Below are 72,089 nucleotides of genomic sequence, written 5' to 3'. Positions count from 1 at the left end.
GAAAATTGGCTTAATAATACTACAAATGATCAAGATGGTGATCTTTTAGGTATGAATATGAATGATGATGCATCTATGTTCTATGCTGATTTTCCTCCTTTACCTGATTTTCCATGCATGTCATCATCATCCTCATCTTCATCATCTTCAACACCATTGAAAACCATTGCATGTACTTCAACTACAACAACTACTACCTCTTCTTCTTCCTCAGCTTCTTCTTCATCTGCAGCTTCTTGGGCTGTTTTGAAATCAGATGTTGAAGTAGATCATCAAGGTTATCAAAAACATGGTCATCCATTAGATTATCATCATGGTCATCCTCCAACAACTTTGTCATCAACTGCTTCTATGGAGATTTCTCAACAACAGCAACAAGATCTTGGTGTTTCTAACAATGATGTTGTTGTTGGTGGTGGTGATTGCATGGATGATGTTAACATTATGGATACTTTTGGTTACATGGAGCTTTTAGAAGCTAATGAATTTTTTGACCCTGCTTCGATTTTTCAAAATGAAGATGAAAACCCTTTAGTGGATTTCACTCAAGAGCAACAAGTTCAAGTGCAAGACGGATATCAACAACATCAACAAGTTCCGATGATAGTGCATGATGATCGGGAAAATAAACCGCAACAAGTGAATATCGAGGAGAATAACGACGATGTTTTTGTGTGTGACGGTGTAAATGGGGAAGAGAGTATTCAAGGAGATGAATTAGGTGCATGTGATGGTGTAAGTGATGAAATGAGTATGGTTTTCTTGGAGTGGCTTAAATCGAACAAAGACAGTGTCTCCGCGAATGATTTGAGGAATGTGAAGCTTAAGAAATCAACGATTGAAAGTGCTGCTAGGAGATTAGGTGGTGGAAAAGAAGGGATGAAACAATTGTTGAAGCTCATTCTTGAATGGGTTCAAACTAGTCATCTTCATAACAAAAGACTCAAAGAAAACGCCAACACGAACACAATAATACCTTCAAATATTGTTCCTCAACAACATCATTTTCAAGATCCGTGTCAGAACCAAAACACAGCAAACACATTTGCACCTGAATCGAACGCATGTTTCAACCAAACATCATGGCTAGATCAAACACCTCTCATTGTACCTCCACAACAATTTTCACAACCAATGGTTGGAGTTGGAGTTGGATTTGTTGCTGATCCTTACACAAATGGTTCTGTTTCAAATAACATTAACCCTTACCAACCTGCTGTTACTAATGAATATCACATGTTGGAATCAAATCATTCATGGGGTGCTTCTCAATTCAATGTTGCACCAAACTACAATCAATCATTTGTGGAAAATAACAACAATGTGCTACAACCTCATGGTATGAATTTTGGAGGTTATGGAAATCAATATAATTCTTATCAGTTGTTTCCTGGTCCTGGTGATAGGTTGATGAGGTTAGGTCCTTCTGCTACAAAAGAAGCTAGAAAGAAGAGGATGGCTCGGCAACGGCGGTTTATGTCTCATCATAGGCATCATAATATTAACCATCATCAGAATATTCAAGGTTCTGATCCACTTGCGAGATTAGGTAGTGGTGATAGTTGCACCAATGTTGCTGCTGGTGGTTCTCATGCAAATCCAGCGAACTGGATGTATTGGCAGACTATGACCGGTGGGACAGCAGCCTCCTTGGCACCTGTTGTTCCGGCTGAGCCGACGCAGCCTCCAGTGGACCGTGACCGCCCCACCATGCAGACACAGAGTTCTCACCAGGGTCGAAGTGCATCCGATAGGAGACAGGTTTGTGGACTTCAGCTTTATATTATTGTTAGATTATATGTTTTGGTTGTTTATATGATCTACGATGTGTGATTATTAGAAATGCATGTAAATGCAAAATCATTTGTTATTGAACTTGAATAAGTTTTAAATTATGGTCAACAACCGTAATTGTGGCTGCAATATAATGGTTTTAAAGGTCTCTGCAACGGCGTAGCAACCACAGTTGTGGTGGTATTTATCCATTTGTCTGCAGATACCGCAATATAATGGTTTGCAACATTATTGTAGCTTATGCAGATATCGCAATACAATGGTTTGCAACATTACTATAACTTCAACTAACAGCCATTATCCGATCACTCAATTATAACTGTCAAATTATAAAAAATGTGCGACTTTAAACACAACTATCTTGCTTTATGAATAATGTGTTTGATGTATTTGATTGATAGGGTTGGAAGCCAGAAAAGAACTTGAGGTTCCTTCTACAAAAGGTTTTGAAGCAAAGTGATGTCGGAAGTCTGGGGAGAATTGTTTTGCCAAAAGTAATTATTGATTTTCTATTTTTCAATTATTCATTACATTTTATGAGAAAATAAAATATTGATTCATAGTTTATTGCAAAAACATCAGAAAGAGGCAGAAACACATTTGCCAGAATTGGAGGCAAGAGATGGAATTTCGATTACAATGGAAGACATTGGAACTTCTCGAGTTTGGAATATGCGTTATAGGTAAGCAAATTTTCATGGACAAATTTAACTTCATCATTTTGTTTTTTATGTTTATAAATTATGATGATGATACATTGGGACTAAAATTTTATCTTTTGATTATTTCTTCTTGGAGCATCAGATATTGGCCTAACAACAAAAGCAGGATGTATTTGCTGGAGAACACCGGTGAGTTATTCTTCTTATTCATCTTTGGTGCTTTGTTTGTTTTTGTTTATTTTTCATAATGTATTCATTTTCATTTTGTAGGTGATTTTGTGAAAGCTAATGGACTCCAAGAAGGAGATTTCATAGTGATATATTCTGATGTGAAGTGTGGCAAATTTGTAAGAGCCTTCTCTTATAATGTTTTCTTTTACTTAATGTTCATGGATTTGGATTTCCTAGTTCCCGGCGTAATTGAATCGAGATCAAACCAAAGTTTTAAAAAACCAGACTAAACTCATCCCGTTCAACTCATTGAATTGTGAATCCTCGGGTTAAACCGTGGTTGGTTCAAACCGATTTTCATATTTTACATTCTTTTTAATATTCTTCACATTTTTTTATTTAACATTTTTCATCTCGTTCAACCGCTGTTGAATCATTTGAACCAATTAACCATGCTCGAGGTCTCACCAAAACTCGAGTCGTTTGTTCTCAATCCAACCGTCTAAAATACAACAGTAAACTTTATTATGAGATATATTTTTCTTTTAAAATTAAAAAGTTGAGAATTAATTGGTGGGAATATAATTTGTGATACAGATGATAAGGGGAGTTAAAGTGAGGCAACAAGGAACAAAACCAGAGGCAAAAAAAGCAGGAAAATCACAGAAAAACCAGCATGGGAATAATGCTGCAAATTTAGCTGGAACTGCAGTGGATAATAATGGCACGCCATCTTCACCAAAGAGAAAAAAATGAAAAAGATATCAATTAATTAATATATATGTAAGATATAGTAAGATGCATAATAATATATATTTAAATATAGTAGAGTAGAGTCAATAAAAGAGACTTTGAGCTGAACATGCAAAGCTTATAAGGATCTGTAGTATTATTTGTTTGGAATTCATTTGCAAATTGTTGTGTGAAAATGATGTATGTGGATATGTGTATTTAAACTTTGTAAGGGTTGTACTTGAGCTGTCTCCATTTGTAACTTTGATTTTGAAGTTCATAGAAAATCATGGTGCAGATGAAACAATAAAGAATATTTTCGTGTATTGATCTTGAGATTTTTTTATATATAAAATTGTTAACAAATTGCATATTTTATTAATTTGTCGAGAGAAAAATCTTATAATTTATTTTTGAGTAATTCTGTAGGCAATTGTAAAAGATACCTTACAATAGATGTAAGAATTTTATATATATTAGTGGACACTTCCGATCATTTTATTGGGTTAATGTGTATAAATTATGAATATTAGTTTTTATATAAACAAATCACACATCTTTTTTCAATAAAGTAATCTGTAAAAAATTCATATCCAAAAAAATTTATAACAAAATGATGAAATTTTAAAATGACATTTTAAGATAAGTTAAATAAGTTTATATTCGAACAAAATTTTTATTTGAAACCCTTTCTAAAAAATTATAGTAAAAAACTATAAAAATCTATTTTTAAAAAACTATTAAAAAACAAGTCCTATGTACTAATTAAATTAAGAAGATCAAACACTCTAAATTTCTAAAAATGTTATTCTAAATATTTCATCATAACATTATAATTTTATTTGAATCATAAATTTTTTAAAAATCTTTAAAATGGTTCCTTTTTCTTCCATTTTCCGTTTACACATAAATTGTCATTTGCAATATTATAGAAAAAGCATAAAATAAAAGCACCAGTTGAATAAATTGTGTCGTGAATTTGAATAAAATCGCACCAATGCTATGCTGAGTGTAGGAAAAATTGTAGCAACCAATCACCAAAGTGAATTAATGAACATCACTTACTAAGTTCGATTCAATTTGACCTATACATATGTGGAAAATAGCAGTTCTTCAATTTATTATCAACGAGTTTCATATAAATAGATACATAAATTTAAGAGAAATTAGGCTTCAAAAACCTTAATTCATTAAAATAAAACTCAATATCCAGCCTAAGGACCGACTAATCTGAATTGTATGATCTCATAATTCCCTTGCGAGGACAACATTTAAAGCCATCAAAATTGACATAGGGAGAAATCAAACACGAGACCTTAAGAAGTGCATACTCCAAGGTTCCAAACCAACACCATTAGGCTAACCCTATTGAGGTTCTACCATTTTCTGGCCTTCCCTTGAACAAATGACACTATGATTTCATTCATCAAGGTGTTCATAATGCTTCCCAACCCTAGACTATAATCCAAAAGTACTCAATTCTCAGCTTTTGATCTTCTTAAAATTCTCTCTTTTGATCAACTCTAGTTTGACTCACTTTCATCTCTCTCTAAGACCGGAGAAACACCTCATATATAAGCATTTCAAACTTGGCGAACAAGAAAGCTGAAGCAGTCTATTGTTGTGAATTGTTCCTCTTATTGTCGTTGATTGTTCTTATTTGAATGAGATTTAACTAATTTTTAATTGATAAATGAAAAATTGTTTAAATGAATGGGTAAAAGTGAAAAGAAAAAATTCAACCTAAAAAGTGTATTACCTTTATATATCGATACGAAGATGAAAAAAATAATAAAATTGTTTAAATGTAAGGGTAAAATTAAAAAGCAAAAGTTTAATCTAAAAAGATGTATTTTAGTATTTCATTTAATATTTGTTTATTTTTTTGTCCACTTAATATTTGTTGTAATACCGCAAAAAAGACAATCATAAGTTGAAGAAGGTTGCATGTAGCAAGAAATAATAATGATAAACAGATAGAAAAGTCATATTTTTTAATAGAAAAAAATTAGGATATCAAAAAGGTGTATAACGTGTACGTGACGTAAAGAAGTAGAGTATTGTTGGATTGTTGATGTCGACAAGGTAATGAAGGAGCCGTATATGTAAGTACAATCCTCAGTCATACATATACTATTTGACTTCGTCTATTTTATTTATATAACAAACAAGGGAATGGAAGGGAAGATCAATATCATCCATTACGTTTCCCACATCATTTTATCTATAACTATAGTCTATATATCAAAAGAATATGAGATAATTTGGACTATATTTTTAAATAATTTTTATGTTTTATCCACATGATCAAATTTCTATTCTTCCTTTCTACACACTAAATTTTCTGCTTATGAAGATTGACTTTGCTTCTTTAACAATAAAAAACCATCCTAGGTTATAGTTATTTCTTTCAGCATGTTGAAATAAGATAACATATTACTTTTGTTACTCTAAATACTTTATACCGTATGATAAAAGCGATAAAAAAAAATGTGTCTTATAGGTACTTCTTACATCTTATAGTTCAATTCCTCTTCATTCAATACATCATTTTCCTTATTCTCTTTTGAAGATTTATGGTCTTCCACCTCTTGTTTAGCCTACAGACAAGAAAAAATCTTTTCATAAACAGAAAGGATCATAAACAACATATAAATAAAACATATATGTGTATGCCACACCTTTTTTTTTCTTCTGTTTTTTCTTCTTGGACTTCTTTTGAGATGATTGCTTAAACTCATAGGTATTAGAGTTTTGTCTACACAGTCTATTGGATACCAAAATTCAACAATCACATGAATACTTACGATAAAGAAACAGAAAACGGCAAATCATTAAGTAAATCGTATATTGTACCTGAATAGATCATCGATGACATATAATTGAAACACCGCACAACCCATCTTTCTCAGACGCATTTCATCATCATTTAGAATATGTGTATCGAACTCCTCTCTTATCATTATAGGTTTGTACTTTAAATGAGAAGCGTTCTTAAGTACGATCAGGGTATTAGTATTTAAAAAAATAACTTTATTAGTATTTAAAAAAATACTTACGATCAACATATAAACAAAAGAAGATGAATCTATCTGAATAGACTCAAATGAAATAGTTGGTATTAGTATTAGTAATTCTTTTATATAAAAAAATAACTTTATTTAAAAACCTACCCGGAAAATGTGTTCGATCAGGGTGACGGGGGTGAATTGTCGCGATTGTCAAAAGTGTATCAATATTAAATGTTGGATTGTTGTGCGGTTGAGCTTGTAAAGAAAAACCCAATGACTTTTCCTGCTGCAAAACTTGCATAACCCTGCATTAGCATATCAATTTTAATTACTCATGTTACTTAAATATCTTTACGACTATCTATTCACTTTTTAATATATAAAATAGAAAATTATGAACGCTTCATATACCATCTATATTCTCCGACTTCAACGAGTAACGATGGTAGGTTTGAAAGAGAAGTCGGGGGCTTGATTGAGAATATTATTTTCTTATATAATTCTGTCACGTCCTTATCAGATTCAATCACATTCAAATCTTCCACAATATTCCGAATTGTATGGCGAATTCTAGACTTGGACCTGCGCACTGAGATGAGAGAGAGAGAGGAAAATAAGTATGAGTATTTTCAGTAGGATCTTGTTGCTACACTTAATCCATCTAAAGACAAGCTTACCACTTTCTTCCTCCTCCTCCATCTTTCTTTGGAAAAATTGTGTGAAACAAACACTACATGTATTAATGAAACAAAATTGTGTGAACCGGTTTGCAGTACTTTGGCGTATTGGTACACCAAAATTTGTGAAGAAATTCACCGAAACAAGCGTAACAAGAGTACCGGAGAGAAATAAGGAAGGGCTATGTTGCAGTGTATGTTGGAGAGAAAATGACACCGTTTGTATCCCAATATCATACTTGAAAACAGGCATCTAGAGAATTTGTTTCCTATTGATTAAGCATCAAAAAGTTCTATTAACCATAACATAACAAGCGTCTGAAGCACAATTAACCTAAATCCTAATTTGATCAAACCTCTAATTAAGAATTATAAACTTAACCTAAACAAGCTATAAATCAATTGAGTAAACTATCAATAAAATTGCACAAAACGAAATTATATATGATCAATTGCGTCATAAGATAAACCGAATTGCACAAGAATTAACAAGAAATAAACCACAAAACGAAAAATGACATTAAAATAGAACCTCAAGAATCCACACAAATTACCTCCTTCAATGGATTGATCAACAGAATTAAGCTTCCATAAGTAGCTTTTGCACAAAAACGAAAAAATGTAAAGTGGCTGAATAAAAAAAGATGTGTCTTATTTATAGGTCTAAACATTAACCCTAATTCACTAATTCAGTAAACCGAGCATGGGCAAGAGTTGGGTTTAGAAATAGCAATTTGGCCCATTACAAGAGATTAAATAGCCCAGAAACCCGCAATCAGCTTTATATTCGCAGTTTTCACCATCAAGACGTCAAAACTGGATTTTGCATTCGACATGAAAGTTGTAACCTTATATACATTAACTCTCAAATCAGCCCCAACATAAATAAACATGCTAAAAATATTATCCTAAGTTGTAACCTTATTGTTTGCTTCCGTTTTCTGCATTCTCTAAATTTTAGCTATGTGTATCATACTCATACATATCATACAAGGTTGGATCCTGGATAGATAAAATTCAATCTCAGGTAGTACGAGTCATGTTTCAGCGACAGCCTTGTTTAAATGGGCTCAGTGATTTCTGTTATCTAAATTCTTATCCAATAATCACATGCATCTTTCACAGTAGATACTTCATTTACAGTCGTTAATTAATTTCAAATAACTGAATCTTCTATTACATTGTCTAGAGATTCTAAATTGAACATATAGCAAATAGATGCTTTGATTTTTACAACCAAGTATGATAACAATAAACTCTCCCTCACTGAAAGACACCGATCCTGAACTCTGGCTTCGCCTCAATGCCGTCGTGTTACAATGGATATACGGCACGATTTCTAATGACCTTCTCAATACCATCATTGAACATGATTCAAGGGTGGAACTTGCTTGGAATAGGTTGTTTGACATCTTCTATGACAACAAAAGTTCTAGGGCTCTTTACCTTGAACAAGTTCTAGGGCTCTTCTACTTGGAATAGGTTTGTTTGACATCTTCTACTGATCGTGGCGGAGGTAGGGACCAAAGTCAAAATTAACAATCTGAAAACCAAACCCAAAGCCCAAAGTCAAAACACAGGAAAACGCAGGGACCGTTGGATTGATCCAGGAGATGGAACCCTAGATCCAACGGTCTAGATTGAGGGAAACGAACCAAAGCTGGACCGGTCCGGTTCAGCTGCTTATAAAAGGATTACAGGACCGGTCCAGTCCATTTTTCCTTCTCCTCTCTCTCTCTAACCCTAAACCTAGTGAGAGAAGCTCTCACCTCTCTCCTCTCCTCCGGTTGTCTTCTCCGGTGAGCTTCACCGCTCCGGTGTGGTGGCTTGCCGGCCCAACAGGGCGGCGCCGCCGCACCGGAGGCGAGAAATTCCACCGTTTTCAAAATTTTTTACAGATTAAGACATCCTTTTTCGTCCTAAACAAAAATATGGCGTTAGATTTTGCATGCAAGGTCTGAATCGTTGTAGATCTGAGGTTTTATGTCACGGTTTTGAAACTCTTTTTTTTTTTTCTTTGAAACTTTCTTGGATCAAATCCTCTTTTATCCTTCTTGATCTGTAACGATTCGCTTGCGTTGATGCTTTTTGAAAAGAGAAAAACGAGATTCATGCGTTTATGGTTACGGTTACGGTTACGGTTCTTTTTGTGATTCTGGAAAATTGTTTAGTTTGCTGCTTGCGTGATTTTGCAGGTTTAAACTATGATTTTATTTTGTAAAGAGGTTCTGAGTTTTTACCTGAAATTTTTTGATGGAGATTCTGTGCTTTCTGTGTTGATTTCCGGCTTTGAAACTGAAAATAAATCAGTGATTCTTCCTTTTCTTCACCGGTCCAGATTCTTCGTTTTCTTTCCCTCTTCTTCTCACCGTCTTCTTCGTGATCGTGCTTGAGTCCGTTGCTAACAGTAATGGACTCGCACTCGTATTGTGAAGGAGGTGATTCAATGATGAAGATTCAGTATTGAATCTCTGAGAATTGCAGAGAATTTGATGAATTTGTTGATGATTCAGTGATTCGGGAAAAACGGTTAGGGTTTTGTTCTTGGTGTTCTTGATGAATCTGAGAAATTTTTCTGTTTTGATCTAGCTACTTGAGAAAGAGAAAATTGGGAATGTGTTTATGAGTTGGCGTGTTGTTAATGGCTTTGAATCTGACTCACTGCTTTTATATAGTTGACATGTGTACACTTGAGCCAATGGAATTGTGACACGTACCCTGGACCTGCTCACTTGGGCGCTGCTTGCTATTTTTACTTAAGGACCAATCTGCAAATTGTGAAAATGACAAGGACTGGACTGCAAAATAATAAAAAAACTTGAAATGAAATAAAAGACAGTTTGGACAAAAATGCAATTTTGGGACCTCAATTGAGGGACCAAAATGCAATTAAAAATAAAATTTGAATAAAAAACACAATTTGACCAAACGTAAAGCGAAACAAAAATAAAATTGACAAAACGGACTAAAACGAACCAATGGCCTAAATGAGGTACTTCAAAGTAACCTCCCCATGCCAAAATTTTATGTGAAATGACCAAAATGCCCCTAGGGCTAAAAATGACCTAAACAGACTCGAATTGACTTGACACTGACTCAGACGCAAGTTTGAAATGAATTTTAACAAAGTTTACTGATGAAACGTTTAAAAATAATCTGAAAAGACTCAGAGACAGTCACAAGGATGAAAATGGGTCCCACTGCAGGAAATGACCAAAATACCCTTCTGTATGACTTTTTGCAAATTTTGAAATAAACTGTAGAAAAAGCAATGTAATGATTCAGAGACACTTTTGAATGACTTACAAGACAAGTAAAGACATTTTGAAAGGTTTTATGCAAGAAAAACATAGGTAAAATTGTGATTGAAAATACTGCGAGGCGGAGACAATTTGAACTGTGCAGTTGAAATTTGATAATTGACAAAGTTTGAAATGAAATTGGGCCCAGTATTTTTAGGTCCAAAAAACAGGGTATAACACTACCTAAAAAAGCTCAATGTACGTGAGATATATTTATACTTCTATTTAGACGATAATAGGACAAATATGACGAATATATATAACCAACATCAAAATAAACTTAATTAAAATATGGTGTATATAGATATCTGAAATCATACTAAAGGATGATGATGATAAAGGCATACCTGATCTCTTTTTAATCAGCTCTAACAACTTGTATCTCATTGAGCCTTGAGGATATATATATAAATCCCCTTACAAAACACTCATACAATAAAAGGAAAATACGTCAAAACTCGCGTTCTATTGGATACCTCATACAACTTGTATTATATATATATATATATATATATATATATATATATATATATATATATATATATTAATTATTATCATCTCTGAATAAATGAATGTCATTTTAGAAAATTATAGAAAACAAAATTAACTATATATTTTTATTTTTATAAGACACGATTCATTATTGTTTTTCCTCTAATTTTACCCCCAATTGTGTACGTTTATGTATGCACAAGTGTGGTTTACCTCATGAGTAGGATGTGTGTTTTCTTTGTCGGTTAGTGGATCTTCCGTGACTGATTGTGCTCTCTTTCTCCAAAGAGCGGAGATATGCCTACAAATCACACTCCGACGTCCAAGTTAGATTGGCTGCTAGTAGGTATCAAAGTGGTTATCCAATGAGTATAATTGAGATACCATGATCATACCATGGAGAGAGACCCCCTATTTATAGTTGTGAATCTGGTTATAATCTTTTTTGTTGTTTGTTATCTTCTCTTATTAGCTTTTATTTAGTTTGTTATAGGTTAATTCGGATATGGGGGTGCCATCCCCCCTAATAGGTGGGGATTCATATATGGTTTAAGTTAGTCCCCTGTAAGTAGGAATGACCAGTGCATATATGAGGATATGTTAATATAACTAATGGCGAGATAGGTAGATACGCCTATCAAGTTTAGATGAGGTCCTAGCACATACGAACGACAGGTAGTTATAAAGAAGTTGATTACGCTTTGAGGCAATGGAACACTTAGGAGTTCAATGTTGAAGAGTCCTACATCGGTTGAGAGATACCCTGAATAAAGTGTTTATAAGTGGGAGCAATCCTCACCTCACAAACCAATTTTGTGAGGTTGTTGATGGACGAAATTATCAAGTGCACCAAATCATAACAAGTTATAAAGTAGTAAGTTTCTCATTCTCCACAAAGATTGTCGTTCAACTTAGTAATTAATAAAACTTATTTCAAAAGCGAAAGTAAATAAAAATGAATAGAATTGCAGAGTTGAATTGCCCTGCCCAATGCAAGATTAGGTTTTTGTGATTCAGATGATTAACGGAAATTAGGGTTTCCTTGAATCCTCCATTCGTCTTTATTGAAATTATCTTTTAAGAAACCAAACAACTTATGTGGTGCATCATTGAATTAATGAATCTCAACGGTAAAACTCACACTAGTTTCTTTAAATAGCCTATGTAGGACCAACCAGAGTCGAGTGCTAAGTTTTTCTAAGTGAGTGATGACGGAAAGAACTCAAACTTTAACTTCCTAACATCTATAAGAAGTAGTAATTAGAAAAGTCAATGAACTGATAAAATTTCGGGTTTTCAGTTCCTACTTTAATCCTACAGATCGATCCTCAAGGTTACACTTGTAGTTAACCAATTGACGAAACATTAACGAACAAGCATAATCTAATTTAAATCTTAGCACAATCAATGCATAAACTGAATGAAAACTTTATTAATAAATTCCAACAAATAAGAAGGTGTTCATCGTGGAACCATATTCAAGAGGTTTAGCTGCTCATGGCAACATACATCATATGAAAACAATAGAAAAACATATCCTAGAGAGAACAAAAGAAGGAGAAATCATGCCTTGGAACTCTTATGCTTGACCCTTGCCTTCACCGTCAAAAGTTTCTGAATGAATAAAATAGTGTGCAAGGGTCTCTATTTAATTTATAGCATGAGGTTACTTGGGGATTAAGAGAAGAAAATTGGACTTTATCCACCAGCTTCAGGGCGCATAGCACATGGCGCAGGGGCACCTAGGGCAGCAAGGAATGTTCTAGAGGCAAATGGTACCGGCGCAAGGGCACCTAGGGTAGCCCCTCAGGTGCGATTTCTTGCGTTTTCGTCCTGTTTTCGATCGTTCTTCCGTATGAAAACTCCTAGGAACTTGAAATGAATTTCGTCACTTTGTATTTTCTTCAATAACCTTCTAAGAACCCTTTATCTTCAATTCTTCATCCTTGATCCCTCACGTGATGTCATGATTTATTGATTTACATGATTCCTCACTACAAAACACTCAAAACACCTATGGAATTGCATGATCTAGGATAAAACAAAATTACAAAACTCGAGTGAAAACAATATAATATGTTCTTAAAATCATTGACAAATCCTCTAAATATCATCTTATTTGTCTTCAAATGCAAGGAAAAAGTACTAAAAACATAACCAAAATGGCATATGATGCTCTGTCATCACAACCCCAAACTTAAACTGTTGATTGTCCTCAAGCAATACAATAGCTAGAAGTTAAAATTAACATGAATTTAAAAGAATAAAACATACCTTTCCGAAGGCTTTGCTCAGATTGTCATTCCTCCCACTATCAAACTTGACTAGCTTACCACCTTCATGCAAGTGGATCAAACTTAGAGAGGATACTCTTACTTTCAACCACGTACAATTCCAAGATACATGTATGTGTCTCCTAAATCCAATGGGGCTGGTCAAGGCATTTGCCATACTCCAGTCGTCATGTGATTGTACCTTGCTATGAGATTGAAGCAATTCTAAATAGACATTCAATGTATATATCATCACACACACATACAAAGGACTTTTCAAGGTTATAACGTGACTAAGGTTAAGTTAGGATATATTTTGGAAAGTAGGCTAACAAGCACTTGGAGTTAGTTCTTAAGGATTCCCTATTTGAAATATTTTGCAGATATTTTGTCATCCAAACTTGTAACTTCATTCACAAACTGTGTCACAACCATTATTATGAGGTACTGGCTTTCATTTATGTAGACAATTCAAAGAATTTGGGCACTAGTAGAACAACTTATTATCTTTTTTTTTAAGTGACTAAATTTTTGTTTAAGTCTCTTTATTTTTTTTATAGCTTTTTGCGTAGACCATCATTTTGATGTTTTATCTGCATTTTTCTTTTTCATTTTTTCTTTTGATAACCAAGTTCTACTAGTATCCCATCCCAAACTTAGAACGTTGCTAATTCCAAAGAGCAATCCCAGACTTAATTTCAAACCATGACAAGTATTTCACTAACTTATCTAACTCCAAAATGAAAATCAAACAGATATGTTGTAGTTTGACTCCAAATTTGATGGATGGAGAATATTGTTGCTAAAAATATAAAAGATTTGTTTCAAATATATTTTGTGCTGAAAATATATTTATGGACAATAAATATATTTTTATATCGTATGAAGAACGATTTGATGCGAATATATTTTGAAAGGGAATATTATATTTTTGATGCAAATATTCTTTCACTGAAGGAGAAAAAAAAACGTATCTTCGGTGTGGTATTTGTTCCAAATTTATGAGTTATACTTTTACTATAAATATAAACCTTGTATCAGGCTAAACTTTGAGAGAGAGGCAACAACAAAACTAGGGTTTGTATAGAGTTTGTCTCTTTGGAACAAACACTAGGGTTTGAGGGTTGATTCACCTTGGGAAACACTATTAGGATTGAGTCTATTGGTTACGGGAAGAGGCTGGGACTTTGGGTAGAATTAGGCGGGAGACTTATTCTTGTAACCCATTGATTTCTCTTTTGTAACGTTACTCATCATATAGTGGATCGGAGGGCTGCTCTCTCTCCCCCAGACTAGGTCAATTTGGACCGAACTGGGTCAACAAATTCTTTTGTGTTCTTCTCTTCTTTGTGTTCTTCTCGCCGTTGTTTTCTACTTTTGGCTTGTATTTAATTGTTCCATACACTTTGTTTTGATTGCTTGATTATCTCTTGCTCCACACATCAAGTTGTTATTGGTGTGATTTCTCATCGAATTCGCAACAAGATATAAAGTTGTTCAGCTGAAAATCTTCATCCTACATCATTCTACCATCTTTGACTTCCAAGTTTTGTTTACTGCAGCCTATGATAAAATACGAGCTTGTTTTATAGCAATCGTAATTAATCGTTGTTGTTTTAAGGTTGATCTATTCACGCGTCTAGATAATATTTTTCCTTGGCGACTAATAAATCGATAAAGTAAACTCATGTTTTTATAATCAATTCGATCCCCCGATTGGATCGGGGACAAACTCCTACGAAAAGATTGCTTAGATTTAAGAAAGAGTCGCTTAGATTTAGATTTATCCATAGTTTGTTTATTCCTATACCGAAAATCTCATTTCTTATAAAAAAAAGGATTTGTTTTATTTATATTCTTATTTTTTTTTTTAATATATATTTCTATTTGTTATATAAGGAAATATATGCTAGATTTAAATAGTATATGGATCAAACCCCTTATGAAGTTAAGATATATCTTGGCACTTGAGCTAACTGCACTCTTACATATATATAATGAGATCATAAAGGTTTATATATCCTCCTTGATATAGTTTGCAAGAAAAGAAAAAGTAATGAAGAAAGATTACTTCAAATCTCACAATTATTAAAACTAAAATATCCTTATACACAATCAAACCATAATTATGAAGCTGAAGCACTTAAAATCAAATAGAAACCAAATCACTCATGCTAAGAAATTCTAGTTCCCTAGTCACATTGCTGTTATTAACTATTTCAAAGTTACTTTAGTGTTGTAGAACTATTAGAAGAGTAATGCAATTTCATATTTGTGTTGCTGCTGCTTGATGTTGGACATGAATGTTTCATCCCTTCGACTTGTTCTTCGTTAGAACGATTACTTTCATGTTGATCATTTGTAGAAGATCCATCGAAAACTTTCACACATTCATCTCTCTCCTGTTTAATCTCTTTCATCATTGCGACCACATCTTTCATTGTCGGTCTATCATCTGGACTTGGAGTTACACATAACAAAGCAACACCTAAAGTCTGCAACATTTCTTCGATTTCAGATTCTGGCCTTGCTCTTAAGCTTTCATCGAGCACTTCAACTCCACCTCTTTTTTGTCTAACCCAATCAACAATGTGAAGTCCATCTGGTATTGTTGGATCAATTGGTTGTTTACCTGTTAGTACTTCTAATACAACAATACCATAGCTGTATACATCGCTTTTCTCGGTTATCTTCATCATGTATCCATATTCTTCGAATTTCAACATGCAGAAAAACAAGTAACCGTGAGTTAAAAGAAGATTTAGAAAAATATCAACTAAATAGAAAACATGCATGTGAAACATCTGTTTAGCATAAGCGCTTATCAAGCGATTGTTTATGAAAATGGCCGTTATTGCAGTTACATCGGCCACGTTACGATAATATTAATAAAAGTGAATAGCAGAATTTGATGTTTTTGGAAGAGTAGTACTAACCAGGAGCTATGTAACCATAAGAACCAGCTAGTGTACTTGAAGATCGTGCAAAATCTCCATCATCAACAAGTTTCGCAAGTCCAAAATCAGCTATGTATGGTTCAAATTCAAGACCTATGAGGATGTTGTTGGCCTTAATATCTCTGTGAACAATAGGAGGAGCACAATCATGGTGTAAATAAGCCACGCCTTGAGCTGCTCCTAGTATTATCTTGAATCTAATATGCCATTCCAAGCAATTACCGCTTCCTTCATGAAGTAAACTTCCAAGACTCCCATTTGGCATGTAATCATACATAAGAAGCCTTGTGTTTCTGTTCCAACAGCATCCCAAGAACCTAACAATGTTCTTGTGGCGAATTGAACCGAGAGTTTTTACCTCGGCTGAAAAGGAATCGCGAACTCCTCCATTAACTGCTAACTTGTCACTTTGACTATGATTATATCTTGCAGCAGTGGCAGTGGCTGCCGTTGTTGTTGGCCACAGCCTTTTGACAGCAATGACATCGCCGTTTTCCATTTCTGCACGATAAACGATCCCTGAACACCCTTTTCCAATTACATTGGATTCCACCAAACATTTTAGGATTTGCTCCACGCAAAAGTTTACCTTTTGGAATGGTGTGAACTGCCAAGGCCATGAATCGCCTCCTCCTCCTCCCATCTCAGAATCATTGTCGTCTCGAACGAGTTTCCTCGCTCGAAAGACCGTAACAACTCCAAAGATTGCCATTACAACAGTCAAAGAACTGAGCAATCCAATGGCCACTTTAATTATCTCTGACCTCTTAGAATTAGATCCATTTAACATCCTTGTCATTGCAGCATTTCCAATGAAACATGAATCATGACCATTAGGACACAAACCTTGATTTCCAACTAAATCTGTTGCTGCTAGCTGATGAAACAACTTGCTATCTGGTAAATAACCAGTGAATTTGTTGTATGAAATGTTCAAAGCAACAAGATTTTCAAGGCCTGAAAATACCATCAAGTCCCCTCCAAGATTGTTATGTGAAAGGTCAAGAACAGACAACTTGTTAAGAGCCGAAATCTCTTCTGGGATTACTCCAGATAATGCATTATGACTCAAATTTAAAGCAATATCAAGTGCTTCAATTTGAAACAATTCCCGTGGTATGCTTCCCGATAACATGTTGCTGCTAAGGTCAAGAAGTTGAATACCCGAGCATTTCCCAAGTGATGAAGGAATCGATCCAGAGAAAGAGTTCTTGCTCAAAATAACTCTAAGAAGTGAAGTTAATTGACCAATACTCATAGGAACCTCACCAGAAAAATTATTCATTGAAACATCCAAAACCTCTAGCATTGTAAGAGAAGACAAGAAACTATGTAAATCACCAGAAAGAGAGTTGTTACTTAGATTCAGCATTTGAAGTTCTTTGCAATTTCCAATCTCTAACGGCACCGAACCACTAAGATGATTTTCAGAAAGATCAAGGAAATTAAGGTTGTTAAGAAACCCTATTTCTCTTGGTATCTCACCACTGATTCTGTTATCTAAAAGCCGGAGTCGAATCAGAGAACTACAGTTACCAATCTCATGAGGAATAGAGCCAGAGATATCATTAGAAATCAACAAAAGCTTTGTTAAGTTTTGAAGCTTAAAAAGACCTGAAGGTAAACTATCACTGAGTGAATTATAAGACAAATCCAAAGCCTCAAGGCTTACACAATCTCCTAACTCTGATGGAATTCTACCTTCAAGTTTGTTCTGCCAAGCGAAAAAAACCGTCAGCTTCGTCAACTTTCCAATCTCAACTGGAATCAAACCTGATATCTCATTTGTATCTAACTGCAACTGTATCAAATTTGTAAGATTCGAAATTGAAGCCGGTATCGAACCAGAAATATTATTGTTACTCAACATAAGCTCTTCAAGATTCGATAATTTTCCTAAACTTTTCGGTATTCCACCAGAGAAATAATTCAAAGAAAAATCAAGAATCTCCAAACTACTACAGTTTCCAATTTCCTCAGGTATGCTACCAACAAAACTATTTTGCCATAGCAAAATCTTTTCAAGCTTCACAAGCTTACCTATCTCAAAAGGAATCTCACCAGAAAGATCATTCTCATACAAAAACAAGTTCACAAGCTCAGAACAGTTACCAATTTCATGAGGAATTTCACCAGAAATTGAAGTACTATAAATAGATATTGTTTGAAGCATAGTTAATTTACCTAATGAATTAGGTAATGAACCTGAAATTTTAGTGTCAGCAAGTCCTAAAACAGTCAAATTCTTGCATTCACCTAACTCTTCTGGAATCTTTCCTACAATATCTTTGTTTCCACCAGCTCTTATAACTTCAAGATTTGAAAGTTTCCCTAGTTCAATAGGAAGGTTTCCACTAAGGTTATTGTCAAAAATGTCAAGGTTTTTGAGATTAACACAATCACCAAGTTCAATTGGGATTGAACCTGTCAATTGGTTAGAGTTTAAAATCAAGTTTTGGAGATTTTTGAGGTTTCCTATAGATGAAGGAATTTCACCAACAAGACTATTTGAGCTAAGATCAATGGTAATAAGGTTAAGACAGTTACCAATTTCATGTGGAATGGTTCCAGTGAGGTTGGCACCTGAAATGACTAGCTTTTGAAGGCTGGAAAGTGAAGAGATATTTGAAGGAAAAGGAAGGGCTAGTTGGACATTTTGGATGTTGATTTCAGTTACAAAGTTTTGTGATGAGCAAGTTATGAATGACCATTTGCATGGATTTGAGTCCAAAGGGTTCCAGTTGGAAAAAGATGAAGGGAATTTGGTTGAAGCTGTGTGTGTCCATGAAAGTAAGATAGTAACTTCATTGGTGGAAGCAAAGGAAAATGGGAGGAGGAGTGTGAAGAGGAGGAGGAGGAGAAGATGGTGGTTTGTGATGAAAGGTTGAGAAGACATTTGGTTGTGGTTGCTCAAGATGACTTTAGCAATCTTGCATTGACATTAGCAATTTTGCATGAAAAACTCAACCATGTCTATAGGTATATATCAACTCTTGGTTTTTCATTGTTTGTGTCTCTATCTCTAGCTACTTTCTTGAACTAGGGGGACTATTATATTGCTTGTGTCTCTCATGTCAGTCTCATTCATACTTTTGTTTGAAATATTTCTTTTTCTCTCACATTATTCGTCTCTTTAGGGTTTAAATAAAGTATTTTTACATTTGTCTATCATTACATGCATGCTCAGAATCACGGTGAATAGGGATAGGAATAGGTCAGGTATAGTTCTATGGTCTAAACTACGATAAGTTAAAGTAGACTTTTTTTTTTAAAATAGAGAAGGTCACATACCATAAAAAAAAAATCTCTTGAGTATATATGGAAATTTTATTATTACTTTAATATGAGGTAAATTCATATCTCATACGAGTTTACTCGATTCTACCTTTAAAAAAACAAGTTTACGTAAAAAAAAAAAAAAAAATTGAGTTTAACAACTTTCGTTGCAAGTATAGTATAAGGTGATTGATCATAAATGATAGCATAAGGAAATTTTAGTCATAATACATTATTTTAGTCATGATGTAATTTACTTTGAATATGAAACAGACGAGAGTTAATTAAGACTATGTACATGTCTCTCTTTGTGAGCTTATTTCAGTTGATAGCGACAATGCATAATAAAATCAGTTAGAATAAAATCATAAAAAAGACTATATACAAGTCTTTAAATAAAATCATCAACTACAGTCAATTAGAAAATTATTCGAAATGAGCATTACGTCCTATTTATAATGAATAAACAAACCCCTAAAAAGAAAAAATGAATAAATCAAAAGTGTTATAAATATAGGACATCTATGTTAGTTTTGTTTGTGGGGTGAGTTTGACAAAATTAAGATGAGTTACCGTAAACATTTTTATTTGTTTATAGATGAAGTGATAAACATCACTAAAATTTACATATGTTGCAAGGTTTTGGATTTTAATATGGATAAATGTGTCTCATCTAACAATTTTAGCATTCACGCTTTTACGAAAGCTACACTTTGCGAAAAAATTTAGGCGTCCAAATATTATGGTGTCATTGTGATTTCATCTAACCATTGTGATACTAAATAATTGTTATAAATCAAAGAATTCCATGGTTCTAGATCAAATGCAATGGAAAGATAGATTGTGTAATTCTCTCTCTAGGAGTCATTACAAAGGTAGAAAATGAATGAATAAAAGAAGTAAAATAGTACATAAGTGTAGCTTATTTACAGTGATTTGGAGTAACTAACCCCCTAACTAACTTTCTACTAAGTAACTCTAGTTTATTCTCACTATACTCTAATAATAATCACTAATTAAACTACAATTTAGGAGCAAAACAAATTTTAAGAATAGGACACATGACATGACATGAGATCATGAACTACTTGCTTTGTTGAGAAGCAAGAAAAGAAGACAATACATTTTTTCTTTTAATAAGATTTTGGAGTGAAAACCAACACCACCACCTCCTCTACCTCGGGGTTCTGTTCTTTTACCATAAACATATATATATTTTCTGCAACATTGAATCATGTATACCTTGTTTGACACTAAAACTAGCTCATACCCCCCATGTGTTTTTGCATTGTTTTCCTCAAAATAGTCACTAATATGGTCTGCACCCCCCATTTATATATTTATTTGTGTTGATAATCGAGGTGCTTCTTTAATTTGAAAGAGTGGTTGATTGCATTGCTTTCTGGCATTTTGCCCTTGTTTTCAAAGTTTTCATTCAAAGCAGATTCCCCTAGATATAGCTGCTTGAAGATTATTAGAATTGCTTTGTAAGCATCTGCGTCAACATAAAAAAATATTGTCACATGAAATCATATTTAATATGGTTCAATTTACACCATTACAAAATAATAGTACCTAGGATAATTTGTCTTTGTAATCTAAATTTCATCACAAATTACCTACGCTAAGTGAATGTATATGTGGATTTTTTAGTCCTCGATTGACTAAAATGTTCCACAAATTAGTCTACAAAGATATTGTTGTATTAATTTAGTGTTCCTAGTGTATGAATAATCATTAAGATATTGATATATTATTAATTCTTATTTATTACATATTACGTCTAAGGAATATTAATTGTGCTGATGCTTTTTAGCTGATTTTTTTTGTGCAATCAAACTTATGACATTTTATTTGTTATGCATGATACAATGTGGGATAAAATCAAAGTTGTGAGAATTAGCTATAACTAGCCAACTCCCTAAAAAAAAAAAACTACTCTAACTAACTTATAAGCGACTACGTTAACTTGTACCTTATCTAAAATACACCATGGTGGAGTTTTGAATAAACTTTGCCATAAGGCTAGCACGATTTATCAAACTCCTATTATAATCATACACCGTTTTAATTTGTTAGGAAAAAAAACATTATACATTGTTGGCCTTATGAGTTTAGCTATGTTGATAGGGACATTACATTATATATTTATGGGTTAGGGTTCGAACCCCAAACTCCCACTTGAGGTGAATTTTCTAGACGATAGACTAGTTGAAAACAAGGTCGCTTTGTTTCATGCACTTCTTCTTTTTCCTTCAAAAAGTCTAGTAGTTAAAAATCCATCGCTTGAAGTGAATAAATGGAAAATTCGAAATTCAAGCTATGACATCTACATGTATAATGCAATGTCACTGCAAACTAAGTTAAACGCAAGGGACTCTTTCGTACACTTCTAAAACTAACATAGTTACCAAAATAACATAGTTACCAAAAAAAAATACTCCATTTTTTTATAAATGAAGATTTATCTACTCTACTTTTCAAATATGCCTCATATCTTAGAATATTTTGCTTAGCCAAGTAATTTTACCTAACTAAAATATTTTAATTACTTAAAAAATCCATCATTCATCACAACTTTACATTTTCTCTCTCTCTCTCTCTCAATATTTACAGCCATGATTAAAATTGAACGATGGCACCTCCATGCTAAGGGTTTATTTTTTATTTGGAATATGAAATATTCTTTCTGTTTTCTATGTAAATATTTATATCTGATGCCCTTTCTTAATTAAGTAGCCAAACCATACTCCATTTTCCTTGAAAACACAAGAACCAATCCTACTTATAAACCTGTTGATAATTAACAATGGTATTTATAAGAGAATCCCCTTTTCGTTCCACTTTTACCTTAATGATCATTGTTGAGGCAGTCATGGCCAAAATCATTAAGAAGCTGAAGGCAATACCTGTAAACACAGTCTACAAGATGAGAATCAACTCTATTGTTCCTAAAAGCTATTCTAATTATTATAGGGAATGGTACAAACTTGTGACAATACCCTTTATTCTTTTTACCTAAAGAATATTTCAGTTGTACATGAAGTGTCAACTAAGTATTAAGAGTTTAATTTTTGTAATTTTACGAAACATGATTCAAATCGTACTTAAAATAGTTGTAATTGATTATTAATGTTACTTATATATTAATAATAACTTATCATTCTCTATTTTTTTAAAGAAATTTATATTTCAATTGAAGGGGTCTCCTTAAAAATATATGACTGCATAATTATTCTTAGTATACGTATCTGAGAGTTTGTTTTTCTTTAAGTATGTCTTTGGTTTGAGCTTTGTGAAAGAAAAAATTGGGTTGTAGAGAGTTTTGCACGTGGTGTTAAGAATTTAACATTGATGAGTGTAACTTAAAAATGGGTTTATAAATGAGAGTCGTCTTTCACCTTATAATTCGCTTTTAGTTGGAGGTTGGGTATGTCGAATTAACTCAAATTTTATGATCAAATCAAAGCTTAATTAAGATTTGTTGTGTCACTCAAATCACAATCAAGATGTTCAATTCTAAGCCGATCATAATTAGAGGTATCTTCATTTTACAGGCCATTTTTATTGGGTTAGGTTTGTTGGGTAGGAACAGACAAAATAAAAATATAAAGAAAAAAACAAAAGACAACTCACAATAAAATTTTTATAAGAAGTTCCCTTGAGCTTAGCTCAGCTGGTAGGGACAATGCATAATTTATGCAAGGGTCGGGGTTCGAATCTCGGACATCCCACTTATTCACTTTAAAAAGGTGAATTTATAACCACTAGACTACTTAACAAAAAAAAATATATTATAAGAAAATTGCAATCTCTTGTGCAATTTTTGCAAAAACAAATTGTAAACTATCAAATCCCAAATACAACCAAAATAGCAGGGGTTTTTTTTTTAGGAAAACCAAAATATGGTTGTTGTGCTATAGAAAAACTCAAACTACTCTCCATTTACAAAACTTTTTACTTCTTTTTTTTTCACTATTCAATGTAAGGTATGAATGAATGCACACTTTTGACACAGCATATCCTCCATTCATCCAAAGTCTCGCGTTTATTCACTTTGTTATCAATTTCATCTTCAATGGATACTAAATCTAATACATCCTCTATTTCTTTAAGATATTAATATAGTCAAGTGTCATTACTATAGTGCACATCTATAGGGCACTCGTTAGCATTTTTCGTAGATTTATAAGAGAATAGACTCTTATTCCTAATGCCTTAAGATTTTTGATAGATTTGATGTCAAAGTCTTTTAGGTGTCTTGGACGATGGCATTTAAAATGCACAAGTAATAAATTTGTGCACCATGCACAAGTTTTTTTGTGACTATTAGATCAAATGAATAACATAGATTTACTATAAACCCTCACCACTAGATTCTTTTCACCATTCCCTCTCCTCCATCCCCACCAACCCACCACCACCAGCAACAACATCAAACCCGTCTCATTCTCTTCTTCATGCTTTTTATTTTTAATTTCATTAAATAAAATAAAAATTTATAATTTGAGAAATAAAAAATGAAATAATAATTCATGTCTTAAGCAATGCTATTTGAGGAGAATTTTATTCAGATCTAGAATCTCATGCATATCCTTTTTTTGCTTTGATTTCATGACTTTGATTCATTGAATTGAATGATGATTTTTGGAATAATTTCATTACTTTGTTTCATGACTGTTTGTTTATGTCATTACTCCACTGGAGATGTTAATGTAACATTCGAGATCTGAAAAAATCAACCGTGATAGAGAAACCTGACAGTTGGTGTGTGTATGCATGTTTTAATATTTCTGGAAAATATCCAGAACCCATCAGAATCATGCATAAACCTCTCCTAAAAGCATGCACGGTTGATCTTGTTAGAATTCACTTGTCTAGTCCTCATTCTTACACTTGCTGATATATAGAAAAACAACAAAAAATTAAGAAAATTTTAATAAACCAAAAAATGGGAGAAATCAGAAGGGGGATTTTGACACGAAACTATAACCATGAGTAGAATTGGAACTTTGATTTCATATAACTTCTATTGAGAAACGTAGAAACATATGAATTTGCCGTTTACCAAACTTCTTCTGTTCTTCATCCTGTTGTTCACTATTTTTGTTCTTGGTTGGAAGTTATTTTCTTCTTAGACATAGAGAGAGAAAGCCATGAAGTTATTTGATCAAGTGTTGAGAGTCTATTGTAATAACATGTTCTTCATATGATCCAATGGTTCACAAAAACTTGTGCATGGTACACAAATTTAACATTTGTGCATCCTAAATGCCACCGTTAAGGGCTACACATTAGGTATATAGATCACTTCTCTTATAAATCTAACATTTCCTTAATTTTTAGTCAATCGATGTAGAATTTAACTACTCATTTGATTTCCGACCCCAACAAATTCCACAATTTCATTGAAGAAGTTTCTTTCAATCAAATTGTGTTTAATACATTTTGTTTATTGTATTGCACTATGAATCATTTATCTCACTTGATTTTTCTATTTCCAAATCCCAATCAAGAGCCTATTGAACTCAATAGCTTTAGATTATGCATTTGTCATAAGGAAAAATCTATCTCCCATCAAACAAAGGAGCAACCAATTTCAATATGACTATAACACTACCTAAAAGAAACACATATAAGATGACAACTAACATCCCTTAAAAATGGCACAACACACTTATCTTTCTCCTTTTATCAGAACTTTTGCTCTGAATTCAATTATTAGGAAAGCAACCATAAAATATTCACGAGAAGCAAACATAAAGAAATAAATAAAAAACAATTCACAATAAAATGTTTTAATTACGAGTAAACAGGCAATTATCCCCTGAAATTGTAAGTTTCGTCAATTACCCTCCTGAAATTAACAAAACTTCAATTACCCCCTTGAAATTGCACAATGTTAATCAATTTACCCCCTCCATCAAATTCTTCTGTTAGTCAACATGACGTTTTGCAAATACCCCTGAAGTTTTGCACTTATGTGCAAAATGCCCCATAAATTTGAAAATTTATATTTTTTTTCTTCTTATCCTTAAAAGTGACTGGAATTTCACTGAATTCAGAGACTTATTAATGCGGTTGGCCTAAAGCTCCTCTTTTGGTCATTGACTCATAAAATTTGTCTATGGATACGTAGTAAACTCTATGATTCTGATATTATTTTCAGCTTACATCCATTTCTCCTGAAGTTTTGAGTGCAGCTGTTGCTGATATTAAAGAGGTGGTTCATTTGAAATATGCATTACCAGAGGCAAAATTGTTTAATGAACTACCAGAAATGTCGGATGAACTAGTACTACCAGACTTTATTATTCCGGAAGGTGCGGTCTCTCGCCACTGAAGTGTTTAATTTTCATTTCATATTGTTGCATGTTGGTTAGAAGCTTATCTTAGTGAGTTATTTATTTCCTACTATAGATAATATGGAAAATGAGGAATATTCATTTACTGTGCACTATATGAAATCAAACCATCAAAGTGTAATTGGATTAGAATCTTCTACAAAAGTGTTGCATTGCTTTGTGTTGCAAACATAATTGTTAGTTTAGTGTTAAAGGAAAGTTGACTTTTAAAGATGAGGAAAAAAAATATAAATTTTCAAATTTAAGGGGCATTTTGTACATAAGTGCAAAATTTTAGGGGATATTTGCAAAACGTCATGTTGACTAACAGAAGAATTTGACGGATGAGGTAAATTGATTAACGTTGTGCAATTTTAGGGGGGTAATTGAAGTTTTGTTAATTTCAGGATGGTAATTGACGAAACTTACAATTTCAGGGGTAATTGTCTATTTACTCATTTAATTATATTAGTTTATTTTGTCAATATTATATATTATTTATTTTTTTGAACAAGCCAAAATGAAATTTCATAATAACAAGGGTTGAACATCCCGCACAAGATGGGCAAATGGTGACAGCACCCAAGGATTACACAGTTACTAGTGCCATAAAAACAAAAGCACCATCAAGTCACAAAAAATAAATAATTACACGTGGACACCAATGCATAAGAGCGGATGTTTTCATCAATCGTAAAAACTGTATACAAACGACACCTGATTTGATTTCGGCCAAAAGGAAGGAATATAGTTTGACCTTCTCAAAGCTAAATGGTCAGACGCCATATTGTTTTGTCAATATTATATTAGTTTTGTGACTTCAGCACTAATTTCATCATTGCACCGTGTTGTTGTGTATTTATGCCTCCAATTCATGTGTGTTAAACCTCTGATTTGTTTATATATGTGTATATCATTGAATTATTGGTTTTTTTTTTTATTAAGAATAAGCTCATGAAATTATATTGATTTGTATAATGATTTTTTTGACATTTTGTAGAGAACATAAATTATTTTACAAATTTTGTAGACACCATATCATCTAATTCAATAGAAAGTGATACAACTAAACCATTCATGTTAAGTGATTTAAGACTATTATTTTTTTTATCTTATGTGTTTTTCACGCGTCCTATATTTGTTTGTAAAATATTATTTGTTCGAATTATAAAATCCGGACTCTTTATTAGTTCGTTTCGAATTATATAAGTTGAATCATTCCTATATATAACTCAAAATCATAAACATCTCCTCATTTCAATAGTTTTTGTTTAAGCCCTAACACTTTCTTTCACACCCTAAAATTCGAAAATCCAAATTTTGTGATTCTTGAAGGTTTTTTGTTCAAAAGGATCACATTTCAAGCATTGTCAACCACCAGTGTTAGGTTCATTTTTTCTTTTCTTTTCTGAAATACTGAATATGTTCAGACAATATAATTTAAACCAGATTATTCCTAGTTCATTTTATATAATCCGAACTGATTTAGTGTATGTTGTCATTGGGTACTCCGTGGATGTTTGTTAACCGTATATATATATATATATATATATATATATATATATATATATATATATATATATGTGTGTGTGTGTGTGTGTGTGTGTGTGTGTGTGTGTGTGTGTGATTTTGCATATTTCAGATATGGACTGCATTAAGAATGACAGAGTTTCGATGACTACTGCTAGCAATTTAAAATGTGTGAACGACAAAAAAAGGTGCAGGTTATATATGATGCAAGAGTGATGGTTCAGAGATGTCATTCGAGTTGGTGGACTTCACTGGCTACAAACATCTACATAACCTCGCATGGTCTGATAACTGTCGGAGGGGGTGTTGCGCTAGTTGGTTATGTCCAGACCATCCCCAAACATTGACATGACTCTGCACCTCCCACAACGACTTGGCATGAGATCAGTTAGCTCTACCTACATTATCTTGATTATGTGTTGTCTAAGCAGCATTTAGGCATGTCTGATCCAATTGGTATAGAGACAACATATGGGTATATGAGATGGTTCATTGTCATTTAACATCCTTACATCATACCTCTTCCGGATCATATTCAAATCCCGACGCCATCCAAAAAGAATCCCCTGACAAGGTTGTTGTAGAGGATTAGGGAGTCCATTAGTGGCTAGACATGATGGGTGGTGGTGCGGTGGAGCAAGCAAGTCTGACATGTGAAAGTTTACATGTGATTTTGTAAGAGGTTTAGGGATGAAAGATCTATCATCATAGACGTGTTAGGGGTGGCCATGTTACCAGAAGTGTTATGATTGTGTTATATCATTCGAATAATTTATATGTTGTTTTAATTTTTGCTTGAATCTTTTGGTTGTAACCTTTGGATAGTAGTGACACTGTTTTTATTTTATGCTACATGTGTGTTGTTTCATATGCTTTCATTAATTATTTTTTGTTTATAATTTGCTTGTATGCATGTTAAAATCAATCTGGTTTCCTCATTTTGCTAAAAAAATGTGCAAGCTAAACAACGCAGATTTTGTCTCTCTGCTGACACAATTTGGATTATATAATTTAAAATGTTTATTTAAGGTTCGGTTTATGTGATCTAAAATGTGTCATTTTATACACTACAACCTTTAAAATGGTCTTCTGGGCGTTTGACACATTTTAGATTATATTGTCCGAACAATTTTGAAAGGTTTCAGTTACGGAAATCCAAATTGTATATTTACAAGCTTTTGATAGACATGAGCAAAGTTTTATTCCTTATATAATTCAAAACATAGTTCAGATTATATAATCCAAACAAATGGTATTTTCAGAAAAAATAAATAAATAAATAGGGTGCGTGAGTAAAGATGCACTAATAGTTCAGCAATCGATCAAGTGACCTAACTCCTTAATCCACTACCTTGAATGGAGGAATCATATGAAGTTTGTTTGACTAATCGATAATCACATTTTTGTTTAATTATGTCGTTACAATTATTATTGTTGTTGTTTTACGATGTTAAATTATAATGTTGAAATTAGTGTAGTTAAATTATGTTGTTTTTGCTCTTGAGATATAATGTGATTTAATGACAATTTTTTCTCTCTTATGTTTATCGAACACTTTCAAATTATATAATTTAAAATAGCCAAAACTTTTCGCAATGTACAATCTGAATGAATGCAAAATGAAGATTATGAAAGGCGCGTGAGAGATATTTAGGGTGGAAAAAGAAAGGCAAAATTACACTTTTAGTTCCTTAATTTAATTTTAGGTAACAATTTGGTCCTTTATCTTTTTTTCATTTCAATTTGGTTCTTTTTGTTCATTTTCATATACATTTTTAAGCTTAAAAATCATGATTTTATTTTCTTATGGTCTTCCAGTTTTCAAATCTATGATCCTCGTCTATGTTTGCATAAGAATATTAGATTTGAAAAATGACCAAATTAAAATGAAAAAAAGATAAAGGACCAAACTGTTACCTGAAATTAAATTAAGGGACTAAAAGTGTAATTGTGCCAAAAAGAAATAATCAATAACTATGCATATAAATTTGGGTCACTCTTGAGCTTCAAGACTAACTTAAGGGCCCACTAACTTTGAGCTCAGCTTTCCGAGACTAACAACAAAGACATGTATATGAGAATTGACCTTCTCTCATCTGTTTTTGCTCATTTCTATCTTACGTGGATTAACTCACGCTAAAAATACACATACGTGGGTTAACTCAAAATACACATGTTGTTAACTCACACTCGACTATTTTGACGGAAATAAGTAAAAACAATGGGAGAAGAGCAACCCTTCTATATGCTACTCAGTTCCCTCTTGTCTTCATCCAAATGTTTGTTCTGTTCCATTTCCACGTGAACCTAAAAGCTAAAACCAATCAAAACCACATTGTCTAATCTCTTCAATTGAAACTACCCTTGCTTTTTTGCATATTCAATTACATTTAAGGAACAAAAATGTTTGCTAACTGTTTTGTTCGCAACTTTAGTTCTGTTCCAATCTGCTGTCAAAATCAAACTTTGGCTCCTACCCATCATCAATTTCGTTCACCCAATTCTCTGTTGAAGTTAAAGAAGCAAACTTTATTGCCAAATACCCAATTCAAGATTTCCAGAAGCCAAAAACCTCGCTCCAATTTCGTAGTTTTTGCAGAGCAATCGAATTTATCTAAAGGTTAGCCTCAACTTTCATTTTTTTTTTTTTTAATCATGCTATTTCGGATTTATGTTTTTCTCTTAGTTTGATTAATTAGATTTTGGTTATAGATTTTGGTAATTTCATGTTTTGTTAGTAGGTTATTATTTGATTCGTTGCAGTTGTTTGTTTCTGTGGTATGTTTAGTTTTGATGTTAGCAAAAAAATTTATGAGAGTTATGTTTACGAGGATTAGTTTTGCAATACAAAAAGGATGAGCGGCGCAGCTTGTTGCTCGCTTGCCTTGCCTTCCACTCATGTGTAATTTTTTGTATGTATATCGATAGACGAGAGTTGAAAGTGTTGAATAAAATTGAAGAAACTGTGATAATTGAAATAAGGTGCATTAAAATGTGTATAGTTTTTTTTTGAAGGAGAAATGTGTATAGTTTGGTATTAAATAGTTAAGGAACTACTTCTTCACAGACATGACGGTATTAAACAGCTATTAAATACATACACGGACATGACAGTGAGTTCAGTGGCACCGTGATTTTGTGAGCTCTAAGGTTTAGCTTTTGTCAAAACCACGAGGGCTCATTGTGATTTTGCCAATCTTGCTGCCAATCCAAACATATGCTAAACACCGACATGTTGACACCTATAATAATTTGAAAAAATGGATTTATTGAATGTAACCACATGTCTCAGTGTCGTGTCGGTTTTGGATACCGATACATGTTGGGCTGTTACAAGACACACCTTAGTTAATCCTCGTGCTAGATTGAACTCGTTAATGGACATGGTTCATCATCTTTACCAATTTGCAGTAGTGACATTCATTTGGATTTTCTCAAATGACTGTTCCATACTACATTATCTTAGCGTGGTCGACAAATTATTGTATTTCTCTGTAGTTAATTTAACAATGAAGTAAAACTTTTTCCTGAAATGCATGTTTATTTTTCTGAGAAAGCTTATAATTCACCAAAAACCTTTAAAATATGTGGTACCTTCATTCTGTAATGTGGTATCTTCTGTTAATTCGGGTTTTTATGTTTGGAATCTTATGCACTATTTTCTGATGTCATGCATTTGCATAACAATGAGAAAAAACAGTGCTAAGGATTACTAGAGCTAGATAGCATCAAACTCAAATCTCAAGAAAAATATTATTTTGGGATGTAAAATGGCTAGTAGCCATTTTCTGGCATTGATGTTTCTTTGTTGGATGCATTTGTGCCACATCCTTGTATATGCCAAGTCAAATATCACAGAGAATATTCAAATATAAATTTAATCCTAAAATGTTCATAGTTTTCGTGTGTCGATGTCCACCAGGAAGATATGATCCTTTCGTGATGATTACTGTATTTGATTAAACCTGATAATTGCTTGTCTTTTGAAAATTCATGTGGGATCAAACATGAGATTAGCAATTGGTCTTAAGTTTATCATTCGTGACGAGGCATCCTATTTTGAAACGAAAACACCATGTATGATTAAGGTTTTGTTTGGATTGACATCTTTATGCTTATCCAATGACATAAGCACTTTAAGACTGTTTGGAAGAGCTTATAGAATAATCTTATGACATCTCCATAAACCATTTTCAGCTTATCTTCATTAGCTCTCTAGGATAGCTTATGAAAACAGTTTATAGCTTATATGAGAACAACTTGACTTTATCTTATCTTTTGTTACAGAAATAGCTTGTATATAAACACTCAGTGGCGGAACTGGGGGGTGGCAAGGGGGAGCCACCGCCACCCCATCCTTTTATGGAAATTCCTATTATGCCCTTCATTAAAACTAATATTTTCCAATCCAATTTTCATTTGGTCATCAATTTTCTCTTTCATCAAGTGAGAACAGAGAAACGCGTTCTCTTCTTCTCCCCCCAACAAAGAAAATCGCGATCCAATCCACAGACAACCACCACAACACCGCCGGTCAGCCACCGCGACCACTCGCCTACTCCTCCTCCTCCTCCCTCTTCTGTGTTGTGTTTAAAGAGCTATCTCCATCTTTCTTTCCACACACCCTAGTTCTTGTAAATTGTAAGGTAAATTAGGTAATGTGAAATTGAAGTTTGATTTTGTTGATGGTAGTTTTACAAATTTGGTTTTTGTCTTTGCTAATTGCTTTTGATTATCACTTTGACTAGCGTCATACAAAGTAATCTTTGCATTGGATTAGAAAATCATAATAGCTGTTATTCCAAACTTGCTTTGAGAATAAGTTCGTCCAAATGTAAAACACTTTATTTCAAATTCCATCATAACAAAATCAATATGTTTGATTATCAAACAAAACTAGTTAATCAGTAATATTTTCAAAGGTCATGAGATCAAGATGGTTGTGTGGTTTAGGAAAGATTTGAATATCATGAAGTAAAAAAAGAGGAATGTGACTTCACTCATATAACCTGCAGAAATTTTAGAAGTGAGGCTGAGTTTTAAACTTAGAATATCAGTTTTAACATTATTTGTTTATATATTGTGAAATCATAGTTCAGGGTTAATCTTAATCCCCTAAATACAGTTTTAATGTTACAAATTTCCATTTCCTAAATGCTAAGGCTAAGCTGCTTTGTATTACAGAAGTTTGATTTTGTTGATGATAGTTTTACAAATTTGTTTTAGAAATCCAAAATAAACAGAGGCATACCTACTTTGATCTTGCTGATCTTGCTGTTATGTTCCTATTTTGTACCTATTCTGTACCTACTTTGATTGTTGCTGATCTTGCTGATTTGTTATAATTTATAAATTCATTGTATCTCTTTCTGATCTTGCTGTTATGTTCCTATTTTGATTTGCTTATTTTGCATACTACTCTTTCTGATCTTGCTGTTGGTTTATTACGACTTAAATGTGTTGTGTTTAATATGATTTATATATTATAGTTTATTTTGATGGCGAGATGGCGGCCACCCCAAAATTTTTTGGCTGGCTCCGCCACTGTAAACACTTATATGATTAGTTAACTTGTTTATCCAAACAGTTCCTAAGAGTTGGTAAACATTGAAATATCTTGCTATTTGTGTTAATTGTATGCCCTTCAGAATTCGGAACACTTAATTTTTCAAGAGTTGTTCTGTATAAAACCTGGCTGCTGTATTTTTTATCGTTCTCTTTTTAGCTACGTTGCTTTTGTCCAGGAAACCTAACTATTGCTCATTTTTTATTATCTTTGTGGTTACGAGATAGTTCTGCAGAATGCATGGAGAGTTGGTAAGGATGGAATTGATGCAGGCACAAATCTAGTTCCTGTAAGTCAGAATTACCATTTCCAGTGTTGTCAAATAACGGATATTTGTGCTCTCGTGTAGCGGAATTTTAACAAATTGCTATTGTTCCGCGATACGTGATTTAGTACATTGCTATTGTTCTGCGATACGCAATTTAGTACAAAATCTTGTCAAATAGCGGCTATAATTGTGGCGTTATAGCACTGCAGTGTAGCGAAATTTGAACGGAATGCTATTTTCTGCGATCCGCGATTGAAAACACTGCCTGTTGTCTTCAATTTTGTTCGAAATAGTAGAATAACTTCTAGTTTTTTTTTTCTTCATGTTTCTCTTGTCTTCTTTTTGCTGATGCTAGAATTCTGTACCAAGACCAATAGCAAGGATTTCAGTAACTTTTGTGGCTTTGAGTGCTTTGCTTTTTGTGTTCAAGTCTCTCCTCTCTACTGCTTTTTTTATTTTGGTAAGTCATCCATTTTCCATATCGAATTAAAATTTCAGATTATTGTTTTGAACTTTTATGCCGCTAAATATTCATATGAAACCAATTGTCATGTTCTTTCATGTACTGGCCATATCATGTTATTGAAGAGAACTTGTGCATAGAAAAGAATACGTCATCTCCCTTTTGTTGGGTTGAATTTTTTACTTAAAGCTACTGTAACAAATAGTGGCTATGATTATGGCAGAATTTGAACAAATCACTATTGTTCTGGAATATGCTATTTAGTACAAACTATTGTCAAACAACGGCTATAAATCTAGATGTGCACTATAGTGTCTCGAAAATTTGAACAAATCACTATTTTCTGCAATCCGTAATTGACAACAAGTTTCCCAATGGTTAAGACTTTAGGGTACTTCGAAGCATTAAACTTCAATGCTATATCTTGTGGTTAACACAAGTACATTGCTTGTTCATAGGCTACCATAGGACTTGCATACTTTGCATACCTAGCATTCAATAAAGATCAAGGACCACCTAGTGGGAATGGAGGAACTACAACCAAACCTATGGATGATCCTTTGGAAGAGGCTAACAGGATAATGGATAAATACAAGTAGCATCATCAGAGTAAGTTATTTTTGAACCAATCGATTTCTACATTATACATATGTTAGATGTAAAGTTGTAATACTGTTAGTTTTGATGAGAAAGGAAAAGTAACTTTGATAGAATGGAATTGTCATCATATATGCAGATTTTGTTTTTCGTTTCTTTGATCATATTATAGCCTTTGACAAAGCCTCAGAGTGCAAATGACATTTTCTATTGCACAGGTGTTAGATAAAGCTTATTTGCATTTGCTTAATTTTTTTTTAATCGCTTTGTTTAGTATGTGGTAGATTTTGATAACAAACTATTATTCTGAACATAAATTTTAAGAATGTTTCATTTTGAATTTTTAAATAACCAGCGCCGTTTTTCCACGGGTGCTTACAACGAGCAGTCGAGCACTTGTTTCTGTTTAATATTATCTTTTTATGAGATTGGTTTTAGTTTTAGCTTCTATTTAGAAGAAACAACACTTTCTTCTGTCTTGTATTGTTATGTCTAGTACTTACCTTTTAGCATATCAAACGCAACAATGGGGTGTGTTTCAGTTTTTTGAGAAAAAAGACTCAAAAATAGTCAATTAAAAATAGTCGGTTTGGTTTGGTAGTATTCGTTTCACGGAATCGGAACCAAACATGTATCCATTAAATAAGAATTGAACAATGTTTTTTCTTTTTTGGTACAAAGAATTGAACAATGTTACCCTATCTAAATCCTCAACAAAAAAATGTTACACTATCTAATTGATTTTTATCCTTAAAAAAATCCGATAATTGATTTTTTTTTTTTTTATTAAATGAGAAGGAAGTGCAAAGTATCATTGCAACTACTAGTAATAATATTGCTCAAAAAAAAAAACTACTAGTAATATTTTAGCTATGTTGTCACCCTAAGATCTAGATTGCTGCATAAATTCATTTTTTGAAGTTAAGGAATTATATTTTGAGATTGCTTATATACAGACATTCTCTTAATTTTAAGATATACATGTTGTCACCTAGACTTGCACCAATAGTGAGAAACAATAAGCGACTTTACATATTGTTAAAGGATACGTTAAAAGTCTCACATTAGAGATTTCTTAGATATCCTATCAATCTCTATACACGAATTTTGTAGCAGTGACCGAACTGTGGTTGCGGTAGACCACACATGTCCAAAGTCGTTACCTTTTAGAAAGAGAAGATACCGCGATTTTGTCAATATCTTTCCTATATTGCTCTCCCTCTCCCTCTACCAAAAGTTGAATTTTGTAGTTGCAACCGAACTGTGGTTGCGGTAGACCACATAGATGTTCGGAGTAGTTACCTTTAAGACAAGAAAGGTACCGTGATTTTGTCAATAAAATACACTAAAGTCATGTGACTTTCTGCCACCAAAATCACTAAATCCTAGATGTCCAAACGCACCCTTAGTAATCTGTCGACAAGTGGTAGTAGGATCTATCCGAGTGAAAGAAAAAATAAACATTTTTTTTTAAAATTTGTCACAAGTAAATGGTCAACCTGACCAGATTTTTTTTCATCTCTCATCATCGTAAATTTACCAACACCTTGGTTTATATCATAATAATAACAAACTTCTCTAGTACTAAATCTTCCATAACTTTTCTTATAATATATCCATAACTTAAGCCATGTAATGCGCCCAAGGTAATTGAATTACTAAGATTTTTACATGCACATCACGAAATATCTCCATCTCCATACTATTATGATGCAATTTTGCTTTTACTTTTACATTTGCCGCCATATTTGAAACTACCATCATTGGTCATTTTCAATTCCACCGTAACAAGCATTGTTTGTCTTTGTCATTTTCAACTCAAACATTACAAAAACATAATCATGTATATGCATGAAGAAAGGTTTCGTGACGTAAAAATTCTATAACTAAAAAATTCTTCAGTTGTGCTGCAGCATGTAAAAGTATGTTTCCATCATGCCTAACAATGTTATAGCTGTCTGTAATATTTTCACTTCTTCAAATGTGAATTTGTGAAGGCTTTACTGTTTTTTAACATGCTTATGAGTTTATAAGATAACAACATTATCATTTGGGGTTCAGAATTTTCTGCAGAAACGATCTTAATATACAACATTGATATAACAAAAGAAATAAAATATTGGAGTGAATCATTGAGAAAATCAAATGGGATAATGTGATCGAATGTTTTAATTTAAAAAGTTATTATTGATTTTTTTTTTTTTTTTTTTCAAAATCAAATTTACCGACCTTTTTTACAGATGATCACTTAAAGTAATTCCTTAAGATTAAAGATAAAATGATCACTTAAGTATTAATATCAATGAGTAAAAAAAAGTAAAACTGTTAATTTTGCCATAGTAAAGAAGAACCATACTGATGTTGAAGGTTCATTTATCTTATTTTTTGACAAATGATTCACTTATCTTATTAGAACGCTAAGAAAGTAAATAACTTGTTGATTAGTCAAACACTAGCTTCAAACAATACAATAAGACTAGAAAACAACATGTAATTAAGTACAAAAAAGTGAATTTTAGGACTAATAACGAAAGAGAATAATTAACCTCTTTCTCTAGCGTGAGATTGAATAGTAAATTAGTAGTAAACATTTGCTTAAGTCATGATTAATTAAAATAAGTACTTATGTTATTGCTTATCATTATTGAATGAAACATGGACCACTCAATGTTATTTATATCATCTGCCTTCACTTTAGGAACTTAAAGGAGCCCATAGGCGCTTATAAAGGTTTCCTACTAGTATCTTCTTCTTAGGCTTTCTAAAAAGTATACTAGTATGAATGATGAAAAAAGGGACAAAAGATCATGAGTTGCTAGATTTCTTAATCAATATTTCTCATATTTTGGTTTAAATTGTAATTATGTATTCTATAGCCATGTTCATTGATATTGACTTTTTATTGTGTGCAACTTTATTTTGTGAAAATGTAAATACATCAATAGAACATAACCTTAAAAAAAAGGCAACTCAGTGCACTAAAGTTTCCGCATACGCAGGATCCGGGTTTTTTACACAAGAGGCTGTTTTCAAGACTTGAATCCGTGACCTTCCAATTACATGACAACAAATTTATCAGTTGCGCCAAGGTTACCCCTCCAATAGAACATAACCTTCCTTTAAAAAAATAATGGAAGTGAAAAAAGGATATATCCTTTTTTTTAGGGTGTTTGAATGTTGTGTTCTTATTTCAGTCTTTGCATATGTATATCGTTCATATTCATATGAGAAATGCGTCCTCATCATGAAAATCTTGTTAACAACAAATAGATTTATGCAATATAATGAGGGTTTTTGATGAGAACTCGTGTTTATTATGAGAAACGTGAGCTATAAATTCAACATACACAATTAAAAAAAACTCAATTTAAAAGTCATGTGACATATCCAACGTTGTCGTTTCCCTCATATCCAACGGTTTTATTTTTCAGATGGTCGATAATGAGAAATGTACCTTTTTTTGCACAGTGTTTGGAAGGGGATTGCTTAGAGAGAGATTCAATAGACTTATGCATTTAACTTTAGACAAAAATGTGTCAGCGGCTATATGTGTAGGCACAAGTGGGGGCAATGGTGGTGGTTGGAGGTGGAAACATACATACTCTTTTTGTGGGAGAAGAAAAATTGATGGGAGAGTGTAGTAGCTTGTTACATAATGTTTCTTTGGAGACTAGTGTTCTTGACAAGTGGATATGGAGTTTTGATGATAGTGGTGATTATTTCGTCAAATATGCATATTAGTTGTTGGATCATAGTAGCTTGTTACATTGAGGATGTCTCTTTTTGCTTGTGTTTGCTTAAAAACAGATTACTTGGAAAGATGTTTGGTGGATGTGGGAAGGATGAGAGAGCTCAACATATTCTTGTTGATTGTGTTGTAGTATTTGGAAAGATGTGCTTTATTACATCGTGAATAAACTTATTCAATGGACTTCTTGGAAGTTGGAGGGAGTTTTGTGCTTTATTACATGTATTTTGGATGGCTTGTTTCTAAAGTATTTGGAAAGAAACAAAATACTCATTCCATCTCATTTTAACTTAGTCCTTGGCTCATTTTATACTTATTAAGAAAAATTGTATAAGTGAAAGAGAGAGAAAAATAATTTTGAGTGTCCTTATTAATTATTAGTGCATTCTTTTTTATCATAAATATAAAGTATAATATATTAAACTGAAAATGATAAAAGTAATATCAATTAGTATTATAATTGGAAAAAATGGTCATGAAGAATCAACTATCCTGCAATTGATTGTGATTGATGTATTGTAGATGTTCATTTCTGTTGTTTGCACATCTCATGCTTAGAATAATATTTTAATAAAATCCTTTGGTTTTTTTTTTTTATATAAAAAGAGCACGTTGATTGGCCTTCTTCTTCTCCTAAATCTCTTCAATATTATCATATATCTATCTTCAAGTCTCTTCCCTCAAATAAACTTCCAGGATATGTCTCATTCTTCTGCCACCTCAATCATCAATATTCTAAAATTTTGGACAAGTTATTGATTCGTGTGAGACATCTCTTAAAACAAATAATCATTTCATTTTTCTTAAAACAAATAATCATTACATATTCTTTTATTATATTTATAGCGGAACCCGCTCTTCTTAATGTGTTACCGCTTGTAGATTATAAACTATGTTTTCTTTTATTATATTTTGATTTTATCAAAAGTATAAGAATAGTATGTTTGTAACCTTCAAATTACAACAAACCCAACAAAAACTAGGAACATTAACCTACCAAATTTAATAATGAGGAGAGATATCATATGAATCAAGTTTATGGGCACAACAATTGTCTTACCTAAAAATGTGAGAAACCAAAATTTGATAGATATAAAAAGAACAAGACAATTATTTCATCTGACATGAAGATCCAGCAAAAAGTCCATTTTAAATATGTCAACACTAACTTAGAGTTACGCTCTAATCAGATTTATTGTTATATCTGATTGTATCGGATTAAGGTACAAATGATTAGTCTTGCATCGACTAAGGATGAAGTAATACATAAGATATGCAATTCATATGCCCTATGTTTTAAGGTCGATGACATGTGTTGTTTTCCAAACTCTAACAAGTTATAACAAATCTAATTTGCCTTGATGGGGGAGTGAGATTATGATAATTAGATCCTTTTATCATAGCTCTGCGTGGAAATGCAGTTAAGAGGTGTGACTTGTTGGTTGTAATAACGGTGCAAGTATAAAATGTGGAAGACTCGCACTTGAGTGTGAGATTTCAGGTTCAAGTGTGAGTGGTTAATCTCATATTGACTTTGAATCGACTAAATGTTGATATAAGATAGGAGAGACATATAGTTGATATCTTAATGTGTTGAGTGGAGATGCGGTGTTCTCATCTCATGTTGGTCCTAGATTATTGACTTGTTCTTGCTTCCGATAGTCACGTAGACTTACATTTTATGAGAGATTGTTGAGTCAAGTGATTAGTCATAAATCTATTATGAATGAACTAAATGTTGAATATAAATAGATGTAACTCATACACTTAATCACTTAAAATTTTATGTGAAGATGTGATGTCGAAATCTCATGTTAATCTTGGATCATTAGCTCATTTTTGTATAAGAGTGAAGTTGTTTCCTTTATCTTCCATTCATTCAATATATCCTAATTTCTTATGTTCTTTTAAGTTCCAAGAAGACCCACTATCACAATGGGACTCCCACCTTACCTCAAAGTTGCACAAATACAATCCCATAGAAAACCTTCAATATTGTTAAGAGTACCATATGTTAATGCTGGACCACAATATTTACCATAAGATGACAAAGAAGGGGTAGTGGTTTCCTCCATAGAAAACCTTACCTTCATTCTCAAAGATTGCAAAGTGCAATATTAAATTGGTAGGCCATTTTACAAAAGTAAGCGTGCAGAGACAAAACAAATAAATAATCACATAAGACTTGTTAAAGCAAAAGAGGGAAATCATTGAATATCCCAACTGTCCAAAACATCATTTTTCAATGGCTTAAAAATTGTCGAGAGATTCGTTAACCATTATAGTTTTGTTTTTCATGATTGAATATTAAATGGATGTTCAAGTTTTTTTTTTTTAAAGAGGGTGTTTAGATTTGATTATACCAGTAGTATTTTCTTTTACATAAGTAATATATTTCTTTTGTTTCAAAAGAAACAATTTTTTCGTCCAAATTGAAATCAGTTTCGCTATATTGTATTACAAATTTGATTATCAGCCATATTGCTTAATTTTGCTTTTGTAGAAGAAAAAAAAGGTATTTGAGAGTTCTCAACTAAGCTCATAAAATAAAACAATTGTAATTAAATTTCTAAAATTTTCAATAATTTGTAATTAGATTTTGAAATTAAGGGTTTGTTTGATAAGTTAGCTTATAGTTTATAACTTTATTTAAAGGGTTAATAGTGTTTTACCCCCTGTAATATAGGTCATTTTCGGTTTTACCCCCTGTAAAATATTATTTTTGGATTTCGTCCTTGTAATTTGAAGTTTTTTTGTTTTGGACCTTCATGAATTTTGACAGTACAAAATTGAAGATATGACAGGGGGTAAACCAAAATTTGCTCAAATTAACAGGGGGGTAAACCAAAATTTTCTCAAATTATAAGGGGGTAAACCTAAATTTGCTCAAATTACAGGGTGTGAAATTTTCCATGAAGGTCCAAAACCAAAAAATCTTCAAATTTCAAGGATGAAATTCAAAAAAAAATATTTTACAGAGGAAAAACCAGAAATGACTTATATTACAGGGGGATAAAACACTATTAACCCTTATTTTTATTAATTTATAGTGCTTTTTATAAGCTAATTTAAGTAATTTATAACTTGTATTTTCTCTCTCTCCATTTTACTCTTGTTATTTTAATTAAAAAAATTAAGTATTAATTACAACGGTTAATTCCATCAAACACTATAAATTTAACCATCTAACTTATCAACTATATTCAATTACTTAATTTATCTGTTATTTGTTATAACGTAGTTTAGTGTTAATTTATCCGTTATTTGTTATAACATAGTTTATCAGTTATCAACAATTTTTGCCAAATAAATAAGGATCATGCTAACCAGTGCCTTCGGGGGCACCGGTTAAGAATATCAAAAAATAATTGAATGTGACAACTCATTTGTTTTCAAATTCAATAATTGATGTGGCAACACATAATGCATGTGTATAAAATAATTATACACTTATGAAATATCCAATTAAATTGTTATATTAAGATGCATTTATGTGAAAGTAAGTTACATAAATTCCATAAAAAAAAAAAATAAAGAAATTGAGTCACATGATACTCCTTCCATCCCAAATTTATAAGATACTCCTTCCGTCCCAAATTTATGATATTTTGGCAATTTTATATGTATTAAAAAATGTAATTAATTTTGTATGGGAAAGAGATGTTATAAGTAGTTTTACAAAATTATCTTTAATAAATGATACGAGAAAGATAAATTAAAGAATTGAAATAAGATAAAGTAATAAATAGTTAAGGATATAATATAAACAATAATATTCATTGGTATCGTAAAACAATACTCCCTCCGTCCCTCAATACTTGACCTATTTGAAAAAAATATTTGTCCCACAATACTTGACCTTCTCAGATTTTTAAGTAGAATTTGACAAATTTATCCCTTATAAATACTTTTTGTGGTCTCCATGTAAAAGTTTGCAGTGGAATAAAGAAAGTAACCATTACTTAAAAGTGAAAGTTTCAAAATAATAACAAGGGCAATTTAGTAAAAATATCATTCTATTTTTTTCATCTTTACACTTTTCTTAATCTGTATGAAATGGTGAAGTAGGTCAAATATTGAGGGACGGAGAGTATATAATTTGGTAACGAGCTTTTCTTATAAGCTTATAGCTTTTTGTAAGAAACTATTTCAAGTAGCTTTTGAATTTATAGCTTGTAGCTTTTTATATTTTCTTCCATTTTTAACCTTTAATATTATTTTTTATAAAAATAAACTGGCCACTAAATAGGCCTTAACTGCCCACGTTCCTAATTTGTATTATTCCTTTTTCCTTAATTCTCTTTTTTTACACGTTGTTTTTTTTTTTTAACTCTAGTTCTTTTTTTTTTTAAGGATTAATTTCAGTTCTTTGAAGTACTGTTTGAAAAGGGGCACTTTCTATTGTACTTATATATTCATATTATCATTTTTTTTCCTTTTAACTTATTTACCAATTCAAATAAAAAGAAAAAAAATCATAAAAAATAAAAAAAAATATAAAAATGAAGTCAGACAAGATTTGTTAAAAAAATATATCAATTAAATTCATAAATCACAGTTATCATTTTAAAGATAAAAATTACTTTGAAATAAATTACATATTTAAGATAAATATATCAGTTAAAAATATTTAATAATTTATATAAAAATAAACATACATATACTTTTATGTCATTTTAAACTTATTATTCATTTTAAAAGTTAATTTTACCAAACACTTTAATTTCAAACATCTAGCTTTTCAGCTAAAAATTTTCAGCTATCAGTCATCAGCTATAAGCTAGCTTTTCAGCTATCAGCTAGCTTATAGCTAGGGGTGGGAATAGGCCAGGCCAGGCTTTGATAGGTCTAAGCCTGGCCTACGAAATAAATTACAAGCCTAAGTCTGGCCTATGGCCTATTATAGGCCGTTTTTCTAGGCCTGGCCTGGCCTATTTAAAAGCCTGGACTGGCCTGAAAGCCTACTTACAGGTCTACTTCACATTAAGGCCATCAAATAGTTCATTTGGCCTACTAAATAGGTTAAACATGTCTTAAAGCCTACTTAAAAGTCTATTTCACTACAAGTAAATTTCAACTAGATTAAAGCCTACATAAAAGCCTATAACAACAAAGCCTATTAAGGGACTAATAGATAGAGAAAAAGATGTTTATATTTTTAATGTATGCAATTATTTTAATATAAAAAAATATTTTTTAATAAATAAGTATTAATAGGCCGGCCTATTAGGCTTAACAGTCTTTTTTTAAAGCCTAAGTCTGGCCTATTTAACTAAATAGGCTTTCCAAAAAGCCTAAGCCTAGGCCTATCTACTAAACAGGCCAGGCCGTAGGCCCCTATAGGCCGGCCTAGCCTATTTCCAACCCTACTTATAACTTCTTTTTACCAAACAGAGCCATTGCCCACATACGAGAATTGCACTTCGATTTAACCTCGTTTAAGAACTTTTGCGTAATGTCTGGTTCCCTGACTTGGCTCTACCAGCAGCAAATGAGTGCAAAAGAAAAAAGACGGTGAGGATGAGAAAGATGTGCGTTATGATACGAAACTTATGATATAACATGTGAGTCTGATTTAGTGGAATAATAGTCATGAAACATGATATACTCTATCAGTCTCATTTTAGTTTTCAAGATTTTTTACTCATGTATATACAGCCAATCAATTTAGTTAGTTTAACGTGGTGTTAGTTTTTTTGGTGGTGAAAAAAGAGTGGTGTTGTTTAGTTATTTATTCTTTAAAGTGTTCCCTTGTTTTTTTTTTTTTTTTTTATATATATATAAAAGGCTAAAATCAAAAACAAAAACAGAAGAAAAACAATAAAACAAAAACTATACTTTAGGAAAGAAGATTCCAACCTCATCTGCCCTTACAAGGTTCAAAAGACCTTTCGGGGGAGAAGGATGAATGGTAATTTTGCTGTCGGACGAAGCTCCAAATTTAGCCATAAAATTTGCACATTGATTTCCATCTCGAAGAGTGTGGTAAACTGTGACATAACTCTGATCAATCAGCTCCTTGATATCTTGAATCAAAACACTATAAACATGGAATTTGAAGAAGGAGAGCCTTTAACGAGGTTAATGCAGTGAATAGAATCAGAGTAGCAAACTAGATTAGTGATTTCCAAATCGTTGGCCAGCAAGAGTCCCTTGTAGATCGCATATAACTCGGCACACAATATATCAAATGAATCATGAATGAAACCAAAAAAGCCTGATAAATAAAAACTTGCATTATTTCATAAGACTCAAGCCAGCTTTAATCGGGGATTCCATGCAACTACCATCGACGTTGAGAATGACGCTGGTAAGGTTGTTGTTGTTCCACTTGATGAGCCTATCTGAGGAGGCAACATTGGAAATGTAAGGGAAGGAAACGTTGAAATTGTCTACCGTACTCTTTATGTTGGAAACGAGATGGAAGAGAGACCAATTTTCATTACTCAAGCACATGAAGTTTCTATTTCTCCATGCCCACCAAAGCGTGGCAGCGAACAAGAGTTAGTGCCCATGCACTCAACCTTAAGCCAATCTTGCACAACAATGTTAGAGAAGAAGTTTGGATCGTTAAATCCGAGGTGGTGCCATATGCTTAGATAAAGATTACAATTTCTCTCACACAATGAAGAAAAGTCTCCTCCTCTAGGCCGCATATAGAACAAATAGTTGACTGAGCAATATTTCTATGATTAAGCAGGGATAACGTAGGCACAAAGTTATGACATGCCAATCAAATGATAAATTTAATTTTCTAGGAGCTGTAAAGTCCAAGACCATGAAATAGAAGGGTTATCAGTGATGACCGGAGCTGCGCGGGAGAGAAGCCAAGAATAGTCACTCTTCGTAGTGTAAGTGTCGTTGTAATTACTTGCCATATGAAGGCATTGTCTAAGGCAACATTGAATTTTATACGCATTATTGATCAAATCATTCATAATGGGGGGTAGCTGAGTATAAAGTGTTCCTTTGATTTAGACTGACATAACATATCAATTCTAATTAATTAGTTATTTAATTAATGATTAAATTTTTAACTTTTCAAGAAATAAATTTAGGAAAATGTTAACCAATGTCTCTAGGGCACTGGTTAAGAGTCAAATATAGTAGTATTTTGTATTGAAAGTTGTGCTGTCATTGCATTAAAAGTTTAAAAAGTGTTCTTTTTGACTTAAAATTTCCACTTTTAGCTTCCTTAACCATCAGGGCATTGGTTAACATGACCTATAAATTTATAGTCACCTTGATTTTATCACATTATTGATAGCATTTTTCTATTCATCATTTTCTTTTCCGATTATGTTTTTTTTTTAACAATCAAAAATGAAATTATATTAACAACAAGAGTCTCATTAGCGCAAGGCGTGCCTCAAAGACTCGTCAAGAAACACCAAAAAGTAGAAGTCAGTACAACAACGAAACCAACTCAGCCAATACCCAAACATTGTAAAGGGCTTGACCACCAACTATTAGTGCCAAGCATAAAAGAGACTTTTCTACCTTTCAACCAACCTAAGGACAAATATTTTACTTTGTCAAGCAACCTGGGCAAAGGAGTCACATGATTATTAAAACACCTATTGTTACGTTCAGTCCATAAGACCCAGACACATCTATAATCTTTTCCGGTTATGTTGAATTCATGTTTGTCTCTAATCTATAATTTTGAATGAGTAATTATCATCTTTTAGCCTTACAAATAAATTTAGTTACTTTTAAATAAAGTTATTGGCCTTTTCCTTGTAATATCCTTAAGTATTTTAATCTTTTTGGTACAAATTTATTATTATTTTTTTGTACAATTATTATTTGTTACACTTTATTTATTATCTTATCTTATCTATTTTTCTCAAGTCTTGTTAATCTGCATCTTAAAAACACATGTTAACGATTTCAAAAGAAACAATTTTACATTGATATGAACATCTTTTTACATAAAACAATATTACATAAAGTTTATTTCCACCTTATCATTAGGGCACATGTTAAACATTCTCATTGCTTTTTACGAGTAAGTAACATGATGATTAGAAGAAGGGAAATATTAACTTCTGTCCTCAAGGCACGAATTAATGATTCAAATATAAAAAAAAAAAAAAAAAACTTATTAAAATATGTGTATTGCATTCAATATGTAACTTTTTAATCATATAAATGCATCAAATTTTAAAAAATATTTTTTTTAAGTTTCTTAACATGTGTCCTGAGAGCACAAGTTAACGTTAATGTTAGAATGAAGGTTTAAATGTGTCATTGATCCCTGCACTTTCATCAGATTTTGGCATTGGTCCCTGCACTTTTTTTTGTTTGCCACTGGTCCCTGTACTTTGTAAAAATATTGGTATTGGTCCTTCTGTTAACTTTCTGTTAAAAAAAAACACAAAACTAACGGAGTGCCACGTGGCCCAATCATTTCACACCACGTGGCACCAATATCAATATTTTTACAAAGTGCATGGACCAATACTAATATTTTTACAAAGTGCAGGGACTAATACCAATCTTTTTGTATTTTTTTTTTAACAGAAAGTTAACAGAGGGACCAATATCAATATTTTTACAAAGTGCAGGGACCAATTCCAAAAAAAAAAATGTAGGAACCAATGCCAAAATCTGATGAAAGTGCAGGGATAAAGACATATTTAAACCTAGAATGAATGAAGTGTGTCCACCAAATGAGAAATATTCATGATAGCAAATTTCTATCATTCTATTTGTAAACTTGCAATTGAGTAGTAGTACAATCAAATCCCAACCGTTGAATTAACAAAGTGGAAGACACTTTGAACAAAAAACCTTATTCCTTGTTACACTCATTCTTAGTCAACACTTTGTCAGCTTTCCCAGTAAAGAGAAACACACAAAGCCTCTTTCTTCAACTTCTCACTTCACTTCCTTCCTTTCTTCACACTACTCTCTCTCTCTCTCTCTCTCTCTCTCTCTACATGTCTTCTCTCAAAACCCTTTCCTCTTTCTACCTTCTCTTCTTCATCTTCTTCTTCTGCAACAAAGCCTCAACAAAAACCACACCACCTTCAACTTCCTCTGACATAGAACTTCTTTTGTTCAAAATCAAACCTTCACTTCAAGGCAAAACTGAGAACCTTGTCCTCTCATCATGGAACACTTCAATCCCACTTTGTCAATGGAGAGGACTCAAATGGGTCTTCACAAACGGTTCATCACTTTCATGCACTGACTTATCTTCACCACAATGGAACAATCTTTCATTCTTCAAAAACCCTTTTTTGCATTTGTTTTCTCTTCAACTACCTTCTGCAAATCTCTCTGGTTCTCTCCCTAGAGAGATTGGTCAGTTTCCTATGCTTCAAAGTCTTTACCTTAATATTAACTCATTGACTGGTACTATTCCTCTTGAACTTGGTTATGGTTCTTCACTTTCTGAAGTTGATTTGAGTGATAATCTTTTGAATGGTGTTCTTCCACCTTCTATATGGAATTTGTGTGATAAACTTCTTTCTCTTAAACTTCATGGAAATTCTTTATCTGGGTCTGTTTCAGAACCTGCATTACCTGATTCATCTTGTAAATTTTTGCAGTTTCTTGATTTAGGTGGGAATAAATTTTCTGGTAATTTTCCTGATTTTGTTACTACTTTTGGTGCCTTAAAAGAGCTTGATTTAGGGAATAATATGTTTAGTGGTGTAATTCCTTATGGTTTAGTTGGACTTAGGTTAGAAAAATTGAATCTTTCTCATAATAACTTTAGTGGGGTGGTGCCATTTTTCGGAGAAACATCGAAATTCGGTGTTGATGCTTTTGAAGGGAATAGTCCTGATTTATGTGGTACACCTTTGCAAAGTTGTAGTAAGAATTCTTCATTGAGTTCTGGTGCTGTTGCTGGTATTGTTATTAGTCTTATGACAGGTGCTGTTGTTTTGGCTTCTTTGTTGATTGGTTATATGCAAAACAAGAAGAAAAAGGGGAGTGGTGATAGTGAAGATGAATTGAATGATGAAGAAGATGATGAAGAAAACGGTGGCGGAAATTCGGTTGGTGGAAATGGTGAAGGGAAGCTTATGTTATTTCCTGGTGGTGAGAATTTGACACTTGATGATGTGTTGAATGCGACCGGGCAAGTTATGGAGAAGACGTGTTATGGAACAGCTTATAAGGCTAAGCTTGCTGATGGTGGAACAATTGCTTTGAGGTTGTTGAGAGAAGGTACTTGCAAGGATAGGACTTCGTGTTTGGCGGTTATAAAACAGTTGGGGAAAATTCGACATGAGAATTTGATTCCTTTGAGAGCTTTCTATCAAGGAAAAAGAGGGGAGAAGCTGCTTATTTATGATTATCTGCCTCTCAGAACTCTTCATGATCTTTTGCATGGTTTGTTGAATACTTAACTCTCTTCTAATGAATTTGCTTTTTTTGCTTTTTGTGTTTCATTCACATGCTTATATAAGTAGCATTTCATATTTATAACTGTCATCATAATTTCATATTCAAATTCGTTTTGTAGTGTGTTAGTCTCTGATTTGATTAATTATGATTTCATCAAACTGAAAACTATTGTAACCCTTTAAATCAAATTTAGAGTAAAAATTCTGATCATTTTTCTTCTTTAAGTAAAAAGAAATTACACTTGCAATCTAGATACCTAAACCACCATGATCAGAATTTATTAAATGGAAGTCCAGGACCACAAACAAGACCGCAATTGAGGCATATCATTTGACAGTGGCCTGTATGGTTGGTTGGAGGAAGCGAAGTTTATTCTAGAAGTGTATAATTGATTTTGACATGTTTTAATGTTCTCGAGTAGAATTTATTTTACCTCGAGAATTGATTTTAACTTGAAGCTAGAATTTTGGAGCTTTTGCCTCTACCATTGAATTTTAGGTTTGAAGTTATTGTTCAATCCACTTTTCCATGAAGGCATCCAAACATAAATCACTTTGCATTCAACTCAATGTTAGTCATAATCAATTTATTGAATCAATTTATTTAAAATCAATCTTTGTGGCCGCAAAACTAAACAGTAAACACACACGTAGGTCATTGATAGTGCCACCATTATGCGGCAAAGTTTTCTTGGAAATCAGACAGGGTTTAAATGAAAATCAAAATTTGAACAACTGAACGTCAACATCTGTTCGGTTTTAGTGATTAGAAATTTTGAACAATAGCATTGTTGCTTGCCGTTGATCATTGTGTTATGATTTTGATTTTCTACAGAGATTAAAGCAGGAAAACCAGTGCTGAACTGGGCCAGGAGACACAAAATTGCATTGGGTATAGCAAGAGGACTAGCATATCTTCACACAGGACTTGATGCTCCTATAACTCACGCAAACATACGATCCAAGAATGTTCTCGTGGACGACTTCTTCGTTGCCAGGGTCTCCGATTTTGCCCTAGATAAATTGATGATCCCTTCCATAGCTGACGAGATGGTGGCACTTGCCAAGACTGACGGCTACAAAGCACCGGAGCTTCAAAGAATGAAGAAATGTAACTCAAGGACCGACGTTTATGCGTTCGGTATATTACTTCTTGAAATCTTGATTGGTAAGAAGCCTGGTAAGAACGGAAGAAGCGGCGAGTATGTGGATTTACCTTCGATGGTGAAAGTAGCGGTTCTGGAGGAGACAACAATGGAAGTGTTCGATGTGGAACTGTTGAAAGGGATAAGAAGTCCGATGGAAGACGGTTTAGTTCAAGCACTGAAGCTAGCGATGGGATGTTGTGCACCGGTTGCATCGGTTAGACCGAGTATGGAAGAAGTTGTGAGGCAATTGGAGGAGAATAGACCAAGGAACAGGTCTGCCTTATACAGTCCTACTGAGACAAGAAGTGGAAGTATTACACCATTTTGAGCTTTGAATTCAACTTGTTTAATCAAAAACTATTGGAATTTTACTTTAAGTTGTGTTTTCTTTTTTTGTCACAAGAATATGAATGTGAGAGAGTAAATGCATTATGATCTAGTAGAGTATTTTGTAGTTTTATTTCTATGTTTTGAAAATCAAATATAATCACTTATACAATCATGCGAATTTGGTAATTTAGTATTAGAATAAGACCCTCAAGATATTTGCTAGAGATATGGTAGATAAAGCTTATAAAGATTAGACAGTTTTTTGTTTTATGGGATATAGGTCCAAAATGTAAAATGATATTAAAGTTTAACTTGGATATATTATTTAGCTGCACATATTATAAAACTTAGTGAGGAACCCTTACCTTTTTTTTTTAACAAATTCACATTGCATTAATTTAACATCCATTAATTTGACATAACATGTCAATTCATCAATTTCATATGCAATTAGGACTTTAACAATTACATGCTAAAATTATAAAACTTAATGTGATGAAAGTAGAAGATGACTTTTTTTCATATGCAATTGGTCTTACTCAAAAGAGTTTCCTAGCTCAAGATATAAATTATTTAAGTTGATTGATGCAGAAAACTTTATAAAATAGAACGGTCATTTTCATAATTTCATGAAAAAAATGTTAAAGTAGAGTAAATTAACAAAACCTTTAAGTATCATAATACTTTTAAGATCATTTTGTGTTAAAATAGACACACTCAACATTTTGTAATCCACCCCAGTAGTGGCAAGTAAATTTGTTTAAAATGAGACATTTGGAGAAATTGATAAATATTGGGTTCCTCAACAAGTTAGGTTCAAGAAATGGTAATACTGAGAAAACTTGAAGGTTTCTAGAGGAACGATCTATACATAATGAGATAGAGGATACTTCAGAAGCATGGAGAGGCAGAGAAAAGAATACTCGTTCATCACATGTTGTAACGGATTAAGTCATTTGACTGAAGAAGAAAAAAAATTATCTATATAAGGAATTTGACTAGATGTGGCAACCTTTTCTCTATATTTTCTTCAAATGTTTTTCAAAATGTCGTTTTGTATCAAGTTTATTTATCATATGAGAAAGGAATTGACCAATGTTTTATAGAGAAAAAAATTAATCGATCATCACAATTTACACCCCCTCCCCTTTTTATGTTTTCCTAGCATCTTCAAGTTGTTGTTGTCAAATATCTTACAATCCAGCTTTACTAGATTCAGATACATAATCAACAAATTTATGTAATTTCTAAAATGTCTTTTGAGTGATGAAATGACTGGGGTTGAAACATGAGATCAACCTATTACAATTCACCATAACTTGTTAGGCTGGTTTGCAACTCGAATGTTGTTAAGGATATGAGTATCTTTGTCATTCTTTGAAGTGATGCTGGTGGCAGAATTGTTCCTTATCATACTTAACGTTTCTCTAAACTATTCTCAAAGTCTAAAAAATGAAAAAGGTAAAGCACACCATTTATAGGACTGAAAATTATAACTCTTTAATTTATCTTTTGCCTCTTTTTTCTTACTTTTTTCTAGGTTAAGTTTATTTCTCGAGACCGAGTTTTTTTTCATTTATTTTATTGACTAAATATCACTTTTGGTCCTTTTTATTTGACAGAATTCCGAAGCTAGTTTTTAAGTTTCAATTACGTCATTTTAGTTTGACAGAATTCCCAAGTTAATCCTTTAAGTTTCAAAAGTTTCAAATAAGTTATTTTTGTTTGACAGAATTCCCAAGTTAGTACTTTTAAGTTTCAAAAATTTCAAACTAAAAGAACTTATTTGAAACTTTTGAAACTTAAATGACTAACTTGGGAATTCTTTCAAACTAAAAGGACTTAATTGAAACATTCGAAACTTAAAGGACTAACTTGTGAATTTTGTCAAACTAAAAGGATCAAAAGTGATATTTGACATATTTTATTCTATTTTTAATTTAGGCTTAAATGCTCTTTTGGTCCATTAAGTATTTAATTGGTATCGCTTTGGTCCCTTAACTAAAAAAAATTTGTTTGAGTACTTTAAGTTTTTTTTAGTCTCGTTTTGGTCCCTTCTGTTAGGTTTAATAAAAAATGTTAAGTGTAGACACGTGTCACCTTGCCATTGGCTCTAAGAATTTTTATTTTTACAAAAAAAATATATATTATTTTTTTATTAAAAAAAATTAATATATAAATATTTTATTTTTTTGTAAAAAAATCCCAGAACCAATGACAAGGTGACACGTGTCACTTTGTCATTGGCTTTGAGATTATTTTATTTATTTTTTTGAAAAAAAAATTGTAAAAAAAAAAAACTCAGAGTCAATGACAAGGTGACACGTGTGCAGGAGTTAACTTTTTTTTTTAAACTCTAACGAAAACCTAACAAAAGGGACCAAAATAAGACTAAAAAAAAAACTTAAAGTACTCAAACAATCTTTTTTTTAGTTAATGGACCAAAGCGATACCAATTAAATATTTAATGAACCAAAAGAACATTTGAGCCTTTAATTTATATAAAAATGTATTAAGAAAAAAATGTATAACATAACATTATAATTTACGCACTATTAATATATAAATAGATCATTATCATTAGTGTGTGCTTATTTTATATTTGATTATTTGAATACTTATTAATCTTTCACAAATATTTTTATAGCAACTTCTTATTATAACTAATTTGTATACAATGCTCGTGAAAGAAATAGCCATAGTGCTATTTTAGTCACTAAAAAAAGGTTTACAAAATGTGGTGATATATGCTTGGTTGACATGTATAAAACATTTTAGACTAACATTTAGGGTGTAAGAATCAAACAAATTGCTTAACAAATCCGAAGTTTTAACACCCAAACCAATTAAACTAGTGACCTTGCATACCTATTAAGCTATGTGATTAACTTTTTTATTGTATCTCACTTGTTTTATATAAATTCACGGTTGTTAATATAACAATCATAAGTTCATAAAATAAAAGGTATTTTTGTAATTTAATTCAATTATTCATTTTACTCATACAATATTTATGATTATGCTCGTACAATTATTTCTCATGAATTAGTTACACATTTATAATCATACAATATTTTTATTTTTGTGATCATGCAATATTTATAAATTGTATATATGATCATACGATTTCAATATAAATATTCATACAATATTTATGTATATAACATTTTCACGATTGTACAATTTATTTTACATGAATTTCTTATATAATTCGTTAACACACAACATCAATTATTATAAGTGTTATAAAGATTTCAATTACTTATTTTAAAATAGTTTTTGAAGTTTTGAAATATATTTATAGAAATAGAATATTTCAAAATTTTCGACGTAGTTATTTAATGAATATTTACACGTATTTATTGCATGTAAATACAATAAAAATTTAAAATGTTCGTTGAAGAACATGAGAATTTTTATTTTTTTTTAAACAAGCCAAAATGAGATATATATTAACAACAAAAAGTCTTGGTCCCTAGCACAAGGAGTGCATTAAGAGGCAAAACAAAGTTACAACGAAATAACAACCTGTCTGAAGCAAAAATTTAGAAATGAAAATAAAACCTCGGCATATCCCTAAACAAACAAGGGGATGTTGCCACCATAAATGATAACCAAAAGAAAAGCACACATTTTTAGCTTTCAACCAACGAAGAGAATACATCTTAACTTTTTCTAAAAGCTACGTGAGAATATTTTTTATTTTCCAAACCCCTAATCTTCTTAAAAACAGTAATATATTGTATAACATAAATCTTTTCATCTGGTAATTTTTTGAATTCTTTTTCTTTTTTTAAATAAAATGAGAATCTTATTATTAAAGTAGGTGAAAAACATAGATTATTTATTAAAATTGATTCATTCAATATATTGTTTCAACATAATATATTTAAGTTTTGGAAAAAGCTAAGTGCAACATAAAAAAATTGGTCAAAGTTGCATGAATATTTTGTTTGTGGCAATTTGAGTTATATGTTAATTATAGTTTTGCATGAGAGTGTGTGATCTCCATTAAATTGCAGCTCACAAGACTAAATATCATTGTTTATCTTCTCTATCGTATGTATAATGTGTTGTGTAAATTGGTGTGGCAATGATGTCGTGTCGTGTATCAACACTTTTAAGTTTTATTTGAATGATATAAAAATATATTTTAAAGATTTTATCGTTATCTATACTTATACATCTATACTATATATAAAAAGGTTGAACCATTTAAGTGTAGTTTGTTTTTCTTCCAACTATATTCTTAATTTAAATTGTTCTTTTTAGAGGGATCTTCATTTAAACTGACGTGTTTACATTTTTATAATATTATTTGAATAATAATTAGTTAAATCATATTAAAATAGGAATTGTTCCACTATAAAGAAAACTTATTTTAATCTTACTTGTCCAAAAATATTTGAATGTGGTATATATATACAACATAATACCATAGAGTGCTACTATATAATAATTAAACTATTTGTCAACAAAAAAAACTACTTATAACTTTAAAAAATATTATAACTAAACAATCAAATCGTTTAAAAAAAAAACTATTTTTTTCAGGATTTCACATATAATAGACAACATTTATTTTTTACAAATTAATTAACAACTATTAGTTATTGATGCCTCACATGTAACCAAAAAAAAGTTATTGATGCCTCATTAAATAGATTTGTTAAAAAGATTTTGCAGAATTTCTAACAAAAAATATATCTACTAATAAATTATTATTTTTTTGTGATAAAATATTTACTTGCAAAAAATAAATGTTATTAGTAGATATTTTTATCAACAAATTGTTTAGAATTATACAATTATTGGGCTGAATGGAAATTTTGGATTGAATTATGGAAGTGGACAAAAATCTACTCAACAATGTGAACCAACAACTAACTAAAAAAAATGAATCAACAAACATAGTCATGATGCTCAACAAAATCTCAGTCAAATCAATTGTCGGATGTTTTGACGTCAATTTGGATGCCTCAACATTGTTGCTCTCGTTTGTTTCATCAAAACTACACTATGAAGTAATTCTATTTAGAAGGACATTTCATTTATTTCGAATAAATGTTTAATTACAATGTTATATGCATACTAATTTATATTACAAATATTGTGTAGCAGTATGTTTGTGATAGGTTTTTTAATCGATGCGAAATGTTTGTTTTTCTCTTTTAATTTTCGTTAGTTAATGTCACTTTTTATTTTATTTTTTGACCAATGACATATATTTTTAATTAAGCTAAAATATGATATTCGTCCCTGCAAATATGACTAGTTTAAGTTTTGGTTCCTGCAAAAAAAAACTTTTAAAAAACGTCATTGCATTTATTTTATTTTATTTTTAAATAGTTACTAAACCAACTTTCTTGATTACTTGGCACATGTTGACAGACAAGTCACATGCTAACTGTATTGGCACATATGTGGCTTTTATATATTTTATAACATTCTTATAAATCACTTGCATAAAAGTAAAATTGTTTTTCATAATTATACAAAGATTTAATGAAATAGAAACATATTTTTAAATAAAGAAATATAAACATTAGCTTTTTTTTTTCTTTTTCCAGTGGTTTCTTCAACACATACAATCTCAATTATCAACTCCACACTCATTCAATGTCTTCTTTAATAAACTCAACAATCTCAACACACTATTTCCATTCTTTACCTTTCGCCCTCAACATCACAAAAATAGAGAATCCAAATAAAATAAAATAAAAAAAAAAAACGAGAATTAGGATGAGGAAAACAAAATAGAGAAAAAGAACACCACTCAAGTTGTCCTATCTTCTCTTAAATTCATCTCCATATTTTGAGCAGGTATAATCCCGGACCATAGGCTACAAGTGTTTTCCAACTGGCGTATCAAAACTTTATTTTCCACTTCTGAACATCAAGTTTAAAATTTCCAGACTTCTCAACTAAATTGTGTTCGGGTATCATCAAATATACCTCTGAGTAGTATCTTCCCACTCAAACATCTTCTACTATACTTGTTATTCCTTGATAGGACTTCAAGTCCAAATAACATTATCTCGGTACCTCATTCATATATGTTGCCTCATACCCAACTATCTGAATTTTGTTATTTGAAACATTTCTTAGCTCGACTCACAATATTTCCCATAACATCCATGTCCCGAAGTATCAACTTTTTAATACTCTTTAATTTCATTATTGGTTAGTCTTCCGTTGCGTCCTCTGATTAAACCACCATTACTGTATGAAGTTTCTCAATCGACTTAACTTCTTCGTAATTTCCCAGTCACCAGGACAAAACCGTTTCATGGCCCGTTACATTAATCACGATCTTATTACTACACATTTGTCCAATTATCCTAGTCGTCCTCTAAGGCTTGCATGCTAATAACAAAGAGGTCAGCTTCATGCTACATATGATGAAGAATGAAGAATGAAGATTCAAGAGGCCTCAAAAGACTTTACAGATGGAGGAATTCTATTCCCAAGTTCCAAGACATCTTACACTGAAGAACACACCTAAACAGACAAAGAAAACAAGTATATGCCAACGCCCATGCGCACCATAGAGAGCGCTCGACGCCCTGATGCTATTGCACAGAAGCTCCAGACGCATGCCAGAGGACATTTTCTTCATTAAAACTAGTCTCTCTAGTATTATCCACACCTTCGATTCTTTCTTCATTAACGTCGACTCTCGTTATTGCATTACCTCGACTTCTGCTTGACATTAGACCATGAACTTTTGTGGAGTTATAATCACTCTTCTGCCATAGTATAAGAGCCTTTTTCCATTGAATACTACATTGTATATCTTTGAAAAGAAAGTATCTAAGATGACAATGACCATATAAGAGCCTTTTGCCATTGCATATAAAGCTGTCAAAACGGACTACTCGACACGCGAAGGGCCGGCCCATGACGGGCTCGGGCTTTTCCGAGCCGGACCAAAAATGCCTGGAAGATAAACGGGCTCACAAATATTTGTCCAAGCCAGGCCCTTTACGGGCTACGGGCTTTCTGCCCAGCCCGGTTACTTAATATTATTATTATTAATTTTTTTTTTTTGTCAGATATTATTATTCTTATAATAAGTAATATAACAAATTATAAGAATTTTGCTCTAAAAATATTCACACCTAGGAATCACCAACTTCATTGAGTATTTAATTCGTGTTTGATTGCACGTTTCTCCAACTCACGGTGCCAAGCCAAAACGTGATTTGACATTCTTGAATGTGTTAAAATTTGATTTTAGAAATCAATTCCAATGTCCAATCCAAACTCAAATCCAGATGAAGCAACAAACAGTGGCTTATATAGTAGTACATGTCTATAAATTGACTTTGCTAGTTTGGCTTGACTGCTTCCCAATTACCCTTGCTAGCTAATATTTTTACTTTAGATATGTCCAAACATCAATCACATTAATCAACTCACTTTTAAATAAAATCAATTTTCCCTAAAAAAAATTCATTCAAAAAATAATTATAAATGCCCGATCGGGCTAGCCCACTACGGGCTCGGGCTTAAAAGGACTGGTTTTAAACGGACCTAAATTTTTGTGTCCAAACCCTACATTTTTTTGGGCTTTTGTGGGCCGGTCCGATCCGTTTTGACAGCTCTAATTGCATACTATATTGGATCTTTGAAAAAGAAAGCATCTAAAATGACAATAAGTGCAATTCCTCCCTCTATTCCTCTTCTAAACCTGTCATTCTTTCTTTTATTTATATTTATTTTATACTTAATTCATGTTTTATTAAAAATATTCATAAAATATTTTAAACAAGATTGTGAAAAAAAATTAAAATTTCAACTGATAATCATGATTAATGAGTTGACTTAAAACATGGACAAAAAATGGTGAAAAAAACTTTTTGAGATCAAAAGATAAAAAATTATTTTAAAAGGATTAGAGCGAAAAGTTAAAAAAAAAAACTACAAAAACAAAAAACATATTTAATCTAGCAACTAGACTATTTAATAAAAAAGAAAAAATAATTTGAACCACCCATATAAATAATCATGAATTGGATTCAATTCTTTTTTTAGTGAATTCGATTCAATTCTTAATTACATGATAAAATGATAGAGAAGATTAATTGAACAACTAATATATATAAATTAAATACATTAGTTATTCAATAAGTTGAAAGAATCGTTTTCCTTTTTATAAGGACTTGCCAACAAAGAAATAAAAGGTAATACTGAAAATTTACAAAAAAAAAAAAAAAAAAAACCAGCCTAGGACTTGCTTCGGATCAACCCAAACCAACGAAAGCCACTTCATCATAACAACCTCCGATTCATTTCATCGCCGGAGACTCATCTTCCGCCTACACCGCCGAACACCGCACACGGCGGCGAAAAACCTTCAACAACCATCAAGATCGAAATTCACCGATGAACCGCCTCCAAACACTGCCACTACCCTCTCACCTCTCCCACTCCGCACTCACCTTCCTCGACCACAACTTCCACACCGCAACCGTCCTCACCGAGTCTCCCAATTTCGTCGCCGAGCTTCAAACTCAGTGCTCCGAGTTGGATCGCGCTCTTGATGACTTGACTCGGAGACTCGGTGCGGGTCTTGCGAAGTACGCTTCGTTTTCCGGCGAAATTCATAGTCTCTTCGATGGTGTCAAATTCAAATTGAATGAAATTTCCGCTACGTGCTCTTCTAGCATTGTGCCAGGTTTGAATCGTGCTTCAATTTGACGAGTTTTTTATTTTAGGGTTTTTTGTGTTTTAGATTTTGAGAATTTTGGTTTTTTTGTTTTCTGATTGAAGATGGAGGAAGATGTGAAGGTGATGGAAAAGGTGAGAAAGGTTTTAGAGAAGAACTTGCGACTTTGGCAAAGGAAGTTGCTAGGTTGGAAACTGTTCGTGTTTATGCAGGTTAGTTTTTGTTTTTCTTCTGCTTGGATTGATTTTTAAATGTGTAAATTGAATAGCATTGTGGAAAGAATTGAATCTGAATTTGAGGTTTCAAATTCTTCAAATCAAAGAACATTTTAGAGAAAAATGATGCAAGATGGTGATTTTTATTCGCGTTTTGAGTGATTGTTATCTACGAAGCACATACAACACCTTACACGATACTGACATGTTGACACTGGTAATAATTTGAGAGATTAGAATTAAGAAGTAACTAATTGTAAGCACTTGTGCAACCATATGTTGGTATCATGAATGTGTCGGATTCCAATACCAAACATACCGCCGATTTGAAGTGTCGGGTGCTACATAGATTCTTATGATAAGCTTTTTTTATTTTTCATTATAAAGAAATGCTAAGATTCTTCAATGATGGTTATTGCCTTTGGTATGATTTCTTTTGTGATGCCCTTTTTATGTTATTGTTGTTGCTTTTATTTTCTTATAGAGATGGAACAACTAGGGATCCTCTTCATTTCACAAAGAAATGAAGAGTTCTGTTACTATAGTTTTTTTGTGTATAATAGCACACATTTCTAAAACATGTGGTATTTATTAAGCATATATGTTGATTTATACACACAAAACTATAGTAACGGTGCTTTCAATTATTTTTTTAAAGAATGGAGAGGATCCTAACCCGAGATGGGACAAAAGCTTGAAATATTCAATGTCAATTCGAATTGTATTTTGGGAAGAATGGGAGATGATGTTTTTCTTGAAATTTTTGTGTTTCAATGCGTTTTAGTATGTGTTTGTTGTGGTTAACAAGAAAAGTATTGTTTTTTTAGTGATTGTTACTATACTGCATTTGGTTTGATTTCTTAGGTATTTACCTTTTAGCTTCTTAAAAGTCCTTTGTGTGTCTTCCAGAGACAGCACTGAAACTTGATACATTGGTTGGTGATATTGAAGATGCTGTATCGTATACCATGAGTAATAAAAACATAAGGAAGCATTCTTCTGACGAGAATTCAGGAGTGAGCACACTTTCATAATATGAATCTGATGATATTGGGAATTCTAACTGTACTATATCCCTTAATGTATCTTCAAATGTTGCAGGATATGCGTCTATTTGCTATTAAAAAACTTAAAATGACAGAAGAAACATTGACTTCAATTACAAATATACACCCTCAATGGAGGAATCTTGTATCAGCAGTTGACCATAGAGTAGATCGAGCTCTAGCCATTTTAAGACCCCAGGCAATCGCTGATCATCGGGCACTTCTATCTTCGCTTGGATGGCCCCCACCTCTTTCGGCTTTAACATCCTCACACTCAGATGCAAGGATTGCAAATCCTCTACAAAGCATGCACGCTGATCATAAGCTCAGGTACTCAGAAAATTTCCTTGCTTTGTGCAACCTACAGGAGTTGCAAAGGAAAAGGAAATCTAGACAGCTTGTGGGCCATGATAGGGAGATTGCCCTACGACAACCACTTTGGGCAATTGAAGAGCTTGTGAATCCCCTATCATTGGCTTCTGAAAAGCATTTCTCAAAATGGGTTGATAAACCAGAATTTATTTTTACACTTGTGTATAAGATCACAAGGGATTATGTTGACTCTGTGGATGAAATGTTACAGCCATTGGTTGATGAAGCTAAGGTAGTTGGATATAGTTGCCGAGAAGAATGGATCTCAGCAATGGTAACCTCCTTATCCACATACTTGGCAAAGGAAATTTTCCCTAGTTATATTACTCAACTAGAAGAGGAGAGTATTACAGGTATTCAGTCATCTTCTAGAATATCATGGCTGCACCTCATTGACTTGATGATAGCTTTTGACAAAAAGATTATGTCTTTGGTAGAAAATTCTGGGGTTTTGCTATCTTTAGATGATGATATCTTGCAGCGAATTTCTTCTCTATCTGTATTTTGTGATCGTCCAGATTGGCTTGATTTGTGGGCAGAAATAGAGCTAGGTGATGCCCTAGATAAGTTAAAACCAGACATTGAAAATGAGAATAATTGGAGAAAGAAAATTGAAAGTGTAGCTCTTTCATCAAATATTGATGATCACAAGTCTCCTCTAGTTTCCAGTGCCTTTGTTCGCCATCTAGCGTCTGTTGTTGAACGTTGTCGGTCATTGCCTAATGTTACTTTGCGGTCAAAATTTCTCAGATTAGTAGGTGTGCCTATTATAAGAAAATTTTCTGATTCCATACTAGTCCGTTGCCAAGAAGCTGAAGGGTTGACTGCTCTAACTGATAATGATGCTTTAACTAAAGTTGCAATTTCCATCAATGCCGCTCATTACTTTGAATCTGTTTTAAACGAATGGTCTGAAGATGTCTTTTTCCTTGAGATGGGGGTGGACGAGGAAGACAAAGTGGAATTACCGAGTAATTCAAACAGGGATAGTGAAGGGTGGCCAGAGAGTTCCAATAGAGTTATCTTTGACGATGAAATCAAAAAGTTGGAAGAGTTTAGAACAGAGTGGGTTGAAAAGATAGCTGTAGTTATTTTGAGAGGATTTGATGCTCGTTCTCGAGAATATTTGAAGAACAAAAAGCAATGGCAGAAGAGTGAAGAAGGTTGGACAGTGTCTAAGACTCTAATAGAGGCCTTGGATTATCTGCAAGGTAAAATGGCAGTGGTGGAAGAAGGTTTGAATAGCAGGGATTTTGTTGGGGTTTGGAGAAGTTTGGCTGCAGGAATAGATCGGTTAATTTTTAATGGTATTCTCCTAAGCAATGCAAAATTTCATAATAGTGGCGTTGAAAGATTTGGTAGTGACTTGGATGTTTTATTTGGGGTATTTGGGTCATGGTGTTTGAGACCGGAAGGTTTTTTCCCTAATACAATTGAAGGTCTTAAGTTGTTGAAGATGGATGAAAAGAGAGTGCAAGAATGTATGACAGGGGGAAAGAGACGGTTGAAGGAGAATGGGATCAGACATTTAAGTGTATCTGAAGCAGAAAAGATTTTGAAGAATAGAGTATTCGCGAGTTGAAGCGTTTAGTTTTACTGTTTTTTACACATGCAGAGTAGAGATTGCGTAAGGAAGTGTGAAAATGTAGAGGGAGAATACTCTAGACCAGCTGCACAAATTCAATTTTGCAAATTTGCAATAAAATATATTCTTCATTTAAAATATGTCTGGTCATTGCCTTATAAATCAAATCTGAGACATGATTGATATACTATTTCTTGATGCCTTTTATACATTTATACTGTAAATTTGCCATGAGGATTGTGTAAAACTATTCTCCCAATTCATGTAATTTATCATTCTTTTAAACTGGAATTTGAATTTTGAGATCAATCTGGGAATTGTGATAGTCGAGCTTAAGCATTGGCATATACTGAAAGAATGACTATTATCATTCCTTGTTCTTTGAAACATATCTGGTAACTAACATGCTCCATGATTGCCAAACATTCCAAAGGTCTCAGTAACCAACATAATCAATCTGATTCTTTTGTACACATTATAAATTGAGAGATACATTTTGCCCCGCCCTCGCTAATAAAAAACCTGCATGTTTCCACAAATATACTTCTGGATGACATAAATTATCCAAAACTGTACTTTTAGGCTATACAAATTAGTGTTTTTTTTCTTATTCTTTCAGAATGTGTACATTTGAATTCATGTTGGAGGATAAGGAAATTTTCCCACTTATAAATGAGTATTATACTTTGGAGTTTGCAGTTCACACCCTGTTTTTAGAAGTGTTATTAAATATGTTTTAAGTTTTAACACCAAACTTATCATGAAGTATCACAGGCCAGAGCTGACCGTCTTTTTAAGAATCATATAGTAACCATGATTAGTTCTAAAAATTTAAATGTTGTTATTAATGTTGAACTCTGATGAATGACATAATTGCGTCAGCCCTCAGCATTGTATATCGACCGTGTTTGAGACTTTGAACCGAACGAGAAGTGAGAAAATAAAGTAGAAGAAAAGAGAATGGAAAATTAGAAGAAGAAAATATTGTGAATCATAGAATTTTGGCTTTTATTGTGGCCTATTTTAAGTTTTTTCCTTTTTTTTTTTTTTTTTTTTTAGATAGACAAGATGACAAAGCTATCATAAACTCACACATAAAGTGGAGGTATCAGGGTTCAAACCTCAGTCATGACGTCCGATCTAACAATTTCGATATTTTTACCAGTTGAACTAGGATTTATGGGACAATTTTTCCTTTCTTTTAAATTGGTTCATTATGTTTTACACCACCGGTTCTCGGTCCGACCAATTATTAATGTTACATTAAGAGAGAAAACTTGACTATTTTAAGTTTTTCCCTTCTTTTAAATTGGTACTTTGTGTTACATTATGTCTGCACGGTTAAACATCACCTTTAACAATTGGCTAGTGCAATTGGAATCACATGGTTATTATGATCTCTGTCCAATGTTGCAAGATTATGCCCCCACCCCATAATAACTGCAGAAAAAATTCATCAAACCCTGTAAACAATCTACATTTAAGTTATCTACAAATATGAAGACACATGTACAATATCTTAACTTGATAAAAAAAGGACTTTTCACATAATCAATTTCTCTATTCTCCTCCACTTACAAAATAGCTTTAACAAACAAGTTGACTGGGTTTTTGGGTTAGATCTTAGCACTCATGATAGTAATTTGGTGAAATAGTCAAGCTTAAATGACCATAGACATAATTTACCAAAATTTAAATGCCAACGGTGCAAACAAATTATAACATAAAAAATCAATTTGAGAAAAATAAAATAAAGAATTAATTAAAGAAATGTCAAACTTATAAGATAATAGCATAATTTTGTGTAACTAATTCGAAGAGTTAGAGGAAATATAAATGCAATACCACTTGTATTTTACATGCTGAGATTTTTTGAACTTTATTATGATCTTGATTTGTATTGGTCGATTGGCCATCAGCGAGTTAATTGCTATTCAGATTCCTTGCATGCGATCCAGGAATCCACTTAGTATGTTTCACATATTTGGTAACTTGATTAGCTTAATTAAGAAGTCCTTTAGCCAAGATTGGATTGTTGATTTGTGCTATACTCTTCGGGAAAGCAACTCTGCTGCTGATTGTTTGGTTAAGTTAGGTGCTAAAAGTTCTGAGAAATTAGTGTTTTTAGATACAACTCCTTCATATTTATCCTCCATGTTGCTTGTTGATGCGCTAGACATCTCTTTTGTTAGGTATTAGCTTTTTTAGTTTGTTTTTTCTTTTCTCTTTTCCGTTTGTAACAAAAATAAATAAATAAATAAATACAATAAGTAAAAGGCTAGTATATCCTAAAGAGAGAAATATAAGCATAAAAACCTACTATCTCCATACTTAAATATAGGACTTTGTTGACTATATCACATAAATTAAGAAAATTGATAGCAATATTAAATTTATTAACAATAGATATTATTTTTACACATTTATCTTTTAAGACATAAAATTAGTTTATATTTTTATCAGTGTATCTATTGTTGATCGTAGATAAGATGTAAAATAATTATGGATATATTTGGAAAAGTAATAATTCATATTATTAGAAATTAATAAGGGTTCTATAAAAAGTTACAAGAACTAACATGGTGTGACAAAAATGATAGATATATACTTGAATCCTTTAACCATGTTGTCCAAGAGTTCAACCTATGAGCTATGTGTAGTAAAAAATTATGCTGAGAAAGGTAAATCCCTAAAATAATCTCGGTTACTTCAAATGATTACTCTTTACATATCATCCTTAACCTATGTATTTTTATAGAGGTGTGTTCAAAAAATCAACTCAAATGTTGATTTCTAAGTCAAGGTTTCCGTTGTTTTGATTTCTAAGAATTTGACGCTTTAAAAATTCATAATAAATCCGTATATTGTCGGAAAATTCAGTTTTAATTAGGAAAGCCATATTCTAATGTCATAAACATGCCTGAAAAAAATCATGAAAAAACTCAACCCCTAAGTCATTTTTTTTGGACTTTATGTCTTCAGGGAAATATTTGTGGTAAAAAATAGAAAGAATATCAAATTACAGGGTTAGAATCTATGTTTTTTTTTTTATAGAATCATTTTTCAGACTTCACGTATATTACAAGGTCAATTTCAACAATTAACCCTAAATTTTAACATAATGTGGCACCGAAAACATAAACCTACATGCACACTAACTACAAAATAATCAAACAACACATATTACAAGGTCAATTTCAACATTTAACCCTAAATTTTACATAACATGGTTCCAAAAACATAAACCTACATCCACACTAACTACCAAAAAATCAAACCAGGCATATTTTTCTGAGCTTTCATAATTTGGTGGGTGTTAATCAAACTTTTTTTTTTAACAAATCAAAATGTAATATATTAATTAACCAAAATAAAGGATTCTACCCCATACAAATAATGCACGGGTAGAAATCAAGAGTACAAAAGTTAATCACAGAATCAGAACAACGAACAACCACCATCAAGCTAGGTTACAACCAGCTATCAAGCTAGGGTACTAATTAATTGACAAAACTCATACATAAAATCGGATTATCCCACCAAAGACGAAGATCAAAAGTTAAGTCAGAATTTTTCGCCTTTAACCAACAAAATTATATATATTTAATTTTATCGAACAAGTGAATAATCGATTCCTTCTCACGCTTAACAGTACGACAATTTCTTTCCTTTCAAAGAGTCCAAACAAACAATAACTAAATCATATATAATGACGAACGAGCAGCTCTAGATATTTATGGTGCTAATCAAACTTAAAGTTTAGGGTACAGTTCCCACAAGCATTGAAACAGCAATATTTATGCTATTTTTTCACCATCATCTTCTAATTCTTCTATTGCAGCTGGAATGTCAAGTTCTAACCGACACTAATGCATGCTACATTGTCTTCTGACACATTTGCATGCACTCCTATAATAATTTTCCTTATCATAGGTGATCTTTAAACTGTTTATTGACATTGATGAAACCTTGATAGTATAGAAAATATGTCGTTTCTAATACATTTCTTTCACTCAAGGCATGTCGACATAAGGAAAACAGTCATGCATAACGGATTGATTAAACGTTTCATTGTAGCCACACTATTCAAAAAAAAAAAAATCTTATCAAATAAAATTGCATTTAAAAAAGACACGTGAATTGCACCCTACACCCTAAGTAGTAGTACGAGATGTTTGGTCCAGTGAGCTAGATCTAGATGTTCTGCATTTGGCAATTATATATGCTATATACTAGATTTTGTTTTTATTAATTTTGGGAAGCTTCGTTTTTTAGTATATTAATTGTTTTAAATTAGATAATTGAAGTGTAGCGTGAGAGTAACAACTCAACTTTTTTAGAGTCATCATTGTTTTTTTGGGTGATGAGCTGTATATGCTATACGTGCAACTAGAAAGATTAATCATTTAAACTAAGAAGAATCGTAATGGATCACAAAGTTCTTTGTTAAAAGATTTATCATGACTATATTATCATGATTGAATTAAATTCCATGACATATGATTAAGTCGGAATAAATCTCTCATCATTTCACCTAAATGGTCTTGGATAGTCGTTATTATCTTTGAAAGCTAGAGTTTTAATTATTTAAAAGAAATTTTCATTAGGCAATATCGTTTATATATTTGATCTAACTCCATGCAGTTGGAATTCCACGCATATAAGTATTTGGGATATCGGTGACGGTTTGATCAAGGTCGGACAATGGAAATAAAATCGGTATTTTATAATTATAAATTAAAATTAAAAATCTGCATTTTTTTAATTGGAAGATATTGATTGAATGACACTGATATGAAAAATACGTGAAATGCGGAATTCTCTCATAACCGGTGTGTGAATCCAAAGTCTTAAACATCTGAAAACTAACATAACTCAAATTTTTACTAATAACCTAATAATATTCATCTATCCTTCAAAAAAAATTACAATATTATAAAAAAAAATGATGAACTTGTCTTCTCACTTTTAGGAGCAATATATAGGTTTTCTCTTTAATTTTTTTTATTATTCGATTCAAGTTAAACTACTTAATTAAAAGATCACTGGCGAAAACCATCTCTCTCTCTCTCTCTCTCTCTCTCTCTCTCTCTCTCTCCTATTTGTTCTGTTGCTGTGAAAGAAGTTCTGAGCTTATTCAACGTCTTACAATGGTTAAATGATATACAATTTGATAATGTCGATTTCGCCTTGAATTCAAAGATTACACCAAACATTTTCCACCATCGCCAAGTTATGTTACAGAATTTGACCAAATGATTTCGGTATGTCGGAGTCTCTTCAACACACATTTCTCAAACTTTAAGTTTAAATTTAAAATGCGACAAACAAATAAGGCAGATGACATCCTTGTTAGGGTTGCCGCATTATCCACTAGTTCTAATAATTATTATCATATACCTCGTTGTATAAACTCTCTTATTATTAATAAAATGTTATAAATATACTCCAATCCTTTCAAAAAAGAAGATCAAAGGATAGATCTTTAATATTTTATCAAAGCAAGTGGACATAAGGAAACAAATATAGAGTGGTCACAAAAGAGTGATAATCAATAGTAAGCATGCATCGTATGTGCAACTAACTAATTAAAAAGATCCACGTGAAAAATAATGTATCCTACCCCCCCTTAGGAAGAAATTTTTTGGCCCCTCATCAATATTGTTATTTGGATGTTAGCATCTGTCATTTATAGTAAATTGCTAGTACTTGCCTGTTTTCTGAATGACTTTGTATCCTCTTCCTCTAGCCCTTAGTGACTTTTAGTTGGTATTGGTAAAGTGGTTTCTTTAAATATACTGATCTAACTGCTAAAACTTTCGTGCCAAATTTCATTGATTTAGAACAAATTCAAGAACCTCTCAAAAAAATAAAAATCAAGAAAGTGTGGTGTGAGATTTTTCCACGTGTTATTAAGAGGTATTTGTTTTATTTTATTTTATTTTAAAATAATGAACTTTAATGTATTTCTCATTCCCATTTTAACTAGAGAAGAAATAAGATTCATTTGTTAAAGATTATGAAAAAAAATTAATTTAATTACATCGAATAATTTAGAGATTAATTTGCAAAGATCGTTATCAAAAACGAAAATCACTTAAGTAATTATCAATTATAAAAAATCATGTGTGTTTGTTACCAAAACACAAAGTGATTTTAAAAATCAAAACGAAGATCCATTATATTTTTGAAAAATCTCTAGATTTTAAAAGAAGAAATGATTTTTTTTTGTTGACCTTAAAGATAATTTTATTAACAAAAGTCTGACAATAAATCAAATGTCAAGACTGCAGAAATACAAGGTGAAGTCTTTTTGATCCAGATGCAATCTAAATTATGAAGAGCATGTTTATCTAAATAATGAGCAGCTTGATTGAGACTTTGTTTGTTTACCAAAGGAGAATGGAGAGTTAGGTGTGAGGAAGCTGTGTGAATTTAATTTGTTATTGTTAGGGAAGTGGTGTTGGAGAATGCTAGTAGATAAAGAGGGTTTATGGTATCGAGTCTTAAATGCTAGGTACGATAAGAAGAGGAGCCAGTTCAAGGAAGGGGAGAGATCGTGTTAGAAATCAAGTGTGAGTGATTATGTTCCACATCAACAATAAATGGAGCAAAAGTTGGTTATATAAGAGCGGAGACCCATAAACTCGTTGTCTTTGGGTTTTGGGTAAGAATGTGGTGTCTCTCTCTTAGCGGGTCCTAGATGTTCAACCCATTGTCGCTCCAAGCGCTTCCCAGACTCCCCAACAAATTGGTATCAGAGCCTAGTTAGGCTTGCTGGGGGAGTGGGAGCGGGATCCTAGTGTGGATCATCCTAGTGATGTGGGTGAGTCACACTTCAGGGGGAAATTTTTAGGAATCAAGTGTGAGTGATTATGTCCCACATCAACTAGACATGGAACAAAAATTGGATATATAAGAGAGGAGACCCATAAACCCATTGCCTTAGGGTTTTGGGTAAGAGTGTGGTGTCTCTCTCTTAGCGGGTCCTAGATGTTTAGTCCATTGCCGCTCCAAGTGCTCCTAGACTCCCCAGCAGATAGCTCTATGTAGTGGCGGATGCTGTCTGGCATCTGCGGCGGTGTCGGGATGGGGATGGGGAGCGTGTTTGACGAAAATGTCTGTCAGGTGGTTGGTGGAGGAAGTGGTACCTTTTTTTGGACGGACAATTGGGTGAGAGGAGTTCCCTTACGGGTTAAATTCTCTCGCCTTGTTGGTTTGGCCGAAAATAGATGGGTGACGGTGGAGGAAATGGCGATGAAAGGGTGGGAGGATGGGGGCGGTGCCTGGGTGTGGAGGAGGCGCCTCTTTGCTTGGGAGGAGGAGAGTGTTCTACTTTGTGGCATAATATTGTTTTGCAGGATCATATACTCGACAGGTGGAGGTCGCTTCTTGATCTATTAACGGCTATTCCGTTATGGGGACTCAAAAGGCTTTGGATTCACATAACATAACATACAAGGTTAAATTGTTATCTTTCTTGTGGTTAAAGGCTAATATGCTCACTTTCGTCTTTAGTTATCATGACTGGTGGCGGCACCCTTTATCTTGTATGGGTGTTTTGGTGTAATCTTCTTATTTGTTCTTTTTTATTTCGCGGTGATCCTTGTTGTAGCACTGATAACTTGACCTTGTAAAATATTTTAGGTGGTTCTCTTTTCCACGTCTTGTACGAGATTAATCACTTGCATTGATATATATATATATAGGGTTAGGATCAAATGACACCAAGGTGTCAAATTAAATATGACACCAAATCTCATCCATTCAATTTGTTTAACCCAAAGGCTTTAAAACAAACACTAAAACAATTAATGTAATAAAATATTTCTTGATTTGTTTTTCTCTATCTTTCCTTTAATGGCGTATTTTTCATTTAAGTTTGAATTTATTTTCTCACATTTGCCCTTCATTTCAATTTTAAAAATTTCTCTTGCGTCCATCATCGATCACTTATATTATTTCTTGCCTTTTTTTGTATCACATAATTTTCTCAATTTTTGTACAGTTATAAGTGTCTGAATCTCACTCCACTTTTTTACCGTGAATGCAAATCAATGGATAGTAAAATTAAATTAAGTGATAAATAAATTTCAACCAATTTACTCGAAAAAATTTGTGTTATTAAAAGAGAACATTAGCATTGTTGCAAATAAAGTTTATACAAAATATCTATTTAAAAAAACTAAGTGTTGCAGCAACAGAAGTGATCAAGGAAAGCGAAATACTCAAAAATTGAAATGAAGGGCATATATGAGAAATTAATTTCATACATGAGTGCAAAATCAAACATTAAAGAAAAGATATAGCAAGACAAATCAAAAAATATTTGATCGTTTTAATTGTTCTAGTGATTGTTTTAAGCCTTTAGATTAAACAAATTGAATGGATAAAATTTGGTGTCACATTTAATTTGACACCTTGAAGTCATTTGATCTTATCATATATATATATATATATATATATATATATTCTATTTTGACTTGTTAAAAAAAATATATTCATCCCAAATTGAGTTTTATCTTTCATTTAGAACCAGTATTTAGGATATCTTTCATTTAAAATTAATTTATTACATTTTTCCTATAACCACCACTATAATTGGAGTCTTTGACCCCATTAAGCATTTTAGGTATTTTCAAAACATAGCTTTTTTGATTCGTTATGAGCTTTTTCTCGAATAGGCAGGTGAACATTTTTTTCTATCCACAGTTTGGGTTGCATCTTTAATGTGTGTGTATAAGCTCTTTAAATTCAATTTGACACCCTGTAATACGCATCATCAGTGGCATTTGAACGTGATATCTGAAACCAGAAACTTCAATGATTGACGTTATTTTCGAATGAAAGTATAAAAGTATGTCCAAATTGAAGTTGGCTACTGAAGATTTAGAGATTCATCAAATCCTGTAATACATACATAAGACATTCAACACGTTACTTGCATGTTTTATCACATGATTTAGCATAGTAATACATGAACTTTGGCACAATATAAATATATAATAAATTTCAAACCAAATCTTTTCGACAACCTTTTAGTTACATTTGCATATTGTAACGTCAATTATGCACTGAATCACTGAAAGAGGGTGATGAAAACTAAACATCAGAATGGGTGTGTTTAGCTCAAAATAGAAAGTCATGGGGTCCACTTTGAATTTTTGTTACATGGGTGTCAGATCAGACTACGGCTGTTTGATCCTGGCCAATAAGAAACTCATATTTCATTATTTTGAATATAAAATAGCTATGTTTCATTTTCGTCGTGCGAAATTTGGTGCTTAGCAGATTAGTCGTATATGTATATGATTAGCCGCATACTCGCTTAGATAATGCGAGATGATATGCGGGTCAACTTGCACTTCTAACAATGATTTTCCTTTTTGATCATAAGATTACGATAACGGAGGAATTTTGATTCTTAAATGCAAGTTTTATCCTTAGAGAATCAATTATCTAAGATTGCGAGGAAAATAAAGGAAAAACGATAAAATAAAAAGAGACTCACAGTCACATGGATTTATAATAATCTTTTCGTATGAAATATTCGTACTATCTTCAAAACATTAGTTCATTCAGTGAAAAAAAAAATTGATGAAAAATTACATTCAGTATATCAAATGAGATAACTAACATTACGTTGGTTTAAGTGGAACTAGTATATCAAATGAGGTAACCAACAGAAATTAATCATAAAAAAAAAACTCATGAAAACATCACAGCAATACCATAAAAAGTAGTTAAGATGAAGTCTTTCTTTCTGTTAGTCGTCTAATTTATACTACCATGCAAAGTGCATGACTATTAGTTTGAGTTGGCTCTCACTTAGGTTTCAGCTAACGTTGCCAATGAATGTTTATCATTTGATCGAGGGACTTGATTGTAAAGATTGTACCAAATATTGAGATGATCAAATACTATTTTTGGTCCTTTTAGTTCGACAGAATTCCCAAATTAGTTATTTTAGTTTCGAAAATTTCAATTAGGCCCTTTTAATTTGACAGAATTTCTAAGTTAGTTTTTAAGTTTCAAAAGTTTCAAATAGGTCCTTTTAGTTCATAAACTACTTCACCGTCACCGTTTCAAAAGTTTTAAATAGGTCCTTTTAATTTAAAACTTTTGAAACTTAAAAGACTAACTTGAGAATTCTGTGAAACTAAAATGATCTATTTAAAACTTTTGAAACTTAAAGGACTAACTTGAAAATTCTGTCAAACTAAAAGGATCTAATTGAAACTTTCAAAACTTAAAGGATTAACTTAAGAATTCTGTCAAACTAAAAGGACTAAAAATGATATTTCGCCTATTGAGATATTGTCAATTGTAATACTTGGAGGATTAGAATTATAACATAAGCCTTTCATATATTGACAATCAATTCTTTCTTTTTTGTCAAAGTTCTCCAATCTTATCCACGAAAGGTCTATTGAGAACAACTTAAGTTCAACAATGAAAATAGATATGCATAATATATCTCATCTTATAAACGTGG

General features: G+C 32.3%; 5 protein-coding genes across 6 annotated transcripts in view; 4 read left to right on the top strand and 1 right to left on the bottom strand.

Annotated features, from left to right (window-relative positions):
* The window catches only part of LOC25498436 (B3 domain-containing transcription factor ABI3), a 4,106-nt gene extending 417 nt beyond the window's left edge, over positions 1–3,689 (top strand). Inside the window, exons 1-6 of one of the 2 annotated variants that reach the window (XM_039828061.1) lie at positions 1–1,761; positions 2,196–2,288; positions 2,377–2,477; positions 2,599–2,645; positions 2,727–2,803; positions 3,225–3,689. The exon at positions 1–1,761 is cut by the window's left edge and continues 417 nt beyond it. In XM_039828061.1, coding sequence (XP_039683995.1) covers positions 1–1,761; positions 2,196–2,288; positions 2,377–2,477; positions 2,599–2,645; positions 2,727–2,803; positions 3,225–3,383 — 2,238 coding nt within the window. In that variant the 3' untranslated portion in view covers positions 3,384–3,689. Of the gene's footprint in view, positions 1,762–2,195; positions 2,289–2,376; positions 2,478–2,592; positions 2,646–2,726; positions 2,804–3,224 lie in introns of both variants that reach the window. The other variant, XM_039828060.1, reaches the window with a different exon arrangement.
* An 11,492-nt stretch (positions 3,690–15,181) lies between these two features.
* LOC25498435 (LRR receptor-like serine/threonine-protein kinase RCH1) lies at positions 15,182–19,155 on the bottom strand. The gene is made up of 2 exons (XM_013593351.3): positions 16,051–19,155; positions 15,182–15,824 (listed from the first exon to the last, which is right to left on the bottom strand). The coding sequence occupies exons 1-2, from the start codon at positions 18,965–18,967 to the stop codon at positions 15,340–15,342; spliced, it is 3,402 nt and encodes a 1,133-aa protein (XP_013448805.1). The 5' UTR covers positions 18,968–19,155; the 3' UTR covers positions 15,182–15,339.
* Positions 19,156–29,469: 10,314 nt separating this feature from the next.
* On the top strand, positions 29,470–34,345 carry LOC25498433 (uncharacterized). The gene is made up of 4 exons (XM_013593349.3): positions 29,470–29,841; positions 33,015–33,076; positions 33,411–33,515; positions 33,977–34,345. The coding sequence occupies exons 1-4, from the start codon at positions 29,625–29,627 to the stop codon at positions 34,115–34,117; spliced, it is 525 nt and encodes a 174-aa protein (XP_013448803.1). The 5' UTR covers positions 29,470–29,624; the 3' UTR covers positions 34,118–34,345.
* Positions 34,346–46,618: 12,273 nt separating this feature from the next.
* On the top strand, positions 46,619–49,874 carry LOC25498431 (putative kinase-like protein TMKL1). The gene is made up of 2 exons (XM_013593347.3): positions 46,619–48,213; positions 49,063–49,874. Exons 1-2 carry the CDS (start codon positions 46,809–46,811, stop codon positions 49,701–49,703), a joined length of 2,046 nt encoding a protein of 681 aa, XP_013448801.1. The 5' UTR covers positions 46,619–46,808; the 3' UTR covers positions 49,704–49,874.
* Positions 49,875–57,911: 8,037 nt separating this feature from the next.
* LOC11415492 (RINT1-like protein MAG2) lies at positions 57,912–61,919 on the top strand. Its single transcript, XM_003622944.4, has 4 exons — positions 57,912–58,385; positions 58,481–58,588; positions 59,501–59,607; positions 59,693–61,919. Exons 1-4 carry the CDS (start codon positions 58,094–58,096, stop codon positions 61,589–61,591), a joined length of 2,406 nt encoding a protein of 801 aa, XP_003622992.1. The 5' UTR covers positions 57,912–58,093; the 3' UTR covers positions 61,592–61,919.
* Positions 61,920–72,089: the final 10,170 nt, after the last annotated feature.

Source organism: Medicago truncatula, chromosome 7 (genome assembly GCF_003473485.1).
Source record: "Medicago truncatula cultivar Jemalong A17 chromosome 7, MtrunA17r5.0-ANR, whole genome shotgun sequence".
Taxonomy (NCBI): domain Eukaryota; kingdom Viridiplantae; phylum Streptophyta; class Magnoliopsida; order Fabales; family Fabaceae; genus Medicago; species Medicago truncatula.
This window is presented reverse-complemented; position numbering and strand designations above follow the sequence as displayed.

Bases quoted from the DNA above. Each gene is read 5' to 3' on its own strand.
- LOC25498435 (XM_013593351.3), bottom strand. From the start codon at position 18,967: ATGTCTTCTCAACCTTTCATCACAAACCACCATCTTCTCCTCCTCCTC. The intron at 15,825-16,050 runs GTTAGTACTACT...TGAAATTCGAAG, and splicing joins TTATGGTTACATAGCTCCTG to AATATGGATACATGATGAAG.
- LOC25498433 (XM_013593349.3), top strand. From the start codon at position 29,625: ATGTTTGCTAACTGTTTTGTTCGCAACTTTAGTTCTGTTCCAATCTGC. The intron at 29,842-33,014 runs GTTAGCCTCAAC...GTTACGAGATAG, and splicing joins GCAATCGAATTTATCTAAAG to TTCTGCAGAATGCATGGAGA. The intron at 33,516-33,976 runs GTAAGTCATCCA...GCTTGTTCATAG, and splicing joins CTACTGCTTTTTTTATTTTG to GCTACCATAGGACTTGCATA.
- LOC25498431 (XM_013593347.3), top strand. From the start codon at position 46,809: ATGTCTTCTCTCAAAACCCTTTCCTCTTTCTACCTTCTCTTCTTCATC. The intron at 48,214-49,062 runs GTTTGTTGAATA...GATTTTCTACAG, and splicing joins TCTTCATGATCTTTTGCATG to AGATTAAAGCAGGAAAACCA.
- LOC11415492 (XM_003622944.4), top strand. From the start codon at position 58,094: ATGAACCGCCTCCAAACACTGCCACTACCCTCTCACCTCTCCCACTCC. The intron at 58,589-59,500 runs GTTAGTTTTTGT...TGTGTCTTCCAG, and splicing joins AACTGTTCGTGTTTATGCAG to AGACAGCACTGAAACTTGAT. The intron at 59,608-59,692 runs GTGAGCACACTT...CAAATGTTGCAG, and splicing joins CTTCTGACGAGAATTCAGGA to GATATGCGTCTATTTGCTAT.